The following is a 63413-nucleotide window of genomic DNA, read 5'->3' as shown; positions in this document are numbered from 1 at the left end:
CCTCGGGGCCGTGGACTCTACCAGGAAGCAGTAATATCCAAGCAGGCACACGCCCCTGGCAGCCCTGCCCGGGCAGGCGTCCTGTCCTGGGGACCCTGTGGCCATCGTCCAGGGCCCCACCTGCCCCTCTGCCCTTACCCAGTCTCCCCCAGTTTCCCTCTTCCGGTCCTTGCTGGAGAGGTGGCCCCAGTGAGGCAGTCTCCAGGAGGGACAATGGAGCTGGAAGGATGTGGTAGGTCTGCAGGGTGGGGAAAGCCCTCCCCAGGCCACTTGGCGGGGGACTGGGTGGGGCAGGGGCCCACAGGTCCACCCCTGACGCTTCTAGCTACTACAAAATACCTGCCGAGAGCGGGGGATGGGCTGGCGGGGCTGGCCAGAAAGGGACGGGGGGGCGGGAAGGCCACCGTGTCGCCTGCGCCGGCGATGTACTGGATGAAGTCCATGTGGGGGGCGTCCCCCTCCTCCTGCTCGGTGCTCTCGCTGGCTGCCCGCTGCCGCTGGAAGTGGTGCCGCTTGGGGGAGCCTGTGCAGAGGAAGGCGCGTCAGCCTGCCCGAGTCCCTCCCGGCCCCGGGCTCAAGGAGCGGCCTGGGTCAGGGGTGCGCTGAGGTGCCGTGGCGGTAGCGGGGCCCCCAAGCAGCTCTGGCCACGAAAGCACGGCCGGAGCAGGTCTGCACTGGACACCTGGAGGCGGGTGCCGCTGAGCCAAGAGCCAGAAGCCGGGACACGTGGGAGGATGAGGGACAGGCTGGCGGGGGCCACGGAGGGGAGGGAGGGGAGGCCTCTTCTGCCAGCTCGACCTCCACCCACGGGCCCCCTGGAGGGCCTAGGCGCAGCCCCAGTGGGAAAGGGGACAGTCACCCGGCAAACAGGCCCCAGGCACTTGCACACCCATGCCTGACTCCAATCACCCTCGGGGACCACGGGCTCCGTCTCAGCTCCCAACGGCAGGGCAGTAGGCCGCCTTCCCCGCCCAGGAGCGCCTCGGCCAGAACTCGCTCCTCCTCCCCTGCAGCACTTCTCTCCTGACCCCAGGACCCCCCACCTCCACAGCACCGCCTGTCCCGGCTCAGCTCCCTTGGGCACGGGCCTGTTGGTACCCGCGGCTCAGGGTGGCCACCTCCCCACCCCCGACACGTGCTCCTGCTCTGGGCTGAGGATAAGAAGGCCCTATAGCCAGGGCTCCACGAGACCAGAGGTCTACAGGACGGAAGAGCTGCCGCGTTAGCTCGGGGGTGGGTGCACTACGGCTCGCAGGCCAGATGGGCCCACGACCTATCATCCCGAAGACCGTTTCGCCCCGGCCCATCCCTGCGTTCGCTTAGACACGCAGTCTGTGGCTGCTCCCACACCGCCCGGCCAGACAGACCACGGATCCAAAACCGCTACGGTCTCGCAGCTTGCAGAAAAAGCTCACCCATCTCGGCCGTGGTCTGACGGTGCCCCTGCTTTCCTGGAGCAGAGCGCACGGCCCAACCAGCTGTAAGCCCTGGGGCAAGATGCCCAGTGGCCAAGGGGTGCTGCTGGCCAGCCCGGGGCAGGAGCCCGAGGCCCCTGGGGAGCAGTGACCCCTCCCTGTGCAGAACCTCACACTTACGTAAGGCTGCCCGGGGCTGTACTCTCCGGGCCCTGGTCTCTACCCAGGGCCGCCGCTCACCTCTTGTGTCCAGACTAGATGCCCGCTGGCTGGGGTCCAGCTTCCATTTCTTGACCTTGAAGTACGGGCTGGCCCCGTCCAGGCTGGTGTGGCGCCGCAGGCGGGTGAAGAAATGCAGGACAGGTCCTGCCCCGGAGCCTGGACCTGCCTCCTCGGGTCCCCCTGTGGCCCCTGACCCGACGGGCTTGGTGCTCCGGGCGCCTGCATCCGCCTGGAAGGAAGGAGGGAGGCGGTCAGGCACAAAGACCCTCCCAGTGCTGCCCCAGCCTGGGCCGCAGCTCTGCGCGCCCCCCTCCCCACCCCCAGTGCAGAGGGGGGAACACACAGCTCTCAGCGGGTGGATGGCAGCTGGACTAAGCTCAGGGGTTCAGCCAGGCGCTGGGCAGCTCTGTGGTCCCCAGCCCCGGACAGACGGGCTCCTGAGGACGAGTGTCCGAGAGCACGCGTCCCTGGTCTGACGAGTGCCCCGCACGTGTGTTCTACGCCCCGCCAGCCCCTCTCCCTCCCACGCAGGGGGACCGGGCAGGAGCAAGGGAAGCCATGGCAGGGGGGAGGCCACAGGCTGACCTCAGTCCTGGAGTGGGGCAGGGAGGGGAGGGGCCGCTCGGGGGCCCTCACCCAGGCGCCTTCCCCGGAGTCGCTGGACGCCAAGGGGCTGATCTCGAAGTCGGCAGGGCCCGCGGCCGAGTTGTAGGGGTCACCTGGCAGGGCGGAGCTGGGGCCCACAGAGCGGCCGGTGAGGGCCTTCCCCGGGGGCTGGGGGAGGAAGCAGTAACAGGTCAAAGAGCACGGGTGCGTGAGGGGGAGCGCTGGACCCACAGCCCTCTGTGCACCCCAGCCAGGCGCCCCCTCCCTGTCCTGAGGTGCGGGGGCCCAGCCCAGAGGGTGGGTGTCCCGCCCGCTGAGCACCAGGCTGGCGGCCGCCCGCACGCTCACCTGGAATATGGCGAGACTGGCCTTGGGGGCGGCAGCGGCGTGGGGGGGGGTGGTGGCGCTGGCTTCACCCAACTCGCACTCGTGGATGGTGATGATCTTGAGGGGTGGCAGGTGCAGGTGGGTGAGGCGGGCATTCTTCAGGTGGTGGAAGTCCCCCTCCGTCAGGGTGTACCTGTGCCCGGCACGCCTGCCCGTCACCACGCCAGCCGGCCCCCCCGTGTTCAGCCCGAACCCCCGAGCCCGCCCCTGCTGCCGTCCCTGTTGGTTTGGGGTCGGGGGCGGAAGGCAGGACCCGACTCCCAGGGAGCCCAATCGCAGGGCATCAGGCTCCCACCCCTCCCCGGGGACTGGCTCCCTTCGTGCCGCGCCACTCCTTACCGGCGCCCCTTGTCCTGTGACTTCCGACTCTGCTCAAACAGGGCTGCTTCGTTGAAGGACACCCGGCGGCCCGTGGAGCTGGTGGACAGGAAGCGTTCCGTCTCCGCGTCCTGGCCCTCGGGGTCCTCCCCCCTGAAGTCAGGGTCTGCGAGGAGAGCCGAGAGGGTGGGCCCCGGGCGGGCCTCGCCTGGTGCTGGACCGGCGACTGGCTGGGGGGTGGGTCGGGGAAGGGTCGAGGGGTGGGGCCCGACTGAGCGCTGGGAGGGGGCAGGGGCGAGGTGGGCACTCACACATCCGCTCACACACTCACTCGCTCAGCACGCGCCTGTGAGCACCTACGCGGGCTCTAAGGAAACAGAGATGAGTCGGAATCGAGCTGCGCCCAGTCTGGTGGGGGAGACAGACAGACACAGCCGGTCAGGCGGCCCAAGGGGGCGGGCAGGAGGGCGGGCAGGTGGGCAGGGGTCAGAGCCTGGCGGGGGCGCCGCACCTTGGGCTGGATGAGCGCTGCTGTCCAGGTACGTGGTGGTGGTCTTCTCTGCTTCCTCCATGGCTCTGGGGAGAGACCGCGGGGGGGCCCCAAGGTGGGACGGGGCAGGCAGACAGTGCTGCCCGCAGCCCAGGCAGCCCGCACTCACCCGGCCCCACACAGGCCCCCGGATGCCCGGAGCAAGCGCAAGCCCTCGCGCACGTCCCCCTCCTCCCCACCCCCCGCTGGCGCTCCCAGGGGGGCCCCTCGGCTGGGTGGGCTGCACACCTGTTGAAGCGCCGGTGGACCTCCCAGCAGCGCCTGCACAGGAGCAGGACTCCGGACAGCACCACGAGAGTGCCACCGACAAAGAGCGACAGGACCACCACCAGCAGCACGTAGTTGTTGAGGATGGGGTCAGGCTCCGCCTGTGGGCCGGCAGGGGTCAGGACCGCTGGGGGCGGCCTCCGGAGGCCCGCCCCGCCCAGCCCAGCAGCCCCACTCTGGGCCCCCTCACTCACGGTGGGGCTGCTGGTGGTGTTGTCCCACCTCGAGGTCAGGGCAGCCGTGGCGGCGGTGCTTGCGGCGGCGGTGGCCATGGTGGGCGTGGGCTGCATCTTGAAGCTAGGAGGGGGGGCGGGGGGAGGTGGGGGGGCGGGGGGACAGGGCGTGCTCAGACCAGCTCCTCCGCCTGCTCTCCCTCCCGGCTCCCAGGGAGAGGGAGTGGGAGTAAGAGTCCACAGGGGGGCGGTGACTCACGGAGAGGTGGAGGAGAGCCCCGGGGCAGCCCCCACCCTGCTTAGATCGACCCCGGGACCTCCGTTTCCCCCTGCTCAAAACGGGGGAGGCGTCTGCTCTCCACCACCTCCCCAGCCGGTGGGGCCGGCCCGGCGAGCTGGCCGGGAAGCCTGCCCGGAAAAGGGGAAGCACTCCTAGGAGGCATAGGGAAACTGAGGCTGTCAGCTCGCTCCCGCGAGACCCAGGAGCCCTGCCTGCCCCCTCACGGGAGAGGAAGGGGCTGCCCCAGCGCAAGAGGCTGGTTCCGCGGTAGCGGTACAGGGACCGTGGAGGGGGGCGGAGGCACGGAGCTCAGGGACTACCAAGTCACGACTCCCGGAGGTAGCTGTCCCCCCCCGCCCCCCCCCCCCGGTGCTAGGGGGAGCGAAAAGGCCAAAGAAGGCGCATGTGTTCCCAGCCCTGAAGAATCTGGTTCCCATGGCGACCGAGCCAGCGGGCCGAGAGGGGAGGGGGAAGTGGGGGGGGGGGGGGTTGCCAGGGAGCACTGGGGAGAGGAGGGGGCGCGGGGGAGGGAGGCCTCCTGCAGGGCGGCTTGAGCCGGTCCTGGGCGGCAAGATGGCTGCTGCAGCGGCCTCCCCGCCGGTGCCCAGCGCGGGGCCCGGCGCCTCGGCGGGCGAGCAGGCCAGCCTCCACCTCTGCCTGGCGCTAGGAGTAAACTGAGGCCGGGGACGGGAGCTCAGCCCTCGGCAAAGGGACTGCTCGCACGTTGCACCTGACGGCCCTCCCCAACGCCAGCTCCTCCCGGTGGGAAGGACCGGGGACTGCACTCCGGGATCTCAGCGAGCAGAGGCCGGGCCGGGATGACCAGCAGCGCTCAGCAGGCAGGGCGTGCGTTCGGTCCTTCCCCAGAGGAAAGAGGGAATCTGTACACAGGCTCCCGCGTCCCCGACGCTTTCGGGTTTAACCCCACTCGACAGCGGGTGTAAAGAGGCCCAGAGACGGGGGGCGGTGGGCACTGGCGAAACCCAGGTGTTCTCAGCGCCGCGGTCCGAGAACGGCCCGGCTCCCGGGTATCCTCTGGGGGAGGGGGCGCGCATAAGTAGGTCGGGAAATGAGTTCCGGCTGTAGGGGGAGGGGGCAGGAGCGCAGGGACCGTGACAGGAGACCAGAAAAGATGGCAGGAGGCCGAAGGGGAAGAGAGGTGGACTGGCGGGGGTAGGCGGGGACCGGAGCCGAGGGCGGACGCTCCCCACGGGCCCGCCCCTGAGGTCCAGCCGGGCCTCCCCGAGCTCGCTCGCCACCGCGCCCATCCCCGCGCCCCCGGCCGACCCCGGGGACGAGCATGGCGAGCCCTGGAGGAGAGGCAGGAAGCCAGACTCCGGGCGCATCCCCGCTTCGGGCTAATCCCGGAGACGGGAGACGCAGACGCCATCACCCTCGCTGGATCTCACAGGGGAAACTGAGGCCGGGGGAGGGCGTGGGCGGGGGAATGTTCCTTTCCAGGCCGCGACGGGGGATGCAGGTTGCCTCCCCCACGCCCGCCCCAGCCCCCCACTCCCACCCCCTCCCTCCGGTCTCGCCGCCTCGCGGGAAGGGCCGGTGGTCCGGAGCCAGGTCGGGCCCCGGAGCCGGCGGCGATCGCGGGCCGCACGGCCCCCCGCCTGCCCCCGCCCGCCTCGGCGTATCCCCGGGCCCGCCGCGCCTACCTCAGCGCCGGGGCGCGCGGCCCATGGGGGGCGGGCGGGCGGGCGGCTGCGCGGCGTTCCCGGCGGGCTCCGGTGCCCGGTGGCCGCGGAGCAGGCGGAGAATTTATGAATGGAGAGCGCGGCGCGCGGGGGAGGCAGGGCGCAAGAGGAGGGACCGCGCACGTGACCGCGTTGGCGGCGAGCCCGCTCCGACCCGCTGGGTGCCACCCGGTCCCGGGCAGACCGCCCCCGCCGCGCTCGCTGCCGCGTCTGGCTCGCAGCGCGCCGGCCACCGCCTCCCCTTCCCTTCCGGCGGGAGTGGGGGGCGGAGCCTGCGCTCCCGGACGCCCCCTCCCCACTCCGAGCCTCCCTCTCCCGCGGCCGCTGAGTCTCCACCCCCTCCCCTGCGGCACTGCTCCGGACCCTCGCCAGGGTCCGAGGGACCGGGGGCCGGGAACGTAGGGGAGGAGACGGGTGCGTCGGCTTCCCCTCCTTCGCCTCCCCCAACTTGGGGGCCCCCAGGATGCAGTCTAGGCGGTGTTGGACACATGCCCCCCCCCCCCACTTTCTCCCCCAATGTGCTGCAGACATTGTCAGGTTCACGGGGCGCTCTGCCTGTGGGGACGAGCAATGGGCCAAGGTAGTCACTATAGTCTGTGCTGAGTGCCACCAGGGCCTTCGCAGCCCCGGGGTGACATCAGAACTATTCTGGCAGAAACTCCATGTCTGGTGAATCCCAAAGCTGCTCCCCCTTCTCCTCAGAGAATAGTGCTTCATCCTTCTAGATGCTTAGGACACCAGCCTGCACTGGCCTGGCCTGGGTCCTAGCCCAGCCCACCTGGCCCTACGCTCAGCACCCCACAATGGCACCTCTTTCTCCAGTGAAAACTGACACTGCCAGTCGAACCTCAGGGCCTTTGCACTTGCAGGTGCTGGGCCTGTCCGGCTCTTTCTCCACTCAGCTTCAAGATTCACTCCTCGGCCTCCTTCAACTCTCTCCCAAATGGCCAAGTCCCGTTATATCTCTTCATGGCTACCTTTGGTAACACAGCAACTCACACCCCACGTTTCAGTCCCCTGCTTCTTTCCACGGTCCTCGTGTTGTCTGTTATTTGCTCCACTGTATTGTGTCGCTCCTCACCCCTTCCCCCACTACAGGGGTGAGTTCCAAGTCAAGCGCTGGGTCCCCAGGGGCTTGCACACTGGAGACAAGAATGTGCTTGTTAAGTGGGTAAATACTCAGCAAAGCTGGCTTAAGCGAGTGGGAGCTGAATGTGCAAAGGACCTGAGGTAAGAAACACTGTTGGTAGCTCAACATGTGTTGGAAGGAACAAGGAAAGCCATCTTGTGGTTCCCAGCAGGAGAATGACCTGGTACCTCTGGCTGTGTGTGAAGGCACCTGCAGCGAGGAAAGGACAGGGGAGGAGGCCGGGGCCATGCAAACCAGTGATCGTGGCCATAGTGGCCCAACTGAGTGGACAGGTCCTGCCGATGGGTCCACTGGAGATTTCCAGAATCACGCTGGGTTTGGGACTCGAGTAACAGGTGGTGCCTTTACCCATTGGCCACCCTGGAGTAGAAACTGGACAGAAATTGGGGCGCCTGGGTGGCGCAGTCGGTTAAGCGTCCGACTTCAGCCAGGTCACGATCTCGCGGTCCGTGAGTTCGAGCCCCGCGTCGGGCTCTGTGCTGACGGCCCGGAGCCTGGAGCCTGTTCCCGATTCTGTGTTTCCCTCTCTCTCTGCCCCTCCCCCGTTCATGCTCTGTCTCTCTCTGTCCCAAAAATAAATAAAAAACGTTGAAAAAAAAAATTAAAAAAAAAAAGAAACTGGACAGAAATTGTCCAATGGATGGGTTCCAGGAGCCGAATGATTAGGCAGATTGGGCTTGCCTCCATGTGGGGGCCAGAGCTCTGGGAAAAGTTGGGCTGAACACAGGATGCACCCCTAGAAACGCGAGTAGGGCTTCCGTCTGCACACACACACACACACACACACACACAGCGCCAGGATGTCCCTCACGGCGCTGGCCCAGAGGGGACGGGGTCTTGGGCACTAGGCCTGGGTCCTCCCTCGTTTGCAGGCCACAGGCGGCCGAGGCGCTGGAAGGCAGGGAGCCAGGGCGCGGACAGCCCCTGGGGTTGGGGAGCCAATGGAGCAACACCTTGACGCAACGACCCCGTCCAGGTGCGACACCACCGCTGCAGCCTGCATACCTCGCCCGGGAGCCAAGTCCCTTCCCGGCGTGGGCCCCAGGCCCGTGCATCCCGCACTCCGCGTTTTCCCTCAGACCAAGATGTGGGCCTGGGGGCCTGGCCTGGGGCGCCACCTGCGTGTGCGCGGGGGCGGAGTGGTGACGTCAACGCCGTGAGCGAGGCTGCGCGAGCCGCGGTGACATCAGCAGAGCCCCGGGCCGCCCGCGCACGCGTCCGTGCGTCACCGGCGCGCGGGGGCGGTGGCCGGGCGGGGCTGGGGCGAGCGCATCTCCGGTCGCGGGGCGCCCTCTGCTGGCGTCCTTGGGGATTGTATTCGAGCCGCGCCGGCTGGCCGTCCCCGCAACGTCTGCGTCTCTGACAGTCCGCTGGCTGCCCGCTCCCGCGTTCCCCCCCGCCTTCTGGCTTTCTTTTTCCTTTTTTTTTTTTTTTTGGAGTTTATTTTTAAGTCATCTCTGCACCCAACATGGGGTTTGAACTCACAACCCTGAGATCAAGAGTTGCATGCTCTTCAGACTGGGCCAGCCTGGCGCCCCTGTTTTTCCTTTTTAGTTATTTGTTAACTTCTAACACGCTGTATGGTTTGCGTATTCGTTACACTGAGTGTTAAACGTCCCCACCACCCCAAACCAGAGCCGGAATCTTGGTATTTCGTTTGATGGCTCTCTAGCGCCTGGCATCCGAGGAGCGTCTCCCCAAATTTTGAATGCAAGTGACTCCTGTTCCGCGCAGGCTTCCGGTCCTCCCCCTTCCCCCCCCCCCTTACCACCGGCAGGCTCCTGGGACTGGAAGGCAACTACAACCCCCAGCATGCTATGCGCGGAGCTCGGCGCGTCGTTGTTAAAGTCGCCTGCGGCTTGCTGGGGGTCGTAGTTCGCGCGTGCGCCTTCGCCCGGACTCCTCTTCCCAGACGTCTCTGCGCGTCGTCGTCCTCCTCGTCCTCCTGGTTGCCCGCTTTCGGCCGGAGTCCGTTCGCAGCCGTCGCCATGCTGCCCGTCGCGGTCCTGCGCCGTCCCGGCCTGCGCTGCCTCGTCCGTCAGGCCCGCGCCTACGCTGAGGCTGCGGCTGCGCCGGCCCCGGCTGCGGGCCCGGGCCAGATGTCCTTCACCTTCGCCTCACCCACGCAGGTTCGGATTCCGGTCGGGCTCGGGACCCCTCCTTGATCACCACCTCCAGTCGGGACCCGCTGTGGTCCGCAATCGGAGACCTCCATCCTTTGGGTTGTCGACCCTCATTTATCCCGCTCCCTGTGCCCCCTCCTCCCGTGTGGTCCGAAATCCATCCCCAGGCCACCGCCTCCTGCTCCGGGTCCGCGTCGGCGCCCCAGTGTGGTCAGGACTCCGGGATCCCCAGCCTCCGAGTCTCGGAGATCCCTAACTCCCCCTCCAGGACCCCGGACCGATGCCCCCTCCACCTGTGTTCCTCCGAGAGCCACCCCCAACCCCTGTGTCGTTGACCCGCGCCCTACGCCTTTCCAAGTGGTGTGGAATCCGAGCCCCATAAAGCTTTCCGAGTTCCCGAGCCATCCACCTGGAATCCAACGCCCCAGGGCTGGACCTCACCGTTCGCCCCGTCCCGCAGAACCCCGAGCCTCAGACACTTGTTGTCTTGTGTCTTCCTGGGTTGGCGCGCTTCTCGTGCTCTTGGAGCGTTTCTGTGGGGACGGGCTCCGTCTGGATTTTATCTTCTGTGCACTAAGATGCTGCTAGAGATCCAAAACAAGTATGCGCGTCCTCGTGGCTGCTCCCGTGTGTGTTCCGTCACCGTTGGGTCTTGCCTTAGGCCGTTTCACTGCAGGGCAGACTGAGATCCGGGCGGGGAGGACTGGCCTGCAGGGATTCCCCGTGTGTTCTTTCAGGTATTTTTCAATGGTGCCAACGTCCGGCAAGTGGACGTTCCCACGCAGACGGGAGCCTTTGGCATCCTGGCGGCCCACGTACCCACCTTGCAGGTCCTGCGGCCGGGGCTGGTTGTTGTCCACGCGGAGGACGGCACCACCTCCAAATACTTTGGTGCGTGCACCGGGGAAGGGGCTGGGCGGGGCCACGTGCTTCAGCAGGCCCAAGTGTCTCGCTTCTCCGTGTGGACAGAAGCAGAGCCCACGAGAGAGGCAAACCCGTGCCTCCAGTAGCTTGTGGTGGGTCAGGGTCTCGGTGGGGGCCAGGTGTCTGAGAGGGACGCCCAGTCCTGTCTCAGAGGAGCCGATGGAGAGGGCGGGGGGTGGGGGGGGGGTGGGGGGGGGGCGGGTACTGGATCCTAAGGAGAGCGCACAGCAGCACAACTCTGAGGTACAGCCCAGATGCAGACCCAGCGCCCCGCTCACCCCTGACCCTGGCTCAGCTGATGGGCTGGTGCTGGTGGGTGAAGGAAGGAGGCCCTGTTTCCCGTGTGCAGGTGCCAGTGGGCGACCATGGGCCCTGTGGGCATCTGCCTGTCTCCCATGCTAGACCGCTCTGGAGCCGCTTCTGTGGCTCTGGCCGACGGGGTCCCCCGCACCTGAACACGGAACTCTCACATCTGTCTTCTCCCGTAGTGAGTAGTGGCTCCGTCACAGTGAACGCTGATTCCTCAGTGCAGTTGTTGGCTGAAGAGGCCGTGACCTTGGACATGCTGGACGTGGGGGTGAGTGTTCCAGGGGAAGCTGATGGACCCAGGAGGCCACATCTGAGCCGGGGCACCAGGCGGGGTCGCTGCTTGGCTCTCACCTGCTACCCACTTCCTGCAGGCCGCCAAGGTGAACCTGGAAAAGGCGCAGTCGGAGCTGTCAGGGGCAGCAGACGAGGCCTCCAGGGCCGAGATCCAAATCCGCATCGAGGCCAACGAGGCCCTGGTGAAAGCTCTCGAGTAGGCGGTCCGCGGCCCTTGCCAGCGGGGAAACCGAGGCCCAGGACCGGACCGGGGATGTCCCGGGCAGGCTGAACCAGCTCGCATGGGTCGTCTGATTGGGGGTGGGGAAGTGGGGAGAGAGGGGCCTCGAGCCACCCCGGGGGATTCTTGGGTGGAGGGAGCGGTCTCGCCAAGAGGCCGCCAGGGGGCAGCACACTGTCAGGCCTCCTAGCAAAGGGGGGGGCTCGGCTGAGACCCCGCTCTGCGTCTCACCCTTCCAGCCGCTCCCCCCGCCCCAACCCGACGTGCCACCCACTTCCTCTCTAACCTTGTAGACTCTGCTGTGGAGCCCTCAGCTCCTAGTCCTGCCCCTGGGACAGCCCGCTCCCAGCTTGAGCCCCCCATTAAACACCAGGGACCTGACTCGTGTATGCTGGTTTTGTCTCCTGCCTGGGCCTGTGGCTTCGGGACCTTGCCTGGCCTTTCCCGCAGTGCTCCTGTCCCCCACCAGCCTCAGCCTCCAGGGTGTCGAAGCTGTGGCCCAAGAGACCCTTGAGGGTCTGGAGTAAACCGAGGAGCGGGGAGCTTACTCAGTGAAACCAGGGTGGATGGTGGGCAGGGCGTTTGCCATCATCCCAGGAGGGTGGGTGTGGGCAAAGTTGCCAGCGGGGCCTGGGGACACAGCAGGCGGGGGCGTGGCCGCTGTTCCTGGGCTGCTGGACAGCCCCCTGGGGCCCTGCCAGGTTTCAGGCTGCCCTGTGGGCTCCCCGGCCCGCCCCAGCCACGCTGGGAAGAGGCGTGCCCTGCCTGCTCCCACAGAGGCCCAGCCCTCTGCTCACCCGGCCTGTGGGTGGCCTGGGCTGGCCTTGCGCCCTCCTCCTCCTCGGTGGTGTTGGCACCTCTGTGGCATCCGGGCCCCTGGGCTGGCCCCAGATGGGGTGGGGCAGCCGGGCGGGGGCAGCCCTGGCACCGGGCAGCTGCTCCATTCCTTCCCTTTTGCAACCGTGGGGGTGGCCCAGACGCTGGCTCCAGGTGGCCCGCGGGAGACTTTGGGGCAGGGGTCTCATTTTTCTCCTTCCTCAGCCCCGGGTCTCAGCAGGGTGGGCAAGGGGATTCCAGGGGCGTGAGTGTGCAGGAGAGTCCGGGCCTCCCCGTGTGTCATTGGCAGCCCGGAGGTGACGGGGAGGCCACCCCCAGGCATGTTGTCAGCACAGATGGGCTCTGTGCTCGTGTGTCACTGTCCCGTGCGAGTGACTGTCCCGTGGCTGTATTGGAGGCTCCAGGTAGTGGAGCCATGCTTGTGGGGGCCTCCAGACTAGCTCGCAGCTGTGGAGGGCTCCTAGCTGGGTCCCCCTCCTCAGGCTGGTAAGGCCCAAGCAGCTGGCCCCCACTTCAGGAACCCCCAGCCCAGAGAACGCTGCGACAGCCATGGGATCACTTCTCCCTGTCCCCCGTTTTGGAGCGTTTTGGAGTCTAGGTCCTAGGGTTCCTGGCCAGGCCCTGGGAGCTATAAATAAGACCAAGGACACCGTGGGGGCTCCAGGAGGTGGTGAGAGGGTACAGCGACACCACCAAGACAGCAGCACCTTCATCAGGCCGCCAGACCGGCACCACCCACACCGGGGATCCTCCTATCCGTACCTCTCTGTGCCCTAAGAGATCTCAGCCTCTGGGGGGGGGGGGGGGTGGTGGTGGAAGGGTGGGCAGTCTCGGATGTAGGCAAGGCCCCTCAGCACTGTGCAGGGCCTCTGGGGGAAGTGTGAGCTTTGGAACCTTCCGGATGCCTCTGCCTGCTGTGGGCCTACGGGAACAGCCTGTGTTGTCCCCGGCCTTGCCCTGGGGTGGAGTGGAGTGGGCCCTGTGACCAGGAGCCAGGGGTCCTTTCCTCGAGGTCAGGCTCCCGTAAGGGTCCGTCCCTCTCCCAGGAAGGGGGTCCGCTCGCACTTGGTGTGTGCTCACACCCAGGAACCATCTGGAGCACGAGGATGCTCTGAAGAGGAAAGGAAGTAGGAAGTGGGTGGGCTTAGTGTGTTTATTAGGTGGGACCTGTAGAGGCAGGCTGGGGGCCGTGGTCCCTTCCTGAGAGCAGTACCCCACCTCCAAAGTGCATGACCTTCGGGGCCCCAATTCCAGGAGGACCACCCAGTCCCTCGGCAACCTGACGGACTAGGTCTCCGCGCCCCGAGACCACAGCCTTGCCTGTCTGAGCCGCGGAGCCCTGACCCGCCACTCACTCCACCTGCAGCCCCTCCAGCGTCGAGATGCTCCAGCTTCAAGTCCGCCACTCCCTGGGCCACCCCTGCCTGGTGGGGTGCCCACCTGGCCGTCTGGCCCCTGCAAGGCCCTCGCTTGTGGCCCCACAATCCCCTCTCCAGTCTCCAGCACTGCCTCCAGCCGGAGTCCCACCTGCTGCAGTGCACACCTCAACCCCAGCCCCTCAGTGGCCCCTTCCAAGGGCTGGCTCAGCCTCTCCCTGCAGCCCAGCCCTGACCCTAAGGGGCGGGGTGTCCTGTGTGGGCGTGACTGGGGGCGGGGGGCAGAGGCTGCAAGAGTTTTGGGTGGGAGCAGGATGGAGACCTGGAAAAGCACACAGCCCCGGGAGGGGTGCCCACGACTAGGGTGGGGTGGAGGCGGTCAGGCCAGATGAAGTGAGACACCAGACAAATGGACAGGGGGTAGGGCAGTAGGTCCTGAGGCCCCCCTCCTCTGGGCAGAGGGAGCAGAAGGGCTGAGAAGGCCCCCACACCGATCATGGTCCTCCTCAAAACCGTCCCTACGCAGAGTAGCATGCTGGGGGAAACAGGGCATAACACATTTTCATCTGCTAGCGTGTGGTGTCAGTTAACTGGTCTGTGAGGTGGGTAGGGTGGTCCTGCCCGCCCCAACACCCCCGGGGCTCCAGAGAGTCCCGCGCGGGATTCTCCTATCACTCTATAGCCAAGCTACAGAAACAGGCTCCGAAAGGTCATGGCGCGGCGGGTGGTGCCTGGCTGCACTGGCAGGCCTGGCGCAGGTTAATCGCTCCATAAATGCCGTCTGAGGTCACCGTTAAGGGATGCAGGCGGCCAGGCAGTGGGGCAGCTGGCTGGGGCACCCCCACAACAGGCAGGTGACTCCGGCCTGTTTTCCTGGATCGTGGCCACTGACTCAGGGCCCCCTCCGCTCACGCTCCCCTACTCGGGCGCCCCCAGGCGGAAGCACCCGGCCTGGGGCGGCAGGAAAGGGGGCGGGGCGGGAGTCAGTTCGCGCACCCCGAAACCTCGTCTTGGGGACACTACTGGTCGGCTGAGCCGACTCCGACCCCAGGTTCTACAGTATTCATGGAGAGCCCCCCTCCCCCCCAGACGCAGCGAGGCTTAAGGGGTGGGGAGCCAGGCCCCAAGGCGCCCCAGGGCCCTGGCCTGCAGGCAGGGGCGGGGGCCCGCCTGCGTCACTGGCCGCCCGGCCCTCCGCCCCCTGCCCGCCCAAACTCCACCCCGAGGGAAGGCGGTGCGGATAAAGGCTTGGGGGCCGCCCGCTCGGTCCCAGACCTGCCCCGCCACCGCGCTCTAGTCCCGGACGTGGGTAAGCTCAGGACGGTTGGGACCTCGGACTGGCGGCGCCTGGTGAGTGCGGGGTGGGACCTCACGGGACGAGTAGGAGGGTCCCCACTTCAGGCCTTTTATTAAAGGTGTCCCACTTTTCTTTGTTCTGTGGGCTGGGCAGACAGGGTTCGGGGTGTCTCTAGCCCTGGCAAGCCCCTCGGGTCGTGGGATGATGGGAGGGGCTCGGCGCAAGCAGCACCGCCCAGGCAGGACCTCAGCCCCCGCCCCGCCTCCCGGGCACTCTTCCTACCCCGCGAGTGACCTTGAGCAAATTGCTGTTCGGCCTGAGTTTCTTCAGTTGTGTGGCCCCGGTCTCCTTCCTTAGAGGCTTCAAGCCCCTAGCGAAGCTCCCCGCTCGCCGGCAGTGCCGTCGGCCTCTTCCCGGCCCCAGGGCAGCTTCAGCGCCCCCTCCCCAGGACTCCCGGCAGCGCTCCCGGGCGGGGCCGGCAGGGGGCGCGCCGGCGCTGCTGACTCACCGCAGCCCCAAGCGGCGCGCGCGGGCGCAGCCGGGGACGCCGCGTCACGTCACGGCTCGGGCGGGCGCGACTCGGGAAGCGGGCCCGGCCCGCGGGACAGGGGTGGGACGCGAGGTGGTACCGGCGCGGGAGGGGCCCTCCCGGCACTGGCCCACGTCACCAGGGTGCAGGCCCCGCCCGCAGCCTCACTCCTCGCCGGGACCTCACGCCCCACAGGTGGGGGACGCCCGCCGTCCGAACCTCCCGAGAGCCGCCCGGCCACGAAGCGTGGGGATCGCCTCCCGCTTCCGCTCGCGGCGGCTTCCCGGACAGACACGGTGGGGGGGTGGGGTGGGTGTCCCCCGGCTTCCTGCCCCTCCCGGCGCAGGGACAGTGCCCGCCCCCACGCCGCGCGGCTCCGGGCCCGGACCCTGCGGGCCGTCCCCCTCCCCCGTCTCCCTCCGGCCGCCTGCCCTTTGTTGCGGGCCGTATGAATGGCCCCCGGCGCGGGCGGGTGGGGCGCGGGGGCGGGCCGGAGCGGCGCCAGTCCCGCCCCCGCCGCGCTCCCCTTGGCCGCCGGGCCGGGGGCGGAGCGAGGGGCGGGCCCGCGCGGCCACGTGGGGCAGCGCCGCGGCGGTTCCTATTGGCCCGCCCGTGCGGCCGACTGGGCGTTCGGCGCGCGACGATTGGCCGGCGCTGGGCCGGCGGAGTAAGTAGTGAATGGGAGGGGGCGGCAGCCCCGCCCCTTGGAACGTTGATACATTATAACTTTTTTTTCTTGTTACTTTCACCCCCAGATCTTCCAAGCGGCGGCGGCGGCGGCGGCGGCGGCGGCGGCGGCGGCGGCGGCGGCGGCGGCGGCTGTTGCTAAGGGAGGGGACGCGCGGGGAAGCGCGGCCCGAGCGGCGGACGGCACCGAGCGCGGAAGCCCGAGCGGCACCCCCCCTCTCCGGACCCTCCTCCGCGCCCACTGTCCTTGAAAGGAGCCGCGAGTGCAGTCCCCACCCCCGGAAGGCGCCCCGACGAGCCAACGCGACCTCGGAGCGCTGCTTGGATTTTGATTCCTGATTTCACCTTCCGCTCCTGGGACTTTCTCGAAGGGGACGCGCGCTGTCCCTAGGAACCCCGAGGACCCCGGTTCGGGGAGCCCCCCAGCACTGCCCGGAGGCGCGGCGAGGATTGGCGGCGCCCCGCGGACCCCATCCCTCCAGCGCGGGCCGGGGATGGAGCCGCAGCCCGGCGGCGCCCGGAGCTGCCGGCGCGGGGCCCCCGGCGGCGCCTGCGAGCTGGGCCCGGCGGCCGAGGCGGCTCCCATGAGCCTGGCCATTCACAGCACGACGGGCACCCGCTACGAGCTGTCGGTGCCCCCGGACGAAACGGTGGAGGGGCTGCGCAAGCGGCTGTCCCAGAGGCTCAAAGTGCCCAAGGAGCGCCTGGCACTGCTCCACAAAGACACGTAGGTACCGCGCGCCGCCCCCGGGCCCGCCGCCCCCTCGGGCCCCGGCCCCCGGGCGGGAACAAAGAGCGCGCCGCACGGGGAAGGAAGGGGGCGGCCAGACGGGGGGCGGGGGCGCGCCGCGCGCTCTCGGGCGCCCTCTGCTCGGCCTTGCCTGCCTCGGCCCCCTCCCCCGCCTGGGGTCGCTGCACAAAGGCGGCTGCGAGGGCGGCCCTCCCCCCTCCCGGGAAGGCAGCAGTCCCGGGTCAGTGTGGGGGTCCCGGCTGCGGGGGTGGGAAGCGCGGCCACCTCCCTCTCTGCCTGCGTTCCGGCTGGCTTCCGCATCTGCTCGGTGCCCCCCTCCACGTCTGGCTGTGTTCTTCCCCCACTTGCGTCTCTCTACCCCCCTTTGTTCTAACCACCGAGCACTCCCGCAGCCTCCCCCTCCCCCCTGGTATTTAAATCGCCTCCAGACCGGGGAGCACTCCCCCCGCGGGCCTCCAGGGACACGCACTGTCCATCCCCAGCGGAGGGGCCCCAGTGGGGGAGGGGCGGGTGGGGGAGGGTCTCCTTTGTCTGAGCGGCGGCGGCCTGCGCCAGGGAGAGGGAGGGAGGAGGGGGAGCCCGGCCCCGCAAAAAGACCCTAAAGGCTAAGCCCTGTGGCGCCCACAAAGAGGAGCCCCGGGTCGGTGTAGCTGAATTACTGGCTGGGGCCGACCCTGGGGTGAGGGGAGGGTGGCAGAGGGTGGCAAGGACGCACTGGCACCCGGATGATGAAAAAGTGCTTTGTTGAGGTGCAGAGGTGGTGCCCTAGTACAGAGTTGGGGCTTCTGGGAAGGAGACTTGAGCCACTTGCCTGGGGGCTCTCAGGCCCAGATGCCTGACAGCCCCCCCCCTCCCCCCCACCCCACCGGGAGGTTCAGGCCCCGGGTGTGGAAGGCCGGGAAGGGACAGGGGTGGGAAGGGCTCCCCTGCGTCCCCCAGGAGCACAGCCCTCCCCCCTCGGCCTCTGCTTCCGCGTCCCTGCCTTGTCTCCTGGCCTCACCCTCTTCCTTCCTCCCCCCAGCCGGCTCAGTTCGGGGAAGCTGCAGGAGTTCGGCGTGGGGGATGGCAGCAAGCTGACGCTGGTACCCACCGTGGAGGCGGGCCTCATGGTAAATGGCTGGGGCACAGTGCCCCGGAGGCTCTGGCACAGGCGGGCAGCCCCCTCCCCTGAGAGCTCGCTTCCCAGCACACGCCCTGCCAGGGCGGCCCTGCCGGCAAGCGGCTCCCCTGCCCCGGTGCCCGGGCCCTCTGACCCAAGCGCACGCTCAAAGCGGCTTCTCTGTTTGCAGTCGCAGGCCTCAAGGCCAGAGCAGTCTGTGATGCAGGCCCTGGAGAGCTTGACTGAGACACAGGTAAGACCCTCGCCGGTCCCTCCCAGCCCAGGGCGAGGGCCTGGGGCTGTCTGTGCTCCCTGGAGACCCGTGGGGAGGGAGGGGGTGCGCCGCCCAGCTTTCCTGCCCGTGTAGCCTGGTCACCCAGCTTCCTCTTCCTCCTTCCTACCCACCCCCCCCCCTCCAGCACTCACCACCTGACCTTGAGGGCCTTCTCTCCCACGGTGGCTGCCATGGGGGAGGGGGCTGGGCTTTCACAAGCCTGCCTGAGGGGGTAACCTTGGCCCACGCTCCCACACCAGGGCCTGGGTCCCCAGGCCCACACTGGGGAGCACCCCCTCCGCAGCCACTGCGGTTTCCCTGGGGTGACCTTTTTAAAATTTCTGCGGGGAGGGGGGCCTGGAAGGGCCAGCCTGGTGACAGTCCTTCCGCCTTCTGTGACCCCATTGTAAGGGGTGCGGAGTCACTCCTCTCTCTCCTCCCTCTGGCCTTTGTTCTCTGCCCCAAAAGGGGGAGGGGGGCACCCAGCCCCAGGGCTGCAGCCTAGACAGGATGTTAGGAAAATATTTAGTAACTGGCCAGGAGGTGAAGCGGGAGGCAGGGGCTGGCCCACACCCGGGTTCCCGGTTTTGTTGCAGCCTTTTCTTTTTTTTTTTTTTTTTTTTTTAACCTCCTCCTTTCCTCATTTTTCTGGCGGCGGGTCCCTCCTCCCAGGAGGGTGACACAGGCCTCAGCCATCCGCCTGCTGCCCGCCCCAGCTAGGGGGTGGGCTGGGCTGGCCGCAGGAAACCTGCTCAGCGGCTTCCCTCCTCCTGCCCTGAGGCCCTCGCCCCCTCCCCGGCATGTAGCATCCTGTCCTCAGCAGCTAGCTAGTGAGGAGGGGCCCTGGCGCTGGGTGGTCTGCCATGGGGGGGGGAGGGGCAGTGCAGAGCTGGGGTCCCGGGAGCCAGGTGGGAGCTGAGCTCCATTTCCTGAACTGAGCTCTGCTCATGGGGGGCCTGCGGTTGGCGGAGGTGGGGGGGCCAGGGGTGTCTTTGGTTCACATCCGCCCCAGGGTGCCTGCGTCAGGAGTGGGGGGGGCCACTGGGCGGAGTGACTGAGCTCCCAGGGCTGTTTCCCCGCCTGGCACAGAGTCATGCCCTCCTGTTCGCCCTCCCCAGGGAGGAAGTTGCAGGGCGGAGGGGTGGGGGGGACTCCCCAGCTGCCCTTGGGAAGCCACCCCAGGCCCTTCCTGCAAGGGGAGTCTCTGGAGCTAGGGGGGGGATGCCATGAAGACCAGGCTTCAGGGTGGGGGCTGCAAACTGCCCACCTCCCTCTCCTCCTCCCCACGGCCCCCAAGGTTACGCCAGCCGCTGCCAGCAGAGAGCTGGGAGGCGGTGGTTCTGACTCATCCTGGCCTATGTCACTTCTCAGAAACCTCCACCCCCCCCCCCCCCCACCATCCTGGCCCCTGGGGAAAGCTCAGCGCTGGCCAGGCTCCAGAGGTGGAGCCCAGTGCAGCCTGGGCTCAGACGCACCCCCCCACACACACCGCCAGATTTTGAGGGTTTGCGCTGGGGCTGTGTTGAGCTCTCAGGGGACCCAGGCCTCAGAGAACCATCAGGGCCCCCTCCCGCAGCAGCTAAACCTCCCCTTCAGCCTCAGCCCCACCCAGGACAGATAAATATTTATCTTGAGAAAGCAAAGGTTAGGACGAAGAATTTGTCCAGGAATTCCCGCCCACTTGCTGCCTGGGTGGCTTAACTGGGAGGGGGTCTGAGATTGGCCCCCCTCCCATATTCACAGGCAGAGGATTGGGGGCTGGGAGGGTGGGGTTATTTGAGGACAGCGACCGCTGACTGGGCCTTGCCCCCTCTGGCCTCGGTTTCCCCTTGAAAGAACCAAACTGGCCAGGGAGGGCCAGGCCCCCCCATCTGACCCGCCTCTGTCCCCCACAGCCCCCAGTGGCGCCCGGGCCAGGCCGGGCTGGCGGAGGCGTCTTCCGGAAATACCGATTCATTTTATTTAAGCATCCGTGGCACCGACAGGGACCCCAGAGCCCAGAGAGGGGCGGCGAGAGGCCCCAGGTCACGCAGCGCGGGGGGCCGGGGCCGGGCCGGGCTGGGGGCGCAGCAGGCCGGGGCCCTGGCGCTGACGAGTCACTCTCTACAGGTCAGTGACTTCTTGTCCGGCCGCTCGCCACTGACCCTGGCGCTGCGCGTGGGTGACCACATGATGTTCGTCCAGCTGCAGCTGGCCGCCCAGCATACCCCGCTGCAACACCGCCACGTGCTGGCGGCCGCCGCTGCCGCCGCCGCCGCCGCCCGGGGGGGCCCCAGCGTGACCGCCCCTGTGTCCTCTCCCTGCCGGCCAGTGTCCAGCGCCGCCCGAGTGCCCCCGGTGTCCAGCAGCCCTGCCCCTGCGTCCCCCTCACCCGTCACAGCCGGCTCTTTCCGATCCCACTCAGCTGCCACCTGCCCTGAGGTGAGTCCTGCCCGGAAGGCTTCTCCTCGGGGCCCAGAAGGTGGCTGTCCGCGGTCCCAGAGGTGTTCTCTGTACGGAGGGCCATCCTCAGACCCTGGCCCCCGAGGGCTGTCCTTGCACCCCGCAGCTTACCATGCCTCCCTCCCCCTGACCAGCAGATGGACTGCTCGCCCCCGGCCAGTGCTGGCAGCCTCGCGTCCACCCCCGGCGGGAGCCCCGCGTCCACCCCCAGCGGGAGCCCCGCCTCCCGCTCCCGCAAGCCCGGCGCTGTCATTGAGAGCTTCGTCAACCACGCCCCGGGGGTGTTCTCAGGGACCTTCTCTGGTAGGTGTCATGGCGCGTCCCCACCCCAGAGGCCGCCGGTCTGCGTGTCTGGGCCCTCACCCTGGGGTCCCGCCGTATACGAACGAGGGGCCCCCTGCCCTTCTGAGGCCGCGTGTCAGTCACTCGGACTCACCAGCAGCCCCCCTGCCTCCTGCAGGCACGCTGCACCCCAACTGCCAGGATAGCAGCGGGCGGCCGCGGCGTGACATCGGCACCATCCTGCAGATCCTCAACGACCTTCTGAGTGCCACGCGGCACTACCAGGGCATGCCCCCGTCGCTGACCCAGCTACGCTGCCATGCCCAGTGCGCGCCCGCCTCGCCCGCCCCGGACCTCACCCCCAAAACTACCTCCTGTGAGAAGCTGGCGGCTGCAGCCCCTGCCTCCCTGAGCCAGGCCCGCACGTGCAAGCCTCTGGGTAAGTGACCGGCTGGCCCCGCCCGCCCTTGGGCTGTTCAAGGCCCCCTCTGTGGGCTGCTCAGAGCAGCTGACCCACCGGGGAGCTGGGGGAGGAGGGGGGGCACCAGCTGCTGTTCACCCTCTCTGCACGAGCCTGGAGAGAAGGGAGCATGTGTGTTGGGGGCACAAAGTGTCCTTGTCCTCTCCTGGGGGGGGTACTTCCTCCCTGCTCGCGCCCCCACCCCCCCCACCCCCCCGCACCTTGTCCAGATGGCAGGTGGAGCCTCTGAATGGCCGAGTCTGATGGAGGGGAGGGCGCTGGAGCTGCTCTGGGGGTAGCCTGTGTCCCCCAGAGACCCAGTCATCCCCAGTGAATCCTGAGACCTGTGGAACAGCGACACTGTTCTCTGCCGGGCAGACCCCCAGCCCCCAAGTCACAAAGGGGAAACCAAGGCACCAGCCTCAAAGACCCCCCTCGGCCGGCTCCCTCTCTCGGGGCATTGTGAAGGAAGTCCGGGCTGTGTCTCCTGGCGGGGGCGGGGGCGCTCAGGAGTCACAGTCCCTGCCTCCTTCCAGGGGACCGGCTGCGGCAGACGGAGAACCGGGCCACCCGCTGCAAGGTGGAGCGCCTACAGCTGCTGCTTCAGCAGAAGCGGCTCCGCAGGAAGGCGCGACGCGACGCCCGCGGCCCCTACCACTGGCCGCCCAGCCGCAAGGCCGGCCGCAGCGACACCAGCGGGGGAGGCGGCGGCGGCGGCCCCAGCGAGGCCTCCGGCTTGGGCCTCGACTTTGAGGACTCCGTTTGGAAGCCGGAAGTCAATCCTGACATCAAGTCAGAGTTCGTGGTGGCCTAGGACCCGCGTCCCTCCGCCGACCACCCTGGGCCGAGAGTACCCCCCCCCCAGCGAGGCCTGCACGCGGGAGGGCAGGCGGTCAGGGCAGCAGGAGGCTCCCCCCCCCCCCCCCCCCCCCGCCAGCTTCCTTCTGATTTTTGTTTTTCGTGGTTTTTTTTTTTTTTTCCTTTTAAGTTCCATTCTTGACCGTGGTTTTCCGAACTCTCCATGGACTGGGTTCCTGCCGCCTCGGTTCAGCTCACACTTCCCCGCCTCTTCTCCCGCCGCCGGCTCGAGCCTCGCCGAGCTGGGCCCCTCCCCGCCCACTTCCCAAGCTCCAGATATGTAGCAGTCACTCCAGATGGTTGAGAGTGGGGACGAGGAAGCCGCCCCCGTCCCTTCAGGTTTAAGTCAAAAATGTAGATGCCTCATGATGCACTTTACAGACGGGCAGGGCCCGGGAGGGAAGGCCTGCCGTGCACACCGGCCTCCAGGGCGGCCAGCAGGCCCCACAGCGACCAGAGAGCCCTGCGCCCGCGGGGCCGTTTCTCCACATCTGTGCTTTTTTTCTCTTGGTCTCTTTTTCCAGGAAAAAAAAAAAAAAAAAAAAAAAAAAAAGCGCTTCAGCAGGCTGGCCACAGCCAGCCTTGGGGTTCAGGTGGGGGTGTGGGGCCCTTTCCTAGTAGGAAAGGAGAGAGAGGGAGGGGAACAGACCAGATGCCAGCCTTCGAGTCCACGCACTGTGCCCTTTCCTCCTGCCCCGCCCCCCTTTTGTTCTGAGCTTGGGGTATTTATAGACTATTAATTTTCTGAGCCAATAGCGGTTGGAAGTCTCTTGAAAACTCGGGAGAGAAATGGTTGGGGGGACAGGGGAAATAATACCCCCAGCCCTCCTTCCTGGCCCAACCTGAGGGATCTGGGCCTGTGGGCTGTGTCTGGAGGCCCTCTGGCAGCCAGGAGGGGAGGGGGTGCTGAGCTGTGAAGCCCCCAGTAGGGGTGACGCTGTGTAGCATTAACCCCCTTGGGGGGGGGTTCGCTGCTGGTCTTAATTGGACCCTCCCCACTCTCATCCCCAGATTCCCCCTGGGGCAGAGGGGCAAACCCCCTACTGGGGCCATTTCAATGGGGGTGGAGTTTTTGTTCATTCACTTATTTTTACTGATAATGGAGATGATTGGGCCCTGCCCCCCTTACCCCCCAGTCTTGTCCTTGCCCCACCTCTCTGTCCTCCAGACACCCCCACTCCCTGTCCCTCCCTTCATCCTATCTTAGGTGAACCCCCCATTATGTGTTTAAAGTTAATGGTTTCAGATGTGAACATCATGTGTTAACTGTAGCTCTGTAAACTTTTGTGGGGGGGTGGGTGGGGAGGGGTCAGAGGGGAGGGGTCAAGGATTTGTTTTTTGTTTGTTTTTATTTTCCAAAAAAAAAAAAAAAAGGAGAAAAAAGGAGTGGGTTTGTTTTTCAAGAACTGTCTTGGATACCTATTTAAATGTGTTCTGTTTTGGGTTTTTTTGTTTTGTTTTTTTAAACGATTTTTAAATAACACCTGTGCCTCCGCGGGTCTGAGGGTGGAGGTCCAGGCAGGAACCAGCCCGCCCCCTTCTGCCCTCACCAGGGCTCCCTCAAGAAAGCATTACCCACCCTCGGGGGGTCGGGCTGGGGGGGGGGGGTCCCGGCACCTTGCGTGAGTTTCCTGTATGAAAAAATTGGGAAGAAAGCCGCATACAAACACCGTGATTTCAAGTAATAAACAGAAAATGAAACCTGAGTGACTGTGCTGCCCTTTTGCAGGGGTCAGGGGAGCGGTCTTGGCCATCACAGAGGGGGCTCCCTGGTCTGATGGGTGGTCTCTATCGGAGAAAGGGCTTGGGATGATCTGGAGACCCGGTAGGATGTTAGGTTCTCCCACCACCTCAGGCCGTGGGAGCTGGAGGGGGGGGGGGGGTGGGGATCCCACAGCAGTTCCTGGGTTCCCTCCGGGCCTGGAGGTGAGGGTGGGCAGGAAGTTGCCCCAGCAGGGGAGGGAGGGGCCAGCCACTTCCCAGTACCCAAGGCCGGAAGTCCTACAGGGTGTGGGCACAGGGCTGCCTGCCCACAGTGTGCCCTGGGTGGGGCCTCGGTTCCCGGCCCTGGGAAGTGGACTGGGGACTAACCCCTGGAACCATCTCCAGGATACCTGACCCACACACCGGGCCTCGGTTTCCCCAGCCACAGACAGGAAGACTGTTCCCACTGCCGGGCCAAGCAGGAGGTACTGCCTGCGTGGGCCCCCTGACCTGAGCCCTCTCCCTCCCTCAAGGCTAATAGAGCCCCTTCCTACCTGCCAGGCCTCCAGAAGCTCTCTGGCAGAAATCAAGTGATTCCCCAGGGCCCAGGGTTTGCGCTCAAGGCCTCTGGCCTGGCCTTGCCCCAGCCTGGGGTGAACTCTCACCCTTCTGTGGCCTCACCCTGGCCTCGCATTCCAGCGCTCCCCAGCCCTGACGGTCATGCCTCAAGCCTCCAGGCCTTTGTCCGGGGCCGTGCCCAGTGCAGGAACACCCCTCTGCTGGCCGCCCTTGCGTTGCCAGGGGACTTCCTCAACTGGCATCTCCCCAAGGGCCTGGCCAGGGGCAACTCCTCTCTGGGGTCCTGCTTCCATCCATTTTGGGGCTGGGCAGACAGGACAATAATAGCATCATTTTACATGTATTTCCTCAGTTAACAAGCACTGCCACCTAACAGAGCTAATTATACTCCCATTTAATAGATGAGAAAACCCCAAGCCCAGAGAGAAACATCACTTGCCCTAAGAATTGGGGGTGTTTGTTATATTGGTGACCACCCACTCCTGGGCAGATTTCTGATAGCCCAAGGCCTTGCCCTCAGCGTCCCAGCTCCAAGGACCCCAGGAGCAAGGGAAACCCCAGGACTGTCCCAGGAGCGTCCTGGAAGTATCCGGGAGGCCCTTCTGCCCCTCCCCCAGCCCAGTCTCTCTCCCTCTCTCTCTCTCTCTCTCTCTCTCTCTCTCTCACCCACACACACACTCTCTTTCTCTCTCTCTCTCTCACACACACACACACACACGCACGCACGCACGCACACACACAATCAGGCAGGAAGGTACCATGCACGTTGCAGGCTGACCCTTCCAGACCTCCAAGTCAAGGGCACAAGCTCCCGCAGGTAAGGAGGGCCACAGGTTGGAGGTGTGGGTGACACCGCTCAGGTGGAAACTTCCGCCCACGCAGCCGCCCCTGGGGGTCAGGGCTGAGCGCTGTAAGCAGGTGACTCCACAGGGCTGGGTAGGGGCTGTGGAAGGGTGTCAACTGGGCCACCCTCTGAATCACACGCTGAATCGCAGGCTGTGTCTGCACGCTGCAGGGCGGGGGGCACTTGCCCTGCTGCCCGGGAACCCACCCCTCAGGGCGCTTCCTGGCGCCCGGCCCGGAAGTCCAAGGGTCACGGCCCTGCCCTGGGGTCCCAGGAGGACAACACCCCGGTGGGGGCTGCGGGCCACTGGCCTCTTCCCCCTACTCGGCCGCGCAGCGCGCACACCTACCCAGGGGGAAGTGCCCGGCCGAAGGGAGCTGCGGTCAGAGGGGCTGCTGGCCAGGCCAGGTGAAGGAAAGGTAAACTGAGGCCCTGCGCGGGCAGATGCTGCGGAGACCTCAGGGGGCGGAGTCTACCCCGCACCGCCCCCTCCTCCCATTGAGGAAAAAGCTGAATGGGAGGGGGTGGCCCCCGGAAACCCGCAGAAATGGAATCGCGGTTTCCACGGCAACGCGCCGCGAAACGGGCCTGACGTCACGAAGGGGGGAGGGCGCCCCGCTCGCCCCCGTGCGCGCGTCCGCAGGCCCGGGCCCCGCCCACCGCGGGGGCCGCCTCACTGGCGGCCGCGTCGTTCGCTCCTGCGCACGCACCAATGACAGCGTGGCGCTCACGCCGGGAGGTGGGACTGCGCCTGGGCGGCTGAGTGCGCAAGCGCAGCGCGGAGGCGTGCGGCCTCCTCCCTGTGGTCGCGCGTCTGCAAATTTGGGGGCGGGAGGCGCGCCGAGGGTCTGACGGCTCGGCCGCGCCGGGACGGAAGAAGGGGGCGTCCCGGAGGGCGCCGCACGTGGAGCCCCGCACCGGCGCGTTCGCTCGCACCCCTCCTTCCACGTCCAAGCATTGTCTGCTGTCCCCTCCTCCTCGATTCGGTGACGCGACCTCCGGATTGGGGCAGCACTGCAGCCCCCGGGCTGGGGGACGCAGGAGGGCCGGCGGGAGGAGAGCGCTTGGCCTGAGGCTTTACCGAAGGAATAGTAGGAGTTTGCAAGCGTTGGGAGGGGGAAGGGGTGCCCCTAGGTGGGAGGCACAGCGTGTGCAACGAGCGGCCTGGAGGAGCGCGAGCAGGTGTACTTGGGGGGGGGGGCAGTTGCGAAGTTAGCTGGGGGAGAGAAGACAAAAGGTGGGAGGAAAAGGCAGAGGCGAGGACCTGAAAGGGGTGACTCCCCGAGTCTGTCTCTTGGGGAGGAGAGGGCCCCCTCCCCAGGGAGGGGGAGCAGGTGGGCGGAGCAGAAGCCAGGACATCCAGGGGGTGGCTGGATGGCTGGGCGTTCGGCCTGGGTTTACAGGAGAGGCCTGAGGAGGGACAGATGGGGCATTGTCTGCAGCTGGCCTCCGCTTCACGGGGCGCTGGCTGGCAGGGGCCTGCAGGGAGCTAGGCGTTCGGAGGAAGGGAGCAAGTTTCGCTGTGACCAGGAGTCCTCTCAGAGAAGGCAGCGGCCAGGGTGAACAGCAGCGGGCTCTGCCCGCTGGGGAGGATGCACGCCGGAACCTTCGGTCCGAGGCCAGCCCCAGGCTGGGCGGGCCCAGCACCGAGTCGGGGGTCGGTCGGCCGGGCCCTGTGCACTGGCGTGGCTGCCAAGGGGTGGAGCCGGGACTGGAGGCCTGGGTCCAGGTGGGCGATGCTGCTGGGTGATGAGACGGCTGTGGGCAAGCGGAAGCAGGTCACCGGGGTCACTGCAGTCCGCTTGGGGCCGGAGTGCCCTGGGGGCGGCCAAATGGGGAATTGGGGCCGGCTTCACGGTTCTAAAATGCCAAAGGCCGGGGTCAGGGTCTGGCTTGGGGTCGGGCCGGGCCTCTGGGGAGATGGGAGTGAGCGGTGCCCGGTCGGAGCCGACTTCTGCACCCCCAGCACCAGGCAGGTGCCCGGGGCACAGCCACCCCCACCAGGCCCCGCGGGACCCGCCCACCTCTCCGGGGCGCCTTGGGAATGGGAGTTACCAAGCCACAGCCAAGGGCGCTGGGGCCCAACCCAGGAGTCTTGACTCCAGCCCCACCCACAGCTGCCCAGCCCGGGGAGGGCAGGGGACGGGCGGCCGCCCGTGTGACCTGGGACAGGTGAGCAGCCCAGCCCTGGCGTGGGGGCGGGGCCCTGTCACTTGGGGCCCTGCCCGCGACTGCCCTCCCGCTGGCTCTCCATCCCGGGCTGGGTGCCTGTGTTTCTCCTCCTGTGTCTGCCCCTCCGTCTCCTTCTCTGCATCTGCCTCTCCTGCGTCTGGCTGGTTCTATTTTTCCTTTTCTCTGTTTCTCTTCCCCGTTGCCTCCCTCAGTATCTCGGCCGGTCTGTATTGCTATCTGGGTCTCCGTCCCACCGACTCCTCCCCCACTTCCGCCCCCTCTCTGGGGCCCCCTCCCTCACCCCCGGCACACATTCCAGCCTCCACCCCCGTCTGGCTGCCCCTCCCTGGGGCCAGCTGCCGCTGCGTTGGGTGCCCAGGACGGAGGGAGTGGGCTCAGGCTGGGTCAGAGGTCAGCGTGCAGGCTGGGGCCGTAGAGGGCACCCCCTAACTCCTCCGGAATGTGGGCGGGGCCGCCCGCCCTCCCCGTTCCCCTCGAGGGGAGGCGATCACCCGCAGGCTGGGGGGGGGGGGGGCTCTAGACAGCTGGCTACGACCTTGCCGCACCCGCCCCACCCCCACCCTGCCAACACTGCCCCCGGGCCTCCCGGAGAATCTGCACAACCCCCTGCTCCCACACAGGGCCCCTGGCAGCCACCGGACCGACCAGCCCGCCTTCTCGCCCACGCTCGGAGAAGCGCACCCCTCAACAGCTAAGGGGTAGATCCTGACCCCACCTGAATGCCAGGCTCCCAGCTGGGCTCTGCCGGATACAGACCCCCCCCCCCCACACACACACTCACATACGGACCCCAGCCTACACTTCGATGGCGGCACAACCTCAGTCAACAGTGTGATTTTCAAAACAACGGCACCCCCACTCTCACCCTGGACCAAGACCTCCCTTTAGAAAACCGCAAAATTGAAAGTCACACCGGGCAGGGGCAGGAACTCAGGTCCTCAGAGACTGCGCACCCTCCCCGAAACACAAGCTTGTGGTTCCAGCCACCCACACTGCCCACACACCCTCCCTGGCTGTAGGCCCCCCAGAGGAGCAGAGACCTGCCAATCCGGATTGGGGATAGGTGGGGGGGGGGGGGGGGGTTGCATTCACTCACTCGGCACTGAGGAAGGGGGTGTGAGGATCACAGACCATTTTCTGTGTGTCTTGCCGTACAAGAAAGACCAGAGAACCCCAAGCGTCTCACTCCCCCACACTGGCTCCAGGAAGCCCTGCTGCAACACCCACTTCTCGGCTGAGGCGGCTGAGGCCCAGAGAGCCACCTGGCCAGCGCTGGCGTTCTAGAGGCAGACAGTCGTGCGACATCAACACTAGTACAGGCAGAGCTGGAAGGGGTACAGGTGTGCTGCCACAGGACAGGGCACTCTGCATTTATGGAACTCCAGGGTTGCCATGGAGATGCCACAAGCCCCAGGCAGGAGTCCCTCTGCTCCCCCCACCCCCACCTTGTGCCTGCAGGGAGCCTGTGTGGGGCCAAGGTCAGGAGAGTGGATGCGACACGTGGGGGTCAGCTCCTCCCACCTGGGGGTGCCCCTGCTCTGGCATTTCACAGGCACCTGACGTGGGTTCTGCGCACGTGCCTGATGGGTGCCAGTCCCTGTGCGTCTGCCACGGCACCCGTGCCGAGTTTCCCAGGTAGAAAGGAAGGGGTCAGCGCCCGGATCTCCGGGGCATCGTGAGTGCGGGAAGAACAAACGTGTGTAACCCAAGGGGCAGGACGGGCCTCCCACTGGCCTCCTGCCCTTCCACGGGTGGGCCGCGGGTCCCACCCCACAGTCCCTCACGTACTCCTGCACTTGGTGCAGACTGGTCACCAACACCAGCCGTGCGCCGCCTGGCCCTTTGCGTTCCTGGGATACGAGCGTGATTGGGGTGTAAGAATGGCGGCCTTGAGTCACAGGGGGCTGCTCCCTGGTGGGTGGGTACCCCATCCCCAGTGCCAGACATCCTCCTCCACTGTGGACACCCCTCTCCAGGAACAGGAGGGAAAGTGAGGCCAGGAGGCAGTCCCCTCCGGTTCCCCAAAGGACCAAACAGCTGCTGCCCCCAGGAGCTGATGTCTGCCGCAGGAGACCCTGGCCACTGATGGCACGTGGTGCGCACTTGTGCCCACCCTGCGGGCATGCGTCACGCCATCAGTCACCGGCACATGTGCTCTGTGAGCCCTGGCTCGCCCAGGTCCCACACACCAGGCCTGTCTGTGACTGAGCCCACACCCATGCCCCTTATGCACATGCCTGAGGTCCGCTTGGCTCACACGCAAGGGGTCCCTCGTGTTCCTGCACACGGAGTACCATGCAGGCGGGTCCCCGTGTGCGCACACGCACGTGTGCGTTCCCTGCACACACTTCCATACCCGCACGCACACACAGCCCCACTTTCGCGTCCACACAAGCGCAGTCCCCAGCCATTACCCATGACTCCGCAGCTCACGGGCACACATGAGCACCACACCTGGCAACGCGCACACTCATCCAGTCTCCGCTTCCCCCTCCCTGGCTCTGGGCCCTGCGGATTTGGGCCAGGCGGGCCGGCTGGAGTCAGCCGGGACGGTCCCACTTGTGCGCCCCCGCCAGGAGGCCTCCAGGTGCACGGTCCCGGCCCCCGCCTGGCCGGCCGGGAGGGGGCGATAATTACGCGGCCTGAGGGTCCCCCCCACACACGCGCCTTTCATCCCGGCCACGCCCGTCCGGGACCCAGACGCTCATTACCGCCTCCCGCCCGGTCATTAACCAGGGTCGGGGGAGGACCCGGCGTCCAGCGGCCGGGCCCGGCGGGAAGGCGGAGGGGGCGCCGCGGGAGCGAGGTGACCCCGCCTCGTCTCCAGGGCGACGCCCGCGGGTGGGGCTCTCAGCGCCGGAGGTGTTGGACCTCGGGGGGTGGAGGGGGGGGGGGGGGAGTGGTCTCGGAGGCAGGCACGGCGGCCGCCCGGGGAGAGGCGATTTGTAAAAGCGCCGACGGGGGCCTCACAGCCTAATCCCAGTCCCGCCGGGCAGGCGGCGAGCACTGCGCGTCCGGGCCGCGAATAGCAGCCTCTCCCGTGCCCCGGGCTATTTTGAGCCGCATCCTCCCAGCCCCGCCACCACCGCCACCCCATCCCCAGCGCACTGGCGGAGGCGCGGGGGCAGGCCCGTGGGCGGGACGAAGGCTCCCCCCACCCCCCAACGCTGGAGTCCGCGGCGGGACCCGGAGCCCCGGCTGGGGCGACAGCGAGGCCGCAGCGCCCCCTCGCGTCCGCGGGGAGAGCGCGGCGCAGCGGTCACAGCAGCGATGAGGTCTTCCCTACCTCCTGGGAGCCCCCCGCCCCCACCACGGATACGCAGATGCAGGAAACCACAGAAACACAGGTACGGAGACAGGCCACACACCTGAGACGCAAGCTCACAGTTTGCATACAATGCCCAGAGCAGGCGCACCTGGCGACAGGTGTCCCCAGGTATGGGTCCGTTCTGTGATGGGAACCCAGGACAGTCGTGGGCAGACATGGAGACTGGTAACCCGGCAACGGACTGGTAGTAAACACTTAATAATAGCGTGCTGGCGGAATGAATGAATGAATGAATGAATGAACAGAGCACTTCACAGAACCAGGAGAAGGCCGAGTCACTACCACAGAACAGTGGGTGTGGGGGGCCTGGGGGGCAGAGGATGATTCCAGGCCACCTTGGCCTGGACTGGAGCAAGGAGCCGCTGACCTGACTTGCTAGGGGAGCGCCTCAGAAAGGCGGCGGGGCAGAGTTCCTGGGCTGGGCATACCTGCCCCCAGCTCCCCAGCCCCCTCCACGGGCGGCGGAAGGCAGAGGGAGCTGAGAGCTGATGTCTTTTTTTGCTCCTTTTAATAACCACCCTGCGTGAAAGGCTGACGCAGCAGGCTGTGTCTGACGGGGGGGGGGGGGGGTCTATGGGAGGGCTGTGGCATGGGGCGGGGCTGGGCGGTGCAGAGGGGGTGGCGATGACTCACGAGCTGCTCTGGGAGAGTGGGTTCCTGAGCTGAGGAGGGGTCCCAGCAACCTTGTCATGGGAGACCGTGTCCTTGCCTGTGTCCCTTCCTTTCCCAGCTGGACCCGCCTTAGGGTGGGAGCAGGTCTGAGGCCTGGAGTGGGGCTGGAACTTCTCTGAGGTGGGCAAGAAAGTGTGTGTGTGTGTGTGGGGGGGGTCCTCTGTTCCCAAATCCCCCCAACTCTTCTGCATAGGGTCCACCCTCTGGAAACATTCTAGAACAGAACTTGGGCAGTCAGAGTTCTTCACCAGTTTGTTCCACCCCATGGAGGGGTCCAGGACCCCAGGAGACAACATAAGCCAAACCAGGGCAGGCAGCAAATGGCAGTCACAAGGCAGTTCCCATAAAATGGACTTAGGACTCCCCAGGAGCAATCTGGGGGTGAGGGTCTCTGCAAAGCTGGTTCGCCTTGTAGCAGAGATCTTGGAACCCCCCCCCCCCCCGACAGAGACAGGAAAAAGCCACAGGGGGAGGAGTAGAGCATTACTCGCCGCCCTCCCCTCCCCCGCCCCCACCAGGGGTAGCAGAACTAAGCCCTGGCAGGAGGCTGGAGCACATACTGGAGGGCTGAGACGAATGTCGGGGTGCAGTGCTGGCCACAGTGGTGGGGTTGGGTCCCAGGTTGGGGTCAGCCTGCAGTCTAGAGTTGGAATGCACAAGTGTCTGTCAAGGTGAGTGTAGGGGTGCGGGCGCCACGCCAAGCAGAAAAGTCAGGGTTGGGGTGGAAGTTAGGTGTGGGTGCTGGTGGAGGTCTGTAGGCAAACTAGGCTGGGTGAAGTTGGGGTGCCCCAAAGTAGGGAAGTAGAGGAATTAGGATCTTGGGGAACATTGGGGTCCGTGAGGCGGGACTGTCTCAGTCTCAGGGGTTCGGGTAGGCCTTGGGGCCAAGTGAAGCGGTGTATTCATTCAGGAGCATGAGATCCTGGGATCCTGGGAGTACCAGGGTATGGGTTGTGTGGGCAAGTGTATCAGAATGATGTCAGGGTTCAGATGTCCTGATAGCTGGGGCTCCGGTGGGTATGGGGACTTGGCTAAGGCTGACACGTCAGCGCTGGCTGGAGCACAGCAGGGGATCCCCAGCAGGTTTGGACCCTTGGCCTCCAGAGGCCCTTTTGTTCCCGGCCCCTGGCCAGGAGGTGGGGATGGGGGCGGGCAAGCAGAAGTGGGCCAGCCCCGCCCCCTCGAGCGCCGGCCCCGCCCCCCGCTCTCGGGCAAGGGACTGCGGCCGGGGCGCGTCTCCACCAATTACTCCGCCCGGCATCCGCGCGCCCGGGAGGGGGCGGAGCCAGGAAAGGCCCGGCCCCCATCTCATGAATATGAGGTGCGGCTGCGGCCCCCGAGCCCTCGGATTGGCTGGCGCGGTGCAGGGGGCGGGGTCCCGCGGCGGCGTACTTAAGGCCGGTCGCTCGGCGCCCCCCGCCCTCACTCGAGCGTTAGGAGGCTTGGCTCGGTGTGCTGCGCCTTGTTCCCGCCTGCGTCAGGGACCTTCCCGGCTCAGTGGTGAGGGCCCTGGCGGCACCGGCTCCGCGAGCCCGGGGCGGCGAGCGGCCTGCGGCCGGCCGGAGGAGGCGGGGCGGCGGCGGCGGCGTCACGCCCCTGGGCGGGGGCGTCGCCGGGGCGGGCCCGGGGTGGAGTCCGCCCCGCCGGCGGCGATGGGCAGCGGGACACCGGGCCAAGCTGCGGCCGGAGGGCGTCTTTCCCTCGGGCCAGGCCCTCCGCGAGCGGGACGCCACCGCAAAATGGCGGCCGCGGGCGCACAGCAGCGCCCAGCGAAATGGCGGGAGTGCTGGGTGCCCGGATGAAGTGGCGCAGGGCGTGCGCGGGGCGCATGCGCGCGGCAGTGGGCGGGGCCACGTTCCGTGGCCAGGGCCGCCGCTCTCGGTTTCCCGCCGGAGGAGCGCGAGCGGAGCACAGTTCCGCGTCTCTCTCTGGCCTGCGTCTCCGGGGCTCCCCCAGCCCGTCGAGTCGGCCCAAGTTGGCCTCGGCCCCACACGTCGGGCTCCACGTCGGAGCCTCTCCCCGCGCTCAGTGCCCAGTCACCCACCGCTCCCAGGTGCCCTACCGTGGACCAAGCACTCTGCCGCTCCCCACCCGATGCTCAGGGTGGGAGTTAGTCTGACCCCTCGTACAACGCGGAAATCCCGGCCGGTGCCGGCGGAGCCCGACGCCTGCCTTCAGTGTCCAGCCTTAAGCACCCCCTGAGGCCGGCAGCCGGGTGAAACCGTGCAGCCCCGCGGTCTGCGGGCGGAGCTGGGCGGTGCACGGAGCGGGGGCCGGGGGTCCAGGAACGAAGGGCGCGCTGGGGAGTCGGAAGTCGTAGGTGTGGGTTTGAGGGGGCAGAGGGGGAGCACTCCAGGGCTTGCCCCACAAGCCTCTGTGGCGTGTGCAAAGAGCAGGGGGGAGCGGCGAAGCCCTGGAGGGTCTCGGTGAGGAATTCAACAGCGTTTGCCGCAGGCCGCCATGGCATCAGACGAAGGCAAGCTTTTCGTCGGAGGGCTGAGTTTTGACACCAACGAGCAGTCGCTGGAGCAGGTCTTCTCAAAGTACGGACAGATCTCGGAAGGTGCGGCTGGTGCTGCCGGCGGCGGAGCGGGGCTGCGTGCGGGGAGGGCGGGGCGCAGACTCCACGTCTCTCCTGTGCAGTGGTGGTCGTGAAAGACCGGGAGACCCAGCGCTCGCGAGGCTTTGGGTTCGTCACGTTTGAGAACATCGACGATGCCAAGGACGCCATGATGGCCATGAACGGGAAGGTGAGGGCAGCCGCTCGGGGTTGCGGAAGGCGCAGAACCCCTTCCTCCGAGGGAACCCCGCCTCCGAGGATGGGGGAGCACAGACTAACCTGTGCAGGTCTCCGGTTTCCAGTCTGTGGACGGGCGGCAGATCCGAGTTGACCAGGCCGGCAAGTCGTCCGACAACCGATCCCGAGGCTATCGAGGTGGCTCTGCTGGCGGCCGGGGCTTCTTCCGAGGGGGCCGAGGCCGGGGCCGTGGGTTCTCCAGAGGTAAGTGCTATGCTCGGGGCCCGGGGCCCCTGGGAACACGGTGGGGCCACTGCTGGTGGGTGCTGACGCTCTCTTCCTGTCCCTGTTTGCAGGAGGAGGGGATCGAGGCTACGGAGGGAGTCGGTTTGAGTCCAGGAGTGGGGGCTATGGAGGCTCCAGAGACTACTACAGCAGGTGAGGGCGTGCGGGTGCCAGTGCCTAAGGCCGGGCCGCTCTGCTGCTGCCGCCGCGGGCCCAAGTAGCCTCAAGTGTCTTTCTTGCAGCCGGAGTCAAGGTGGCGGCTATGGCGACCGGAGCTCAGGCGGGTCCTACAGAGACAGCTACGACAGTTACGGTAAGTCCTGCTCCGAGGGCACCTCGCTGCCGGGGCCTGCAGTGGGAGCTCAGTAAGCCTTGGCGCCCTCTGCGAGCGACAGACTCTTGTCACCGTGCTTGCCTCTAAGGGGCGATACTGCCCTCTCGGTCTCTGTGCCAGCAGCCATTTCTACCACGAAACGTAAAGGCAGAACCAGCGTGACCAAGAAGGAAAGGGAGAGTGAGGGCCCGTCCCCCCCGAGCAGGCAGCAGAAGTGCATGTGCGCCCTGCCTGCCGCCCCGCCCTCAGCTGGTGGGGGGGGTGGTTTCTCCTGAGGCTGCGGGACCGCGGCCTCCAGGTCTGGCCCCGGGAGCGGATGCTGGTCTTGTCGCGTGCTTCAGTGCCTTTACATGTCCCTGCTTCTTGTTCTCAGCTACACACAACGAGTAAAAATCCTTCCTGCTCAAGATCGTCCTTCCAATGGCTGTATATTTAAAGATTTTGGGAGCTTCGCTGAATCGTTCATGTGTAGTGAACACACCTCCTTGTACCCCACTTTTGTAGTCCTATCCGTTTTGATCTTGTCAAACACAGCCTGACTGCTTCTGACCCCCAGATGGCTTCGTTTACCTAGACTACTCTTCTTAAGGAAGCGTTGTCAGTTTTTAAGGGTTTTAAAAATGTTCTGAAAAGCACTTCAGATTTTATTTTTTTTCTTTTTACCCTGAGCCATAAGATTTTTAGGAAATCTTTGGGGGTTGTGTGGGTTTTGGTTTTGGTTGTGTTGCCTTTTTTGTTTCTCTTTTTAGTGGGGTCGGCCCGTGAGGTCGGGTGCCCCAGTTCACTTCTCTTTAAGATTGAATGGACTCTGAATCCGCTTTTTGCCGGAAGCTCAGCAAGCTGTGGCTTTTTTCCAGCTCTGTGTACTGTTTCTGCGTGTAGCGTGGTAGGACCCATGCCGGGGCTGTGGCAGAGGTATCCCGGCGGCCCCGGGCCTGGCCTGTTCGGCCCTTCCGTGCTGTGTATGACGCACAGCAAGAGTTGCAGATGTCCCTTCGAGAGGTTCTTGAAAATGTTTATTTATATTGTCTTTTTTTTACCGGAAGACGTATGCATAACCCATTGATGTTGTATCTGAAGCGGTTAAGGAATTCTTGTACGCAGTTTTCTTTGGCTTTACGAAGCCGATTAAAAGACCGTCTGAAACGAACCTTGCTCTGACAATTTCCCTTTCATTGCACAACACACTCCCTGCTCTTGGGTTCGAGGCGGTCAGAACTGAGCGGAAAGGGCAGTTCGAGAAGTAGGTCTGCCGGTCCCGCCTGAGGCTCTCAGAAAGCTAGACAGGGAAGGCAGAATAGACAGACGCTGGCCGGGCCCCTCCTGACAGCCGACCGCCATCGGCCCCGGTGAGGTGAGAAGGTGGGCGACAGGGTGGGCAGCTTAGCGGGGGACGGTGGACGCCCAGGCACGTGACGCTGACCCGGACTGCCTTAGCTGAGGAGCAGGCCAGACAGCGGACGGCAGGCAGCGTCCCTGGGCGACCACGGACCAACCGGCTCGTTAGCTAGCTCTGCTGTTGCTTCACGAGTTCTGAGCTCTCACCGCTAGCCTATGGAAGCTGCAGCCCCTCGGAGGACAGAAGTGTTGTGCGCCCAACAGAACCCTCTGAGACGCAAGCTGCTCCCTTGGCTAGCTCATATGTGGAAATAGCCCTGTAATTCGAGGTAACTCCTTTTGCTCGTGTCCGCATCCCTCCTCTCGTCGAGAGCTCATTTGAGAGTAAAGTTCTGTACTTGGGGAATGTTCCTTTGGCTGTTATCCTTTTCCATTTTTCTTTACTTTTTTTTTTTTTTTTTTTTAATTTTAATTTTTTTAATCAAGCTCGAACCAGAGTCAGATCTGGGCCGTTAGCCCTTCCCCGCCTGCAGCCCGGCGAGCGGCCTGGGCGGTCACGCCACAGGAGTAGGTTTGATCCGTAAGCAGGATTGGAGACCACCGAACGCCCTGCCTTTTGGGATTTTTGTTCATCAATTGACAGTCTTCTCCAGACCTCCGTCCCTCAGGCTCCCAACTAGCTTTCTCTGATGTCTGTTGCTGCCATGAGTTTTTCCCAGAGCCCACACGGTCCTCTAAGCTCCATCCCAATTGGGCAGCTGGCTCTGCTCAACGGTGGGACGTGGCCTGGCCCATCTGCAAGGCGCAGGCCCGCCCTGGGCACGCCAGCCTGTGACGGGGCCTCTGCCGGGACGGCCCGATGACTAGTTTGAGACCCTCCTAGGAGCTGTGGATGGTTTCAGGGGAGGTGGGGAGGGGCAGATGTGACCTGTGGCCAGGACACTGGGCGTAACGCTTCTTTGCTTTGGCAGGTTGAAGGGAAGCCAGCGTGACTTGGAGGTGTGGCCAGACAGCAGCGATGACCAGGACTCACTGTCCCAGAAGGGACTTTATCTGGAAGCAAGAGCCAGAGGCACAGCCACCGGTCTTCGTACCGTGTCCCCTGTAAGTGGTTCTTAGGGTGGGTGATGTGAGCCGCTCTGGCCCTGTCGCTTGACCCCGCTGGTGGGTTCTCCTTTCCTGGCCTGCCCTCCTGTAACCCCAGTGGGGGCCGGGGGTGGGCAGCATTCTGCGGGGCTCTCCTGCAGCCAGCTCTTTTCTCCCGTTTGTTCCAGCAGGCGCGTCACTGGGGAGGCTGAGGTGCAGCGACTCGAATTGCTGTTGGAGGACAGGTGTGTGGCGGCAGGCACCGCACCGCAGCCAGGACGCCCCCCTCAACAGGAGCAGGACATGGAAGTCGGATTTGAATAAAGGGCTGGTGTGTCCACACAAATCTGAGTCTGGTTTGGGACGCGGCCAGGGAGCTTGGGTGGGAAAGGGGTTCGGGGGAGTCTGCCGGAGAAAAGCCTCTTTGCCCTTGTTCAGGGCACAAGCTGGCCCCAAGCCGGGAAGACCACCCGGTTCTTTGTTGTCCCCTTGGGCAGTTCTCTCAGGTTCTGAGGGGCACAGGCTCCCCCATCTGAGGCCGGCACCTCTTTCCCAGGGTCTTGGCGGAGTGGCCCCCAGAGCCTCCCACCTGTGCTGTTTGCAGGGCGAGCTTGCTTCCTGAGCTGCTTGCCTTCCGCCCCCCTCTAGGGATGCAGAGCACTAGGGTTGACCCTTGGTTCCACTGCTTTCAGCCCTCGGTGGCTCCCCTCCACTGCCAGTAGTGGGGGGGGGGGGGGGGAAGGCGGCGGGGCCACCTAGGTGCCCACGGTTCTCCCACCGGTGGGAGCCTCTGGCGCCTCCCAGGGTGAGAGCCCCTGGAGTTCCTGGGGCCCTGGCTGGGACTGAGGGCCTGGAGAGCACTGCGCCAGGCCGCCCTGCGTGGCGTGGCTTCGTCCCCCGCGAGGGTCCTTGACACCTCCGTGCCTTTGGGAAAAGCTGCTCCCGGGAGGAGGTGTGGGCTCCGGGGCGGGGCCGGCAGCCGGAGGTGCGCGCGCAGCCCGGGCTGGGCACCGTGGGCCACGCCCACGGCCGCCGGGGTTAGGCGAGGTGGGGGGCGGGGCGCTCGCGAGAATTAAGCCCCACCCCCGCGAGCTATTGGCTGGGGCCGCCCCCACGCCGGTGAGTGACAATCGCTCGCGCGGGCGGGGCGCAGCCACCGCTTCCGCCGGGCCATGGGGCCGCGCGTGCTGCTGCCGCCGCCGCCGCCGCCGCCCCTGCTGCTGCTGCTGCTGCTGCGGGCGCTGCTGCTATCGGCGCTGCTGTGCGGGGCCGAGGGGGCCGCGCCCCCGTCGCCGCGCCCGGTGCAGGCCACGCTGTCGCCACCGCCCGCCGTGACGAACGGGAGCCAGCCGGGCCCGCCGCACAACAGCACGCACTCGCGACCGCCGGACTCGCCGGGCTCGCCGCTGCTGCGCTCCTTCTACGTGCTCACGGGCCTCAGCGGCCTGGCCGCGCTCTACTTCCTCATCCGGGCGCTCAGGTGCGTCAGGCGCACGCCGCCCGGCGCGGCCAGTCAGCGTGCGCCTCGCGCCTCACGTGTTGGCCGCGAAGCCCCGCCCCCGCGGGGCGGAGTCGCCGGCGTGGTGCGCGGCCGTCACGTGGCCGGGGTGGGGGGGGGGTGGGGGGGGGTGGGGGGTGGGGGGGTGGGGGGGGGGGCCCGGCGGTGACATCAACCTCGCCGCCTCCGGACGCGGGGGCGCGGCTGCGCCGCGAGGTTGAGGGCGTGCCTCGGCGCCGAGCGGGGCTCGCGGCCTCGGCCTTGTCCCCTTGCGTCCTTCCCCCCCGGCCGGCCGCGCAGGCCTCGGCTGTGTCGTCGTGGGGCTGGCCGCGTGCAGTTTCTCTGTCCTGCCGCCGGAGAGTGGAGGGCTGTGTCCCTCCCCGCGCCCCCCGCGCTAGGGGCTTCCCCGTGCGGCCTCCTTTCCGGGGCTGCCCCTCCAGAGGCCTTTGTCAGCACAGCCGACCGTGCGCAGAGAGCCCCGGCCGGCCCTCCAGTGACTGCGCTGAGTACGTGGCCCTGGACGCGTCCACGGCGGAAGGCTCCCCTCCCTCTCCCGCGGCGGGGCTGGGGGGGGGGGGTCAGGAGCGGGCCTTCTGCCCGAGACGACAGCTCTGCTGATGGCGTCTCTGGCCGACCCTCAAGTCCCGTCGCTGCGAGGCCGCGTTCTCACACTCTTCTCTGTTCTCTGAGACGTCCCGCCCTGCCCCCGGGGTTCCTGGCCCCTGGGCCTCAGCTGTGGGAGCTGCCCAGGGAGGGGCCCGTTTTCTGTCGCTCTCGCTCATGTAGGTGGTGGTTACGAGGCGAAAGAAACACACACTTTGGGCCGGGAGGTTTCGCAGCAGGGCATTGAGGGTCTGGCAGAGGAGGACTCCGGACCGCGGCAGGGTAGGGCGTCAGCCACGCCCGGGACCGCGGCCCAGGATGGCCACCGAGCGGGCCTGGGTCTGCTTCCAGGTTGAAGAAGCCACAGCGGAAGAGGTACGGCCTTCTGGCCAACGCCGAGGACCCCACGGAGATGGCTTCGCTGGACAGCGACGAGGAGGTCGTCTTTGAGACCAGGAATCTGAGATGGTAGCTCAGCCCTCCCCTCAGCCTGCAGGGGCCCCGCTTGGGGAGTCAGGGAGGCTGCCAGCCTGTGAGGTCCATGCGGTGCCCGTGCTGGCCTCCTGCTTTCAGGTCGTGTGGCCTGGGCAGGGCACACCTGCTCCCAGCTCCCATTAGCCGTTTCTTTAAGGTGGGAACAGGCTGCAGCGCTTGGATCGGTGGGCGCTTGCTCTTGGCCTTGGCCTGACCACGAAGGCCGCGATCTTTGTCGGGTGGAGAAGGAACTCCAGGGTGCTGCCGACGGGGTGGGTCGGAAGAGGATGGGGGGCCTGGACACACAGTTAGCAACAGTGCCTGAGCAGGAGTGAGGGCCTGTCCAACCCCCGTGTGTGGGGGGTGCAGGCTACAGACACAGAGGCCGAGAGACCAGGGCACGGTTCTGGTTTTCCAGGCCCCAGAGGGAGGTACTGGTGTGATCTGGGAACTCCTCTGGGTGGGGGACCCCCCCCTCCCCCCTCCCCCCTCCCCCCAATGGACAGGACAGCAGCACCCAACAGGCTGGAGGAGGCAGATCTTGGTGGAGCAGAGTGGGGGGGCCAGACAGCTGAGGCCTCTGCTCATCACTCGAGTGAATCCCAGGCACGGTGGGGTCTCACCCGGTCCCCTTCACCTGTTGCCAGAAGCTCCGGGGAGAGGACAAGAGACGGAACCGGCTCCCCAGCGTCTGGCGTGCCCCACTGACCGCCTGCCGGCTGTGACGCAGACTCCACGAGCTCGCGTGGGTCCTGCCTAGCTCGCCTACTCTGCCTGAGGCCGCCTTGGCCCTTCGCCCAGACAGGACTGTCAAGGATGCTGGGTGGGAACCAGAGAGGCCCTGGAGGCCTTATACAGGACCTTGAGACTGGTGGGGCCGTGACTTGTGCCGTCCGCCCTCCTCGGTGGGGTGAGGCAGCCCCCGGCTACAGCCTGCCGGGGTGTGGGGGGGAGGGGGGGCGCCGGGCGGCCTGAGCGGCCTGTCTGGAAGCATCTTCCCAGCGGGCTGGAGACAATAAAGGCAGCAGTGGTTCTGTGGCCGGCGCTCATCTGTGCGTGGGGCCCGACCCTGGGTGCTAACTCCTGGGCGGTGGGTGGGCAACAGAGCGGGGCTCCGTGTGGGTCCCCGTCCTCCCACCTGTGACCAAGCTGGGCTTCTCTGGACTTGTCCCCAGCTGCCCGAAGGCCCAGTGAGGAAGCCTTCGAGGTAGACGGAGAGAAGGGGGAGATGTGCGCTCCCCTGCTGGGGTAAAGGCCCAGAGAGAACTCCTGTTCCCGTGTCACAGTCCTTGCTCGGGCTCCCTGCTCTGTGCCACCTTAAACCTGGAGCCCTGGTGGTGGAGAGTCAGGGGAGGGGCTGGCCAGCGGCTGCCCAGCCTGAGGTCTCCCCCCGCCCCGCCCCGGGGCTGCCCATTGGTCCATTGGTCCGAGGTGCCACAGCCGTGTCGTTGTGAGGAGCTGCCACCAGGTGGCAGCCTCGTGCCGTCCGGCGTCCCCTGCTGGCCCGCAGAGGGTTGGGTGGGAGAGAGGTGGAACCAAGCTGTTGTACCGGTGGGCTCTCCGTGTCCCCTGCTTCATCCTGAGCCCTGCCTTGTCCCCGTGTCCATGGTGGCGTGGACTGAGCCTGCTGCCTACTAGGGATCTGTCGGCTCTTGGGCCCGTCCACCGCTCAGGCCAGCTGGCCTGCCCTACCACGCCAAGCCTGCATCCCTGCCTACCGCCAGGGCGCAGAGAAGCCATTTCCATCATGTCAGCTGGCCAGCCTTCTCTCCAGCTGGGGTGTTCTGCTCGGGTCCCTAGTCTGCTTCCCTAGGCATCTCTCTTGGCCTTCCCACACTCCAAATCTCACGTTTCACCCTTCTCCTGTGCTGACCAGTTGCTGCCTCCAGGAAGTCCTCCCTGACTGCTCCTCCCATGCTGTTCTTTGGGAGGGTCCCGCACTGAGGGCCCAGCAGGTCCTCTGGGGAAGGTGGCAAAAATGAGGCCAGGCCCCAGAGATGTCCCCCACGCCCTGCCCTTCTGGCTCTGGCTCTTTCTCCACGTGTCCCCCCACCGTGGGTCTCTCCACTCGTCTCTGTCTCTGTTTTTGTCCTTGCGTTTCTTTTTCTGACTCTGAACCTCCTTTGTGTTTCTCTCCACCTGCGTGGTCTCTTTCACTTGGTCTTGGTTTCCGTCTGTCTCTCTGCGTCAGACCCACTGGGACACGCTTTTAACAGGCACGCAGACACCGTCCCCGGCTCTCCCGCCCTGTGATCTGCGCCCCCTTCCCACAGCTCTGAGCGATTTTTCGAGCTTCAAAAGGCACGTTAATTACTCTAATGAGGTCAGGAGAGACCCCGCGCTCTGCCATCCGGAGCTGGGAACACACTGCCTGTCCCCCGTCCCCCGCCCCAAGCCCGGCCGCCGCGCGCCCACCCCAGTCCGGGCAGGGTGGGTGCGCTGCCCGCTTCCCGGCCCTCGTGCCTGTCAGCAGCGGTCTCCACGTCCACCCCCCACCCCCCCAGCGTTAGCGCCAAGTAACTGGCAGCCCCCGCCCGCCGAGGTTACCGCACTGTTAGCAGGAAGTTCTCAGCGGCTAAAAGCCAGGAGAGGGGCCCGTCAGCCCGGGATGAAAGGGGGGCCCCTGTGTGCACGCGGGCGAGCGCGGGAGGGGCTTCCTGTGCTCACAGGCAGGCCCGGTACACGGCGCAGACGCTCACGTGTGGGAGGCACGCAGGACGTGCACATGCACTCGTGTTCGCACACGGGGGTCACCGCAGCGGGACCCTAGCCTGTGCCAGGTCGGGGGGTCCAGACCCACGGCCCAGGCCCCTCCCGGCCCCTCCCGGTACCTCGATTGCCCCGCAGGCCACCACACATGCTGGACGCGGCCAGCGACCAGGTTGGAGTCTCGGGCTCCTGGTTGACGACTCGCTGTGCAGCTTGAGACCCGGCCTGACCCCGGCCTCAGTTGCCCGTCTGGGAAACAGGGACAGGTGGGAGCTGGGCCCGCGTCAGCGGTCAAGGCGGGGCGTCTTCCCGGGACCTGGGGGGCTCCTCTGCCGGCTCCACTCTTTGCACCTGCCGCGCGGGGAGGAGTGGGGCCTCTGAAGACCACCAGAGCCGGGGCGGCAGGTACATTCGGTCCCATTGGTTATTTAGTGAGACACTTCCGCCACGCGGTTTTAGCTTCTTCCCTGGCACTGTGGCCTCTGAAGGTGCAAGGTGTCGGACACTGACCCCAAGCCGCGGGGACTCGCCCTGCGGGCCAGGGGTCGGCCGGCAGCAGGCAGCAGGTGCTGGACCAGGGGTGACAGACACAGGCTAGGAGCCAAGTCTGAGCTTGGCCTTGGCAGGATCCTCCCCAAGTCTGGAGCAGACCCCCGAGCCCGAGAGTGCAGAGCAGGGTGGACAGGGGCAGACCCCATCGGAGACCCTGTCCTGGATCTGAGCCCAGGGCTGACAGCCGACCCTGAATGACCCCTGACTTTCACTGAGCCTTGAGCCCCAGACTGACCCCTGTCCCCAGAGTAAACCTGATCTCTGACCTTTGACTCCAGAGGAAGCTTACTCCAGAATGACCCCTGGCCCCAGCTGACCCCCCCCCCCCCACACACACACACACTGGCTGTACCTGGAGGCTGGGGTGGCCACTGGCCCTGGGAGGGGACAGGGCCTCCTAGGTGCCCACAGTGCCCCCCCCCCCCGCCCCCGTGGGGCAGGAGTCCCCTGGAGCAGCGGGTCCTGTGCCCCCACCCCCACCTCGCCTGGGGCCAGGCCTTGGAGCTGCCCTGCCCTCCCCTCCCCAGGGCCCCGCCTCCAGGAGCGGCCGGCGGGCGCAGGGAGGTTGAATGGGGGACGCGCGCCTTTGTTCCTGTCCCTGCTCTGGCTCTGACCTTGAGAGAGAGACAAGAACAGAAGGAAAACAGCTTCAGCTCAAATCCGCTCGGCAGCGGCAGTGGCGGCTCTTGCCTTGGTGGCCCCTGCATGCAAATGAGCAGCCCCATTGCTGGGCCTGCGCCGAGGCGTCCTCCCTGTGTGGTGTGCCCTTTCTGTTTCCCTGACCCCCTGCAGGCTCACGTCCTGCTGGCTTTGACAGAAGAGACCCCAGCCCCAACTGTGAGGTCCCATCAAGTGGGACAACAGTGGCAGCTTCCAGAAGGTGGGACACTGGGCTGGGCCAGGCTCCACCTCCGTAGCTGTGCAAGGGGGACTTCCTCACTGGGGGCCGCCACCACCCTTGTGCTCTCCAAAGGGCCAGACCCGTCATCCTGGGCTGAGCTGGGCCCGTGTTGCTGGAAGCCCAGGCCCTCACGCCAGGGGTATCCGGAGAGTCTATTTGAAGGGCCGGCCCTGGGACTCGGGTACCCGCAGTCAGGTAAGAGAACAACACCCAGGACAGGCAGGCTGAGTTCTCCAGGGGACAGAGGACCGAGAACCTCCTCGTGGCGGGGGCGTGGGGGCCGGGGGGGTGGCGGGAAGCACGGGCAGGGACCAGCCTTGATGGATGATCAGAATTTGAATGGCACAAAAAAGGGAGGTACTCTCAGGGCACAGCGGAGAGCAAAGGTTGGGAAGGGGTGGGGGGCAGAAACTCAGGCGTCGTGTGGCGTGTGCCCCCCAACACCCTGGAGGGACGTGGCTGGCGTGGGTCCATCCACTTTGCTGGGGTGAAGGTTAGTTTGCCGGTCTCTGGCCTCTAATGGTTCCTGTTTACGAGGACCTGAGACATTCCCTCCCGTGGGGACCTTCTAGTTCAAGGGCTCTGGTCTCACTCTCACCAGGCCTGGGCAAGTGAAACAAATCCAGAGAGGTGGACCCCAGCTGGGCACCACTGGCAGTTTCCAGCCGGCACTTGGTGACATAGTACCTCTATAAACTCAGAGTCTGGTGACAGAGGTTGTGGCATGCATAAGACCGGAAAACGAAGGAACAGGTCCCCAGTGAGCTCCCCAGGAGCCACCACTCTGGGCCTCATCGCTGAAGCCGTGCACTGTGCCCGGATGCCCTTCTCTGTCTTGCTCCCGGGTCGGATTTCATCTGTGTATGGACTTCATCTGCTGTTGGCCTGGATCCTACCTTGGGCGGCTTGGATCCCACCCTGAGTGGCTCGGGCAGATCCCTTGTGTAGTGGGCACCTGTTCTGTGCCCCCCACGCTCAGGAGCTGAAGCAGAGACTGTTGCTCCTTTTCCCAGGAGAGGAAACAGAGGCCCACAGAGGACAAGGGACTGCCCTGAGGTCCCCCAGGGAGGCAGTGGTGGACCAGCCTTTGGACTCGGGCCAGCACGTGCCGAAAACACCTGCCCAGAAGGAACAGGGAGGCATGAAGCTGGTTAGCTCGCCCAGGTTAGGATTTGGGGTCTGGGTTGGAATGACTGAATGACGGCGGGCCCGAGAGGGGGTGAGTCGTCTCTGTGCCTCCTCCTGTCCCGGGGGCCAGGCTCCGCAGACCGCCTTGCTGTCCTGAGAGGACAGCAGGGGACCCTTGTGAGGATGATGGGGGCGGCGGTGGTGGCTCGAGGCCCCCCGGAGTTGCGCGTCTCTGGGGGGGGGCGGGGAGGGGGGCAGGACCCCAGGGCTGCCCCCGGCAGGCAGCCCCACCGGGAGGGACGAGGGACGAGTCGCGGACGGTCTGGCCCGGGGTGGGGGGTGGGGTGGGCGCGGCGGAGGCAGGAGGGGGGCCATCCCCCCACCCCCGCCCGGCCCCCCCGCGTGGCCGGGGCGCGGCAGGAGGGGGCGCCCGCGGCCCTCCCGGCGCTCGGGCGGGACAAAGGCCGGAGCCCCGGCCCCTCCCCGGCGGCTGCGGCGGCGGCCCGCGCTGCGAGAGTCCGCGCGGCCGGGGGGCCGGCGCCCGGGGAGGACCCCCGGCGCCCCGCCCGCCCGCCCGCCGCCTGCCTTCTCGGCGCCCGAGGTCGCGCGCGCACGGGCGGGGGGGGGGGGGGGGCGGCCGGGGATCTCCAAGCGCCGTTGCGCCCTCCTCCCGCCCGCCCCGAGCCCGCCCGCTCGGCGGCGGCGGCGGAGGAGGCGGAGACCGCTGGCAGGCGGCGGCCAGGCGAGCGCGGCGGCCGGACCGGGGCCATGGCGCCCGCGCAGCGCCCGCTGCTGCCGCTGCTGCTGCTGCTGCTGCCGCTGCCGCCGCCGCCGCCGCCCTTCGCGCGCGCCGAGGACGCCGCCCGCGCCAACTCGGACCGCTACGCCGTCTACTGGAACCGCAGCAACCCCAGGTGAGCGCGGCCGCGCGCGGGGAGGCGGCGCCGGGGGCCCCGGGCGTCCCCCGCCCCGGCCTCCGCGCCCCGGGCTCTGGGCGGCCCCCGAGCGCGCTCCGCCTCGGGGGCGGGGGCGGGGGGCGCCGGCGGGCCCCGGCGGGAGCCCCCAGGGAGTTCCGGCGCCCCGGAGTTCGGGGCGCTCCCGCTCCTCGTGCATCCTCCCCCCCGCACACGCGCAGGGCGCCCCACCGGACGCCCTGCGCGCCCAGAGCGCCGCCAGCCCCCGGAGTTCGGGGGGGAGGGGGGGGACCCTCCGAAGCTGGGCGGCCCCGAGTTCCTTTCCCGGACTTGGGGGTCCCCCATCCTGGGGCCTCTCCGGGGACGCCTGCCGGCGTCGGAGTTCGTGGAGATCCCCCGGGGAACCTCATCGCCGAACTGTGCCGGGTGGGGACCGCGGCCTCCCCCTCCCCCCGGGGCAAGGGGTCCGTGGGCGCGTCCTCCGGGTGGGTCCCCACGTGGTGAACTCGGGGAAGTTGATCTGTTCCTCCCTACCAAACCAGGACCGTCTTCGCTCCAGGGGGCCCAAGGTCCTAGCTTTGTAGAGGTGGGGAGACTGAGGCACCCAGGAGCGGTCCTGGGAGTCTTGGCCCGGCGGCATCCTCTCCCGTCCTCCCGGTGCTGATGGGGAAACTGAGGCACAGAATGCACGTGTGGCTGGCTCAAGGTCACGGTGAGGGGAGAGGAGCGGAGGTCGGGACCCAGGTGGCCTCGTGCCCAGCCTGCTACGCCTGGCTGCGGTGTCCTGGCCGCCCGTGCAACCCCTTCGGCGCCCAGCGCAGTTTGGGGGGCAGCCGGAGTCCTGGCTAATCCGACTGAGAAAAGTTTGCTGGTAACTGACCATGTCCTGGATATCTGCAGAAGCCTCTGGGCCACCGCCGGCTCTCCAAGGCCGGGGGGCCCACGGGAGATGGGGTTTGGAGCCCAGCACTCCGAGGGGTCAGCCCCAGCACCCAGGCTCCCACGGCGTTCCCAGGGCCGGCTGGGCTGCGCATGGGAGTGAGGAGGCCAGCCTCTCTGCTTCCTGCCCCTCTGCCACTGGTCACTTTCTCTCCCTTTCAAGTGCCGGTCAAGACACCCTCACTGTCCTCTGCCATCCCGTTACTGTCGGGCAGAAAGTTGCATAAAGGGCCGTCTTTGAGGCAGGCTCTGGGACAAGGGTAGCCACTGTCCTGCCGTGGGGGGCAGGGAGCGCACCCAGACGCCCCCCTCAGTTGCTCAGCTGTGGGGTTGGGCCCCGGGGCTGAGGGCCGAGACCCCGGGCTGCACAGGGACAGTCAGGCCACCGCGGAGCGGGTTCCCTGGCCGCCTTGCCCTGCTGGTCACATGTGGGTTTGATTAAGGCTCTTCCCTGCGGCCGAGCGGGGGAGCCCAGCGGGCAGCGCCTCCCCGGCCCAAGTTTTTGGTTTCAGCTTTGGAATCTCCGTCCCAGGCATGGCCTGTCCTTTGTTCTAGCAAACGCCAAACACACGAGGAGCCTCGAATGGGGACGGAAGGGGGTGGTTGGGGCTGCCTGCCGCCCCACCTGCCACAGGGCTGTGGACAGGATCCCGGCCGGGGGGTGGGGACGAGGCAGCCCCAGGTGCCCGGCTCTGGCCTCACACCCGAGCGCCTCCTGCTGCTGACCTGACAGTCCTGTTCCGACCAGCTGCCCGAGGGCCTCGGTGGCCCAGGGACCTCTCCGGAGGTTCGCTGCCCGGGGCCGGCTGGCCTGGAACCTGCAGCCGGTGACAGGGTGCGTGTCGGACACGGGAGGAGGGGCGGTGTCGGGCCTCGGGTCCAAGGGCACCCAGGAATGGTGATTTCCCCGGGGGCGGCTGCCCAGGGCAGAGGTGCAGGGTCCGCGAGCAGGCCTGGAGCTGGCGGCAGTCCCGCGGGTAGAGACGAGAGACCCGGCTGGGTTAGTAACGGATCGGTGCGGCGGCAGGTGGAGGAGATGGGGGGGGGGGTGCCCAAGAGAAGGGGCGCACACAAAAGGCACAGCAGGGAAGGGGTCAGAGCCAGGGTTGGGCACACTGGGGTGGGGGGCAGGCGGTCGTGCGGGAGCTGGAGGGACGGGTGTGCTCATGTGGGGAACGGACAGGCAGTGGCGCGGTGAGGCCGGCCACGCGTGCCCGGGCCGGCCTCGTACCTGCACCAAGGTAGTAAGTATGTGGCTCTGTTTTCCCAGTCACATCCTCCTGCCGCGCAGCGCATGTCCTGCGCACACGCGGCTGGTGGACGTGGCCGAGCGAGCCCCGCACCCACCATCACCGCCGCGGCAGGGTGGGGCCCCGCTGTCCGGGTCACCCCCGCAGGCGGGTCACCCCCGCAGGCCGGCCGCGCGCCGGCTCCTCCCTGGTCCTTGCACCTGTCCGCGGCCGGGTGGGGCTGGGCCCTCCGGCGGGGCCGCATGTGCCGCCGCGGGGGGCTCGTGCTGTGTGTGTGGGGAAGGTCGGCGCGCCTCCGGCTCAGGCTTCTGTGTCTCCGCCTGTGTCGCCGCGTGCACTCGCGTGCTCTTTCCCGCGGCGTGCAGGGGTCGCTCACACACACGCCTGCGTGGCAGGGTGACGCATGTGCCTCCCGGCTCTGACATGTTTGCACACGCGCGTGCGTGATTGTGCCAGAGTGCGTGCACGTGTTCGCACGGCGCGTCTGCGCGTGGAATGCGCGTGCCCGGGGGTGCGCGTGCCCGTCCGCGTGTGCGTGTCTGCACCGGGGAGGACGGGGGGGGGTGTGTGCGTGCGGGGCGCGCACACGTGTGTCTTTAGCGCATCTGTGAGCGGAGGGCACGCGTGTGGCTGCGCGTGCGGCCCGGCCCCGGCCGTCCCAGGGCCCCCGGTGAGGGGGCGGACGGTTCCGGCGATGGCGGCACGGCTGGCTCTCCTCCTCTGTCCCCTCCTCGAGCCGGGTGGGTCCTCGCCGGGGGACTGTGCAGGGCGCCCGCTGTCCCCGAGTCCCCCCACCCGAGTGGCGAGCGCGGGCCTGCCCGTGCTCGTGGTGCCGATGCGGGCGGGGGCTGTGGGCCCGGAACAAACCCGCACCGGGCGGCTCGGGGCCGCGGGAGCGTTTGAAGGGGGCTGCGTGTGCTTCCGCGTGTGGGGGTGCAGATAGGAAAATGGCAACCGGAGAGGGTCTTTCCCACGGTGGAGGCGTCGGGCCTCCCTGGTCCCCGTGGCGCTGCAGCCCTGCCCGCGGCCCGGGGAGAAGTGGCTTTGACCGGGTGATGCCATATTTTGCTGTAGGAGGGTTTTTGGTTTTGTTCGAGAGAGGTCAGTCTGCCTGGCTTTCAGAGCTTGGAGGGCGAGACCGCTTGGGTCTGGGCACCCGAGGCCTGAGGGTGGGGCCCGGGGGTGCCGCGGGGAGCCCGGGCCCGAGCTCAGGCAGGGGGCTGGGCCGCCCCGAGCCTCCGCGTCTCCGTAAGTGGGGGCCGACAGGTGTGGCGGTCAGCAGACGGTGGCCGGGCCCTTGTGGCCGGGCAAGGCCCCGGCGTGACCCCAGGGGCTCAGACGTCCCCGACAGAGAGGGAAACCGAGGCAGCTCCTGCGGGTGAACACAGGGGCTTCTGGGGCTGGACCCCAAATCTGCATGGACAGCGACGGTCCAGCCCGAAGGACAGGGCAAGAAACAGCTGAGGGGGCCGGGGGGGGGGGCAGTTCTGAGGGCCGCCCCCCCCCCTCCCCCCCACTACGGGCCTGGGCAACTTCTGTCCGGGTCTGCCTCTGGGGTCTGATGGGCAGCTGGGCCTTCCCTGTCCCCAGCCTCGGTGCCTCCCCTTGGGGCGCTGTGCCTGCGTTGGCTCTGGCAGCTCTGACCTCCGGGCCTCCCCACACGTCTCCGTGAGGTCTGCGGGTCCCTCGGGGTCACCCGTGGACGTGGTTCTTGGGGCAGCACATGCGTTCACGGGGTCTGGGGGGGCGGTGTTTCTGAGGGCCCGGCCGTCTCCTTCTATCGGCCCGTCCCGCAACCCCTAAGCCAGGCCCGCACCCCTCTCCTTATCCTCAGGAGCGGGAGACGCGGCCAGCCTTGCCCCGTGGCGTGGCTTTGGGGGGACTTTTCTCCTTTGGAGATGGGTCCAGGGGGAGGGCTCGGCTGTGCCCCCCCCCCCCCGGACCCCATGCCACGTCTTGGCCTCCACACGGATGACAGCTAGGTGCACCGGCACAGCTCGGTCCCCACGTCAGCCACACTTTGGCAGGCCAGCCCTGGCCGGGGTCTCACCCCCATGCCTGCTCTCTTGCGCCCTGGGGGCTCGGCTGCCACGCCTCGGTCGCCCTGTTGGACCTGGGGATTTTGGTTTCAAGCAGCTCCGTTCACTACACGAGCCAAGTTGCCCCCTCGGCCGGCCCAGCCACAGCCATACACCCGTCCGATCTGCCCACCCCGTTATGCCTCCCTTTCATGGACCCAGAGACAGTGACTCACCCATGGCTCCGGGGAAGGCGGGCCGGTCGGGCTGTCCCCAGTCCTAGAGGCTGCTGCGTCCAAGGCCGGCTAAGGACACTGGGGGGTGGGGGCGGGGGGGTCCAGGACAGCCACGTCCTGTGTGCTGCTGACCCCGGGGCCCAGAGGCGGGGCTGACCTCTGGCTTCAGCTCCGGGGTCAGGTCGTTGCTTCAGTTACCCACCCCCTCCGCACACAGCCTCCCCGAGGCTGACCCCGCACCACCTGGGAGCCCGTGTTTCTCTGAGGCTCCCCCCAGCACCGGAGCTCCCCCCCCCCCCCCCACCCCTCGCCGCAGCAGAAGGAAGGTGGCCAGGCCTCAGGTGGGGAATGTCTTCTCGACCCCTCAGAAAGCTGGGGGTGCGTGCCGAGGTCTTGGGCCTCGCCGGGGATGGCGGTGGGGAGGGGCTGACCCTGCCCCGGCCTGGGCCTCGGCGGGACCCTGCTGCCCACCCAGGGCCCGCCTGGGTGTGTCCTTCCCTGGGGTCTTGGTCACTAGGCGGCGTGATTGGGTTCAGACCAGGGAGCTGGTCCCAAGTGCAGCTGGCAGGGTGGGCTTCAGCTTGCTGGCGCCTCACCCCTGCCTCAACTTCTAGTCTGGGGGGGTGGCACAGCCCTCCCCACTCCCATTTTGGGCGAGACTCCTAATTAGTTGCTTTGCTATTAGCGTCTAATGACTTGACAATGGCCCGATTGGAGCTAATTAGCTGCGGGGTAGGGGTGGGTTTGGCGGGCAGGCTCGGGTCGCCAGGGGCTGGGAGGGCTGCCTGGAGGAGTGCACGTTGGCAGCAGCCGGCAGGGTGAACGAGAGTGGGGGTGAAGGTGTGGCACGGGAGGGGAAGGGCTGTACTCTGAAAGCCTCAGGAGCCCTCTGTCTGGGAACCCGTCCCAAGTCAGTCATTAACCCCTTAGTGAGAGTTTTTATCTCTCTCTGCTGCTCCCATGGAGCATTTGCATATCAGGCTTCCTCACTAATGGAGAAAATGAAAGCTTTGTCTTGCTTGCACCGGCTTGGTTTTGGGGTTGGGCCCTTCCCCCCGCACAGGCGCCACCCTGAGTAGGGGCCAGGCGCCCGCCCCTGGTTTGCCCGCCAACTTGGAACCGGGAAATGCCAACGCAGCAAGGCCATCGCTATTTTAGAGCCGGGGAGGGGAAAACAATGGTCCGCTTAGGCAGCCAGAGCTGGGGGGGTGGGGGCTTCTTCTGGGACGCACCTGCCAGGGGTCCTCACCCCATGTGTGGGTCACCGTCTGCTCCCTGTGACTCTGGCACCTCAAAGACCTTGAATCTTTGGCCTTTGTTTGATCAACAAACGTGCGGAGGCACTGTGCACGAGGCCTGTGCCGGCAGTGAGGGAAAGGGGTGGAGAAGGAGGCTGGCCCCCAGGGTCCGGGGCGGGTGTGTGGGGGGGACAGACAGCAGACTGTGTAAAGGTAAAAATATGATGATGTTGGAATGAGATATGTGATGAGGTGGAGGAGGCGGGAGAGAGCAGGCTGGGCAGAGGAGCACATGCAAAGGCCCTGGGGTGGGAACCGGAGCAGCCAGAAGGCTGGTGTGGCTGGAAGGAGGGAGCTGGGGGCAGATGGGGGACAACTTGGGTGGAAACAGTGAGGCCATACGGGCCTCGTGACCCGGGAGGACCGTGGGTTTTATTCTGAGCGATGGGGGAGCTCTGAGTCAGCGAGTCAGTGGGTCTGATTTACACTCAGAAAAGCGAGCCCCGGATTTGGGGAGGCCAGGAGACTGGCCCGCCTGGCGGGGCCCAAGCATCCAGCCTCTGAGCCAGCAAAGCAGCCTCGCTTTTGGACGTTTTTCGGGAGATTAAACGGGAGAGGAGAACGATATTGGTCCAGTGCAGGGGAGGCAGACACCATGGACAAGCACGGGCAGGGGTGGGGTGGGGAGTCTGCGATGCCCCGGCAGCCCCACCCTCGAGTCCATGCGTCTTGCGAGGCTCCGCAGAGAGCTGAGCTCTTCCCTTTCAGGCTGAGCATACATCCCTGCAGCAGAGGCCAGGGAGGAGAGGGGAAACTGAGGACCAGAGGGGGCCGGGGCCTGCACGGCGGCCGGTCCTGTACGCCCCCTCCCCCCACACCATGGTTTCCCCACCTCCACCTCCCCTGCAGGGTCGGGCCTGGGTGGTCCTGGCAGGCGCTTGGCCACGGCTGTCATCGATTGGCTGATCAATGGGGCTTTCAATGGGCTGGGAAGGAGCGAAAACGACTTTTGAAAAAGCCTGGAGTGGCTTTTGCATCGATCTCGCCCAAGCGGCCAGAGAACACAGCCAGTCCGTGAGACACCCGTGCTTGGCCAGCCGAGGGGCAGCCCAAGGGATGGGCACGGTCGCTGCCTAACCCTGCCCCAGCCTGACCCTGCTATGAGCCTGACCCTACCCCAGCCTGACCCTGTCCCTACCCCAGCCTGACCCTGTCCCTGTCCCAGCCTGACCCTGACCCTGCTTTGAGCCTGACCCTGGTCCTGACCCTGGCCCTGCTGTGAGCCTGACCCTGACCTAGCCCGACCCTGGTCCCAGCCTGGCCCTGCTGTGAGCCTGACCCTGACTCTGCTCCAGCCTGACCCTACCCCAGCCTGACCCTGTCCCTGTCCCAGCCTGACCCTGGCCCTGCTGTGAGCCTGACCCTGACCTAGCCTGACCCTGGTCCCAGCCTGACCCTGCTGTGAGCCTGACCCTGACCTAGCCTGACCCTGGTCCCAGCCTGACCCTGCTGTGAGCCTGACCCTGTCCCTATCCCAGCCTGATCCTGACCTTGTCCAAGCCTGACCCTGACCCTGTCTCAGCCTGGCCCTGCCCCAGCCTGGCCCTGCTGTGAGCCTGACCCTGACTCTGCTCCAGCCTGACCCTACCCCAGCCTGACCCTGTCCCTGTCCCAGCCTGACCCTGACCCTGCTCCAGCCTGATCCTGTCCCAGCCTGACTCTGACCCAGCCTGGCCCTCTTATGAGCCTGACCCTGACCCTGCTTTGAGCCTGACCCTGGCCCTGAACCTGGCCCTGCTGTGAGCCTGACCCTGACCTAGCCTGACCCTGGTCCCAGCCTGACCCTGCTGTGAGCCTGACCCTGACCCTGTCCCAGCCTGACTTTGGGCTGCCCTGCCTCTGTGCAGGGCCTGCTATGTACACAACTGGTGTTCTCAAAGACTGTCCCCACTGTACAGAGTTGGAAACTGAGGCTTGAGACGAGAATGAACCACAAGACCTAGCTGGGTGCAAGCCCGAGCCTGAACACAGAACTATCTGCAGCCCCCAACTGACCTCCACTCCCTGAGTCTCTCTGCTGTATTCACTGAATCTGCAAACAGCGTCCCACTTCTGTGGGGGTGGGCAGAGCTCCCCATTCCTGGGCGGTCCGAGAGCAGGGAAGGGCTGGAGGTGAGTCTGCTCCCTCCGACTCTCCGAGCTGGAATTCTCGGGAGTCTGCGCCTCAGCCGCAGACTTGACATCCTCCGAGATCTCCTGTGTCAGGTTGGGAAACTGAGGCACGAGTGAGCAAGGTCTCTCGCTGCCTCACTCCCCCCTCTGGGGTCCCCGGAGCCGCCCTGACCTGGCACAGAGCCTCCGGGCTGCAGGGGGGCAGCCAATGCCGGCTGATAATCCTGCCCCCCCCCCCCAGTTGCTCGGCATGGGGGCCGCACCTCGGCTCCCTCCCGCGGACTGTGCCACAGAGGCGTGGCGTGGCCAAGCTGGGGTCCAAGCAGCCTGGGCCCCTTCTGCTGTCGACCCTCACTGGGCCTCAGTTTCCATGCCTGTACGGAGAGGGAGAAGGGGCTTCCCACCCCTCCTCTGCTTTTAGGCCTTTTATGTGCTAATAAAGCTCCTCTCCGGAGGCCCCCTTGTCCCTCCTCGGTCCAGGCTGCGTTTACATGACAGGGACCCAGGAGACCACGTCCGGGAGATCTAAGGGCTCCTGTCGCTGTGGCCTGAGGCGGTGATGGTGGGGGGAGCTGACTTCCATCCTCGCCAGACGAAGCTGGGTCTGGGGGGGGCTCCCCAAGGCTGCGTGCACAGGCTGCCTGACAGTTGGGACCTCCAGGGCAAAGGCTGGGAAGCGGGGCTGAGGGGCGGAGGCGGCAGGGGTGGGGGAACCTGGTGAGGTGACCGGGAGGTTGGGGGGCAATTGTCAAGTCGCAGAGGCCCTGGAGGGAGATCCCCGGACTTGCTGGAGTCATACTGGATGTAAGGAGTTGAGGCTGGGGGCGGAACCCAGAGCACCTCTGAGCTGGGCTGGGGCGACCTTCACGCCAAACCCTGCCCACCCCCCCCCCCCCCCGCAAGGAAACTGACGCTAGGAGAGGGGTCCAGAACACCCAGCTCCAGGCCCCACCCACCTGTGCCGCCTTGGCAGTCAGATCTGCCGAAGAAGAGCTACGGGGGCTGCCTGTGGTGGGCAGCCTGGGGGCTGCCTGGAGGAGGGGACGTGGCAGTCAAGCAGTAACGTTTATTTGGAGAGGGACTTCGTAACGGGGAGCGGGGGCAGCTTGTGCCGGCCCCGTCACGGAAGGGCCCGGACGCGCGGCCTACGGGAGGGAGGCTGGGTCCCGGGGGCTCCGCACCTGCTGCGTTGCATGCGGTTACCCAGAATGCCCGGCGAGGCGACCGCCCCTCCTCCCCCGACGCCCGCCTCGTGGCGGGCGGGAGGCTCCGGGCGGCCTGGGGGGGGAGGGGGTGGGGGTGGGGCACGTGGGCCCGCGCCGGCCCCGCCCCCGGCCCGGCCCGCAACCGCCGGCGCTGACCCGGTGCCCCTCGTGCTCCCCGCCCCCCCCCCCGGCCTCCCCGCGCGGACCGCGGGGCCCAGGTTCCACGCGGGCGCGGCGGACGACGGCGGGGGCTACACGGTGGAGGTCAGCATCAACGACTACCTGGACATCTACTGCCCGCACTACGGGGCGCCGCTGCCGCCGGCCGAGCGCATGGAGCACTACGTGCTGTACATGGTCAACGGCGAGGGCCACGCGTCCTGCGACCACCGGCAGCGCGGCTTCAAGCGCTGGGAGTGCAACCGGCCCGCGGCGCCCGGGGGGCCGCTCAAGTTCTCGGAGAAGTTCCAGCTCTTCACGCCCTTCTCCCTCGGCTTCGAGTTCCGTCCGGGACACGAGTACTACTACATCTGTGAGTGCGGGGGCGGGGGGGGGGGGCGGGGGTGCAGGAGGGGGGCCGGGGGTGCCTGGGGGGTGGGGTCTGGCCCAGCCTTGGCCTCTGTGTCTCCCGGGTCAAGCGCTTGAATGGAATCATCCTTCTCGCAAGCCCCAGAGGCCTCACTATCTAGAGTTCCCATTTTCAGATGGGGAAACTGAGGCTCAGAGTGGGGCTGAGGTCACAGACCCGCAGATGCCCCTCTGTGACCTGTCTCTGGATCAAGCCACTGGGCCTTTGGGCTCCACCATCAACTTGCGGGCACTGAGATCAGGGGTGGTCACTGCCCCCCCCCGCCCCCCCCCCCCCCCCCGGAAACGGGTGTAGGGACTCTGGTGGGGGAGGGGAGCATGGTCAAAGCCAGGGGCGAAGGCAGAGCTCGGGTTCTGCCCATCACACCCTGGCTTCGGCAGGGAGCTCCCAGGCCCTCCCCCGGCCACCCTCCCCCACCATCTCCCCCCCACCAGGCCCACCTGGCCCAAGATTCCCCGAGGACTGTGGGAGCTGCTTTTCAGGGCTTGGGGACCCTCAGGCACAGCCCCGCCGGGCGAGTGGGCGGGGCTGAGGGAGGCTGTCCCTGGCTCTGCTGCACATGGGAGGGGGGAGGGATTCCAGGGGCATCCTTCTTCCTCCCCCTAAAGTGCCAATGGCAGGGTCTGGGGACAGGACGCTGCTGTGCCCTTGGCAGCCCGTTACTCTGCAGGGACTTAGCCAGGAACGCGGGAGTCTAGGCGTTGTCCCCACCGGCATGGGGGCATCGGGGAGCCCGCGTTGGTGTGGGGCTGATGCCTCTGCAGAGCCACTGCGACCCCGAGGGGCACGGAGATCCCCATCTCTCGGCCTCGTGGGGGCCCGCAGGGAGCCAGGTGGGGCGCGGGGTCCGCCCCTGGGGCTGTGGGGAGACGCAGCCCCTCGCTACCCTCCTTCCCGCTGCGTCACATTAAACTCTGTGAGGCTTCGTTCTTTCCGCTCTACTTGGATTTTTCTTTCCTTTTAATTCAAGGAAGAAGCGGGTGGAGGAAGGGAGAAGGTGTTTAAATTAAGGCCTCGTAATACGAGAAAAATTACATTTTTCTTTCCAGGACGGGAGTTTCATAAAGATAATTATTGTAATTACTCTATGACGAATGTTATTTTTATTCCACGCTTTTTTGTCTTCATCTTCCAGCGTGAGGGGCTTCTGGGGGGCGGGCAGAGGCACTGGCCACCAGGAGGACAGGGGGACGGGCCTGAGCGTGTCCGTGTGCCGGGTCGTGCACACGGGGTGGGGGGGGTGTGCCCGTGCCGTCGTCACACGTGAACCGCCGTGGCCCCCACTGGGCTTCAGGCCTCCTTCCCCTCCGTACCCTGGTCCCCAGGCCGCCTCCCGCATGACTCACAGCTGTGGTGTGACCCCGGCCCCTCCGGGAGCTTCCGTGGGCCGTGTGGGCCGAGAGGCAGGGAGCAGGAAGGGTGGAACGCTTCGGCCCCCCCGTGACCTCCAGCAGGGTGCGTCCCTCTCCGCGCGAGGTGGGCGCGTAGCCTGTCTCCCAGGGGTGACTGGCTTCTGGGAGCCCCCAGATGGAAGCGATCATTTCCAGAGCACTCACTGTGCGACGCACGAGGCCCAGATAGGGGGTGAGTTGCCCACAGACACCAGAGAGCAGGTATTCGATCCCAGATCAGTCATTTGGTGACACTGATTTTTTTTTTTTTTTTTTTTTTCTGACCGGTTAAAAACATTTTCATTCAACACCTTCGAACTTTGCTCTGTGCTGCCTTGGGGTGACGTGGAACCAGACACAGGCACCCCCAGTCTCTGGGGTCGGGGTTCAGCGGAGGGAGGGGCAGGGGAAGTATGCGGGAGGACTTCTGGGAAATAGAGGGCATTGTGTCTAGGGCTTTGAGGTGTGGTTAGGAGTTTTATGGGCGGAACCTCCCGTAGCCTTGTAGCCTTGGGTCGGGGTCGAGTTACCAGTGTGGGGAAGGGGATGTAGCCCCAGGAGGTCTCTGGCACTGAGAGCCCCCTGCTCCACAACCCCCACCCCCCTCTCTTCCAGCTGCCACACCGCCCAATGCTGTGGACCGACCCTGCCTGAGGCTGAAGGTTTACGTGCGGCCAGCCAGTAAGTGCTCGGGGCATCGTGCAGGGTTTCACCCCCCACCCTTGTGTCCCGAGCCCACAGAGCCCACGGAGGGCTCGGCAGAGCCAGGGGGTGGTCCCAACACAGCCCGGGGAGTCCCTCAACCTCAGCGATGGCGGGGGCGGCTCCTGACCCCGAGCCTCAGTCTCCTCACGTGTGAACAAGGACGGCGTTTCAGACCTTCGGGACTGAGGGTGAAGTCCGTGACCGGGCCCTCTGCTGAGGCCGTGGCTCCCTTCATCCAAGAGTGTAGGCCAAAGGGCCCACGTTCTGAGCTCTTGAAGCATCAAAGCCACACGCAGAGAAGGGGGGGGCGTCTCCGCAGCCTTGTGACTTCACCCAGGCGCCGGACACGCATTTGGCACCCGCTGTTTGCCATGCTCTGCACAAAAGGCACAGCCCCGACCGAGATGGACAGAAATGTCCGGGTCTGGGAGGGACAGCTGAGGCAGACTGTGGGCGTGGGGGTGCAGCCCCGTGGGGAGGGGGGCCACCTGCTGACCATCCTGCCTCCGTGTCCCCCCAGACGAGACCCTGTACGAGGCCCCGGAGCCCATCTTCACCAGCAATAACTCGTGCAGTGGCTTGGGCGCCTGCCAGCTGGTCCTCAGCACCGTCCCTGTGCTGTGGACCCTCCTGGGCTCCTAGTCCCGGCCCACCTGGATGCCCCGCCTAGAGACCAGCTAGAGACTCCGTTTCTCCCACGACTGGTGCTGCCCTGCCAGGCAGGGGGGGGGGGGGGGGGCTGTCCACCGCCCCAGGGCCAGCCCTGGGGGGCGCGGCTAAAGGCCCTGATGCCTGAGAGGCCGGGTGTCTGTCCAGCCCCCCGGCCAAGCCATTCCTTCCAGGGTGCCGGAGAGCCCAAGAACCTCTCGCTAGGGCTTTTCTTTCACGGCGGAATCAGAAAGACTTGAGTTTTTAATTTAATTTATTCCTTGCTGTTGCCGGTAACTTTGGGAAGGAGACAGAGTGGATGCTGCGTGGGTCCCTGGCCCCCCCGGGGCACGGGGATCGGGAGACCCCTGGTCTGGTCGACCCTCCAGGTGCCCTGGGACAGGCCGGTCTGAGACGGAAGGGGCCGGGGATGCGTGCCCCTAATTCCGGCCCAGGAATCAGAGCCCACCTCAGACCCCACCCCCACCCCCCACCCCCCACTCCCCACTCCCCCCCCACCTCCTCCCTCCAGGGTGCCTCACCAGAGAGCCCCGTGTGGAGCCCTGGCCCCATCAGAGCCCCCGCCCCCACGTCTTAGAACCGCTTAGGCCCCGCCCGGTCCCCCCAGCCTCACCCGCTTGCCCCCGAGGCCCAGAAGACGTGACATTTCTGTAAATAGAGCCAGCAAGTATATACTGTGATTTATTTTTACTGTATTCCTAAGGATGGCCTGGAAAGTTTCTTTTTTTCTTACCCCTTCATGGGAGGGGGGCACTTTTATTTTGCTGGGGGGGGTGGGGGGACTTTTTAGAGTAGAAGCCGCACTTCGCAATAAGCTCGTGTGTCTGTCGGAGCCCCTGCCCCTACTCTCCGAACTAATAACGTTTGTAAGAGAAAAGAAAACAGGACAAAAGGAAACACGGGGGCCACCACCAAGAAAAGACACCCCCCCCCCGACACTTTAAAGAAGCAAACCGCATTTATACAGATTTCATATTTCCTACCCGCCTTTCCTGATCTGTGTTTTATATATATTATATATAAATATATATGGTGCGAGGCCGCCAGGAGACGGCTCCTGGATGCCGGGTGGGGGGCTTTTGTAGGGGGCATCGTGGGCGGGTGGTGGCGTCACGCCCGGAGCTGGCGACCGGGACCCCCCCCTCCATTACAATCAACTTTGGATTCTGTATTTTTTTATAATAAAATGAGCGTAAACTTCAAGGATGTGCATGTGTGTCTGGGGCCCTCGGCCCGGATCGGGAGGGGCACTCGGAACTAATAATTTGGAGTCGGGTCTGGAATCTGCCAGGCAGAGGCGTCTTTGAGGGCCCTCCGGGATCAGTCGTGACGGCTTCTTCGCTTGTTCGGAGGCTGGGCCCTGGGATGGACGTTTCACGGGGTGCTGTACCCTCCACTGCCCTCCGTGGGCCTCAGTTTCCCCCTCTGACAAATGGAAGCAAGTCCTCTGCTCCCTGGGGCAGCTGGGAGGGGGAGGGGGAGCCTGGCTGGCTGCGAGTATATGGCAGGGGCCCGTTGGGATGCCAGGACCCCCAGGGCTGCTCAGGGCCTCCCGCCCCATCGTCCGCTTGGGGCGCGAATCCTCCCGTCCCGTGATGGGTCTTGTAGGGTCCGATCAAGTCCTGTGACATCTGTGTAGCCAAGCTCTACCGTCGTGCGACTCAGTTTCCCTAACTGGCCAGGCCAGGGTGGGGTCTGTCCGTTTCTTTTCTTTTCTTTTCTTAAAATTTTACGTTTATTTATTTTGAGAGAAAGAGCGTGCGGGGAGGGGCAGAGAGAGAGAATCCCAAGCACCCCGACGCGGGGCGCAAACCCAGGAACCGTGCGAGCGTGACCTGAGCCGAAATCAAGAGTTGGACGCTGAAGGGGCTGAGCCACCCAGGCGCCCCATCTGTTGCCTCACAGTCCCTTTCTGGCTTTGCAAAAGGCACGTGTCCGGGGCTGGGGTCGCAGGGGCCTTCACCCCAGCCTAGCCCCAGGTGGGGGCACAGAGAGGCTGGGGGCCACCCAGCAGACCCTCTCAGATGCTTGTCGCCTCGGTGGTCCGTCCGGGACCCAGCGTCTGGGGCACAATTAGCGGGGAGGAAAGGCTGTCCGCTAATTAATTCGGCCGAGCTGGGCCCCACGACAGGACCTGCCTCTTAATGAAGCCAGTGTAGCCGCACAAAGACCCCTGTGTGCGCCCCGCCCGCCCTGCCCGGTGTCCCCGGATGGACGGTGACGCCCGTGCTGCACACCCTGAGGATCCCCCACTCCACAGCGAGGACCCCGAGGCTCAGGTAGGGAGGAGGCCTGCCCCCCCGCGGCTGTTTTCCCCAAGACCCCGCGTCGCGGGGAGGGAACCCGAGGGAGGACTCAATGTGGGGATCGTGGGGCGGGATCTTAGCAAGTGACCTTAATTTTCTTATTTCAAAAAAACTCACTGAGATATAATTCACATAGCACACCATCCATCCATTTCAAGTACAATCCAGGCATTCGGGGGGCTCGGTCGGTTAAGCGTCCGACTTCGGCTCGGATCACGATCTCGTGGCTTGTGGGCTCGAGCCCCGCATCGAGCTCCGTGCTGACCGCTCGGAGCCTGGAGCCTGCTTCGGGTTCTGTGCCTCCCTCTGTCTCTGCCCCTCCCGCCACCCGTGTTCTGTCTCTCAAAAATAAGTAATAAGACATTTTTTTTTTTTTTAAATTTTTTTTTCAACGTTTTTTATTTTTGGGACAGAGAGAGACAGAGCATGAACGGGGGAGGGGCAGAGAGAGAGGGAGACACAGAATCGGAAACAGGCTCCAGGCTCCGAGCCATCAGCCCAGAGCCTGACGCGGGGCTCGAACTCACGGACCGCGAGATCGTGACCTGGCTGAAGTCGGACGCTCAACCGACTGCGCCACCCAGGCGCCCCTAAGACATTTTTAAAAATTAACAAAAAATTAAGTACAATTCCACAATTTCTAGTACATTCACAGAGTGGTGCAACCATCACCTCTCTCCAATTCCATCACTCCAAAGGAAGCCCCGCCCCTATCACCCGTCACCCCCCCTCCCCCATCCCCCATGAGCCCCCTTCCCATCCGTGGATGAGCCTGTTCTGGACGTTTCACACACGTGGACTCACACCCCGCGTGGCCTCTCGTGTCGGGTTCCCTCCCTGAGCGTCGTGTGTTCTGGGTCCGTCCGCGGGGCGGCGGGGGTGGGCGCCTCGCTCCTGCTCGCGGCCGAGGGACGTTCCCATGCGTGGATATATCACATTTTGTTTATCTAGGCATCAGCTTATGGACGTTTAAGGCACTTCCAGTTTTTTAAGACAAAGGTTTAGCACAAAAGGACCTCGGATGGGTAAGGACAAAAATAGCTTTGTTCCACCTCAGGGTCTTGGCACATGTTGTTCCCCTGGGTCGTGTACCCTTCCCGCAGGTCACCGATCACTGGTCCGCTCCCTCCCTGAGACCTTTCAGATTAGGTCACACGTCCTCTCTCGACGTCCCTGGCCGAGTGGACACTCCCCCCCACCCTCAGTGTGGCATTTCTGATTCTTCCCTGTTCTCCCCCGGAGACTGGGAGTTCCCAGGGGGCAGGGCCAGTCCTTGGTCATCACCGGGACCCAGTGCCCACACTTGGGAGGCCCCCCTTGGGCTTGTCATCTGCTACGTGCACAGGCACATACACGCGTGTGCAGAGGAACCCCCAGCCGCTCTCGCCCACGCACGCCCCTTACCACTGGACACTTGCATTCAGGGCCTGGGTCACTGGCCACCATCCACTGCCTCAGGGGCCACCAACACGAGGAGGGGCTGCGTTGTGCACAGTGGGGACCCTGACCCTGTGGCCCCCACCCCGGCCTCTCTGCAGGCCCCCTGGGCAGCCGTCTGTATGCGGGCCCCTGAGCAGAGGGGACTCGATTTCCCTCCCGGGGTGCCCGGGTGCCCCGCCACGGGGAGGGGGTCTGGGAGGTGGGGAGGGGGCGTTCCGAAGTCCCCCCAGCACTTCTGGCTGCTCTGGGATGGAGGCGTATCTCCTTGCCACGAGCACCCGGTTAGATTTGCTGTTGTATTGCTTTGGGGGGGGGGGGGGTCAGGCCTCAGCCTCAGGATGGGGGCCTGGTTGCCCCTCTCCATCTCCACTGGGGAAAAAGCCGCAAGGCCCCAGTGCCCCTCACACTCAGGGCTGACGGGGACCCCCTGATTTTAGGGGTCCCGTGACACAGCTGGAAGCCCATGCTCCTGTATCCCGCTTCAAGGAAGGTCCTCACCCCAGCTCCTCCCCGCCTCCCTGGGCGCGCCCCCCCCCCCCCAGGGCCACTGCCCTGCCTGCACCTTCCCAATTAGCTTCCCTCCCTCCCCCTCCCTTGCTCCTCAAGGCCCCAGATCTTGTCTGTCTCCTCCTCTAGACTGTCAGCTCCCTGAGGGTGTGGAATTTTGTCTGTCCTGGTTGTCGCTGCGTCCTCAGTGCCTAGAATGTGCCGGGTACACAGTAGGCACTCAGTGAATTCTTGTTGATGAATGAATGAATGGATGGATGGATGGATGAGGCAGCTGCGTGATTAGGAGACAGAACGTAACACACGGATGGTGTTCCCAATGCCAGCGTCGGCGCCCCCAACGAGCAGTAAGTGTGCACCTACTGTGTGCAGCGGTCAGTGCTGGGCCCTTCCTGGGTCTGCGTGGCCTCCGGGCCCAATATCTGGGGGACTTTCAGGCCATGGTTGGCGCCCCTGATCCAGGCTGCAGGTGGCCAGGCGGCCACTGATGGATAAGGAAAAAAGCAAGTTCACAGCCCAGAAGCCCCCGAGGAGCCATCAGTCACTGCACGATAACACACAAGCCGGAAATTAAATGGACGCAGCCAGGCAGGTGTGGCCAGCAGGGCAGACTGCCCCGGGAGCGGTTCCTGTCCCCTCCAGGTCCCCGACCCCAGCTGCTGGGCCGCAGGCATCGCTACTAGGGCAACTCGGGCCAGGTCACCGGGCTGGGGCAGGGGTGTGGGCCTGAGGGGGAGGGGCCTGAGGGGGAGGGGCCTGAGCGCCAAGCACAGGGCAGATGGCAGGTCCAGCACAGACAAAGGCACAGAGACCAGACTGATGCACAGCCCAGGCTGCGGTGGAGGCTGTGGGGGGCGGGGGGACCGCAGGGGAGGCTGGGGGGGGGGTGCTGCAGAGGAGGGGGTGGGCGGGGGAGCCAGTGGGGCAGGACTGGAAGCCAAGAGGAATGGACTCTGGAGGGTGGGGGCTGCCGGGCACCGGGACCTGTACCCCCACCCTCACCTGCTGGAGCAGAACCCCCGCAGTGTCTCCCCCC

At 66.2% G+C, this 63413-nt stretch overlaps 6 protein-coding genes across 20 annotated transcripts in view; 5 read left to right on the top strand and 1 right to left on the bottom strand.

Moving 5' to 3' along the window:
* CBARP (CACN subunit beta associated regulatory protein) overlaps window positions 1–4783 on the bottom strand; it is a 7024-nt gene extending 2241 nt beyond the window's left edge. The window contains exons 1-9 of one of the 8 annotated variants that reach the window (XM_058728575.1): window positions 3960–4663; window positions 3727–3866; window positions 3460–3524; window positions 2970–3114; window positions 2592–2763; window positions 2223–2411; window positions 1656–1866; window positions 340–523; window positions 139–219 (exon numbers count right to left, since the gene is read on the bottom strand). In XM_058728575.1, coding sequence (XP_058584558.1) covers window positions 139–219; window positions 340–523; window positions 1656–1866; window positions 2223–2411; window positions 2592–2763; window positions 2970–3114; window positions 3460–3524; window positions 3727–3866; window positions 3960–4055 — 1283 coding nt within the window. In that variant the 5' untranslated portion in view covers window positions 4056–4663. Of the gene's footprint in view, window positions 1–138; window positions 524–1655; window positions 1867–2222; window positions 2412–2591; window positions 2764–2969; window positions 3115–3459; window positions 3525–3726; window positions 3867–3959 lie in introns of those variants that run through there. The other 7 variants (XM_058728574.1, XM_058728576.1, XM_058728572.1 and 4 more) reach the window with 7 other exon arrangements.
* A 4187-nt stretch (window positions 4784–8970) lies between these two features.
* ATP5F1D (ATP synthase F1 subunit delta) lies at window positions 8971–11322 on the top strand. The gene is made up of 4 exons (XM_058728571.1): window positions 8971–9200; window positions 9932–10085; window positions 10607–10695; window positions 10799–11322. Exons 1-4 carry the CDS (start codon window positions 9060–9062, stop codon window positions 10919–10921), a joined length of 507 nt encoding a protein of 168 aa, XP_058584554.1. The 5' UTR covers window positions 8971–9059; the 3' UTR covers window positions 10922–11322.
* Window positions 11323–15773: 4451 nt separating this feature from the next.
* Window positions 15774–23539, top strand: MIDN (midnolin). Of its 4 annotated transcripts, none has more exons than XM_058728563.1 (8): window positions 15774–16394; window positions 17440–17527; window positions 17708–17770; window positions 19687–19815; window positions 19901–20212; window positions 20371–20536; window positions 20694–20954; window positions 21512–23539. In XM_058728563.1, the coding sequence occupies exons 1-8, from the start codon at window positions 16162–16164 to the stop codon at window positions 21787–21789; spliced, it is 1530 nt and encodes a 509-aa protein (XP_058584546.1). In that variant the 5' UTR covers window positions 15774–16161; the 3' UTR covers window positions 21790–23539. The 4 variants fall into 4 exon arrangements, with proteins under 4 accessions (XP_058584546.1, XP_058584545.1, XP_058584549.1 ...); XM_058728562.1 differs by having other exon boundaries at window positions 20368–20536; XM_058728566.1 differs by lacking the exon at window positions 19687–19815.
* A 6528-nt stretch (window positions 23540–30067) lies between these two features.
* Window positions 30068–37264, top strand: CIRBP (cold inducible RNA binding protein). Of its 4 annotated transcripts, XR_009261237.1 has the most exons (8): window positions 30068–30500; window positions 33608–33716; window positions 33797–33903; window positions 34001–34154; window positions 34247–34328; window positions 34418–34488; window positions 36819–36951; window positions 37125–37264. XR_009261237.1 is itself a non-coding variant. In XM_058728569.1 (7 exons), the coding sequence occupies exons 1-7, from the start codon at window positions 30477–30479 to the stop codon at window positions 34897–34899; spliced, it is 564 nt and encodes a 187-aa protein (XP_058584552.1). In that variant the 5' UTR covers window positions 30076–30476; the 3' UTR covers window positions 34900–35659. The 4 variants fall into 4 exon arrangements, 3 of the variants coding, with proteins under 3 accessions (XP_058584552.1, XP_058584551.1, XP_058584553.1); XM_058728569.1 differs by lacking the exons at window positions 36819–36951; window positions 37125–37264 and adding an exon at window positions 34883–35659 and having other exon boundaries at window positions 30076–30500; XM_058728568.1 differs by lacking the exons at window positions 36819–36951; window positions 37125–37264 and having other exon boundaries at window positions 30077–30500; window positions 34016–34154; window positions 34418–35659.
* Window positions 37265–37899: 635 nt separating this feature from the next.
* FAM174C (family with sequence similarity 174 member C) lies at window positions 37900–40141 on the top strand. The gene is made up of 3 exons (XM_058728567.1): window positions 37900–38413; window positions 39386–39502; window positions 39666–40141. Exons 1-3 carry the CDS (start codon window positions 38106–38108, stop codon window positions 39841–39843), a joined length of 603 nt encoding a protein of 200 aa, XP_058584550.1. The 5' UTR covers window positions 37900–38105; the 3' UTR covers window positions 39844–40141.
* A 3151-nt stretch (window positions 40142–43292) lies between these two features.
* On the top strand, window positions 43293–59106 carry EFNA2 (ephrin A2). Of its 2 annotated transcripts, XM_058728561.1 has the most exons (5): window positions 43293–43865; window positions 44684–44834; window positions 54989–55302; window positions 57366–57431; window positions 57976–59106. In XM_058728561.1, exons 1-5 carry the CDS (start codon window positions 43475–43477, stop codon window positions 58095–58097), a joined length of 1044 nt encoding a protein of 347 aa, XP_058584544.1. In that variant the 5' UTR covers window positions 43293–43474; the 3' UTR covers window positions 58098–59106. The 2 variants fall into 2 exon arrangements, with proteins under 2 accessions (XP_058584544.1, XP_058584543.1); XM_058728560.1 differs by lacking the exons at window positions 43293–43865; window positions 44684–44834 and adding an exon at window positions 45184–45712.
* The last annotated feature ends 4307 nt before the right edge of the window (window positions 59107–63413 follow it).

This window comes from Neofelis nebulosa, chromosome 4 (genome assembly GCF_028018385.1).
Source record: "Neofelis nebulosa isolate mNeoNeb1 chromosome 4, mNeoNeb1.pri, whole genome shotgun sequence".
NCBI lineage: Eukaryota > Metazoa > Chordata > Mammalia > Carnivora > Felidae > Neofelis > Neofelis nebulosa.
This window is presented reverse-complemented; position numbering and strand designations above follow the sequence as displayed.

Excerpts from the sequence above, each read along its gene's own strand:
- ATP5F1D (XM_058728571.1), top strand. The coding sequence starts at position 9,060 with ATGCTGCCCGTCGCGGTCCTGCGCCGTCCCGGCCTGCGCTGCCTCGTC. Across the intron at positions 10,086-10,606 it reads CACCACCTCCAAATACTTTG|TGAGTAGTGGCTCCGTCACA; the intron begins GTGCGTGCACCG and ends CTTCTCCCGTAG. Across the intron at positions 10,696-10,798 it reads TGGACATGCTGGACGTGGGG|GCCGCCAAGGTGAACCTGGA; the intron begins GTGAGTGTTCCA and ends CACTTCCTGCAG.
- MIDN (XM_058728562.1), top strand. The coding sequence starts at position 16,162 with ATGGAGCCGCAGCCCGGCGGCGCCCGGAGCTGCCGGCGCGGGGCCCCC. Across the intron at positions 19,816-19,900 it reads GGGGCGGCGAGAGGCCCCAG|GTCAGTGACTTCTTGTCCGG; the intron begins GTCACGCAGCGC and ends CACTCTCTACAG. Across the intron at positions 20,213-20,367 it reads CAGCTGCCACCTGCCCTGAG|CAGATGGACTGCTCGCCCCC; the intron begins GTGAGTCCTGCC and ends CCCCCTGACCAG.
- CIRBP (XM_058728568.1), top strand. The coding sequence starts at position 30,477 with ATGCAGGAAACCACAGAAACACAG. Across the intron at positions 33,904-34,015 it reads TGATGGCCATGAACGGGAAG|TCTGTGGACGGGCGGCAGAT; the intron begins GTGAGGGCAGCC and ends TCCGGTTTCCAG. Across the intron at positions 34,155-34,246 it reads GGGCCGTGGGTTCTCCAGAG|GAGGAGGGGATCGAGGCTAC; the intron begins GTAAGTGCTATG and ends CCCTGTTTGCAG.
- FAM174C (XM_058728567.1), top strand. The coding sequence starts at position 38,106 with ATGGGGCCGCGCGTGCTGCTGCCGCCGCCGCCGCCGCCGCCCCTGCTG. Across the intron at positions 38,414-39,385 it reads TTCCTCATCCGGGCGCTCAG|GTTGAAGAAGCCACAGCGGA; the intron begins GTGCGTCAGGCG and ends GTCTGCTTCCAG. Across the intron at positions 39,503-39,665 it reads GAGACCAGGAATCTGAGATG|GTGGGAACAGGCTGCAGCGC; the intron begins GTAGCTCAGCCC and ends CGTTTCTTTAAG.
- EFNA2 (XM_058728561.1), top strand. The coding sequence starts at position 43,475 with ATGCAAATGAGCAGCCCCATTGCTGGGCCTGCGCCGAGGCGTCCTCCC. Across the intron at positions 44,835-54,988 it reads AAGCTGGTTAGCTCGCCCAG|GTTCCACGCGGGCGCGGCGG; the intron begins GTTAGGATTTGG and ends CGCGGGGCCCAG. Across the intron at positions 55,303-57,365 it reads ACACGAGTACTACTACATCT|CTGCCACACCGCCCAATGCT; the intron begins GTGAGTGCGGGG and ends CCTCTCTTCCAG.